This window comes from Scleropages formosus, chromosome 1, assembly GCF_900964775.1.
Source record: "Scleropages formosus chromosome 1, fSclFor1.1, whole genome shotgun sequence".
NCBI classification, from domain to species: Eukaryota; Metazoa; Chordata; class Actinopteri; order Osteoglossiformes; family Osteoglossidae; genus Scleropages; species Scleropages formosus.
Genome location: NC_041806.1, coordinates 14,792,697 through 14,862,458, shown reverse-complemented (window position 1 = coordinate 14,862,458; position 69,762 = coordinate 14,792,697). Strand labels below are relative to the sequence as shown.

The 69,762-nt window shown below is 45.4% G+C and overlaps 6 protein-coding genes across 8 annotated transcripts in view; 5 read left to right on the top strand and 1 right to left on the bottom strand.

Annotated features, from left to right (window-relative positions):
• Positions 1–2,944, top strand: part of pop4 (POP4 homolog, ribonuclease P/MRP subunit) — a 3,083-nt gene extending 139 nt beyond the window's left edge. Inside the window, exons 1-7 of the mRNA XM_018758124.1 lie at positions 1–130; positions 390–442; positions 771–991; positions 1,109–1,186; positions 1,450–1,511; positions 1,625–1,726; positions 1,967–2,944. The exon at positions 1–130 is cut by the window's left edge and continues 139 nt beyond it. Of these exons, the coding sequence (XP_018613640.1) occupies positions 112–130; positions 390–442; positions 771–991; positions 1,109–1,186; positions 1,450–1,511; positions 1,625–1,726; positions 1,967–2,103 (672 nt within the window). The 5' untranslated portion in view covers positions 1–111 and the 3' untranslated portion in view covers positions 2,104–2,944. The remainder of the gene's footprint in view (positions 131–389; positions 443–770; positions 992–1,108; positions 1,187–1,449; positions 1,512–1,624; positions 1,727–1,966) is intronic.
• Positions 2,945–8,094: 5,150 nt separating this feature from the next.
• On the top strand, positions 8,095–10,495 carry plekhf1 (pleckstrin homology domain containing, family F (with FYVE domain) member 1). Its single transcript, XM_029256245.1, has 2 exons — positions 8,095–8,256; positions 8,926–10,495. Exon 2 carries the CDS (start codon positions 8,929–8,931, stop codon positions 9,787–9,789), a length of 861 nt encoding a protein of 286 aa, XP_029112078.1. The 5' UTR covers positions 8,095–8,256; positions 8,926–8,928; the 3' UTR covers positions 9,790–10,495.
• A 6,493-nt stretch (positions 10,496–16,988) lies between these two features.
• LOC108937902 (protein C19orf12 homolog) lies at positions 16,989–22,211 on the bottom strand. Its single transcript, XM_018758119.2, has 3 exons — positions 22,023–22,211; positions 19,930–20,090; positions 16,989–18,995 (listed from the first exon to the last, which is right to left on the bottom strand). The coding sequence occupies exons 2-3, from the start codon at positions 20,087–20,089 to the stop codon at positions 18,730–18,732; spliced, it is 426 nt and encodes a 141-aa protein (XP_018613635.1). The 5' UTR covers position 20,090; positions 22,023–22,211; the 3' UTR covers positions 16,989–18,729.
• A 499-nt stretch (positions 22,212–22,710) lies between these two features.
• Positions 22,711–27,560, top strand: LOC108937815 (tumor protein p53-inducible nuclear protein 2). Its single transcript, XM_018757983.2, has 4 exons — positions 22,711–22,833; positions 24,813–24,976; positions 25,215–25,386; positions 25,758–27,560. The coding sequence occupies exons 2-4, from the start codon at positions 24,832–24,834 to the stop codon at positions 25,984–25,986; spliced, it is 546 nt and encodes a 181-aa protein (XP_018613499.1). The 5' UTR covers positions 22,711–22,833; positions 24,813–24,831; the 3' UTR covers positions 25,987–27,560.
• A 2,782-nt stretch (positions 27,561–30,342) lies between these two features.
• On the top strand, positions 30,343–35,202 carry ccne1 (cyclin E1). Of its 2 annotated transcripts, none has more exons than XM_018758132.2 (12): positions 30,343–30,539; positions 31,160–31,212; positions 31,358–31,445; positions 31,552–31,614; positions 31,855–32,015; positions 32,342–32,477; positions 32,716–32,862; positions 32,993–33,088; positions 33,189–33,323; positions 33,538–33,649; positions 34,295–34,452; positions 34,564–35,202. In XM_018758132.2, exons 2-12 carry the CDS (start codon positions 31,199–31,201, stop codon positions 34,678–34,680), a joined length of 1,227 nt encoding a protein of 408 aa, XP_018613648.1. In that variant the 5' UTR covers positions 30,343–30,539; positions 31,160–31,198; the 3' UTR covers positions 34,681–35,202. The 2 variants fall into 2 exon arrangements, with proteins under 2 accessions (XP_018613648.1, XP_018613647.1); XM_018758131.2 differs by having other exon boundaries at positions 31,843–32,015.
• A 6,325-nt stretch (positions 35,203–41,527) lies between these two features.
• uri1 (URI1 prefoldin like chaperone) lies at positions 41,528–68,646 on the top strand. 2 transcript variants are annotated; one of them, XM_018758176.2, is made up of 11 exons: positions 41,528–41,868; positions 52,002–52,036; positions 53,305–53,383; positions 53,752–53,887; positions 58,624–58,715; positions 59,735–59,795; positions 61,082–61,256; positions 62,097–62,328; positions 63,501–63,649; positions 67,101–67,344; positions 67,691–68,646. In XM_018758176.2, exons 1-11 carry the CDS (start codon positions 41,803–41,805, stop codon positions 67,874–67,876), a joined length of 1,455 nt encoding a protein of 484 aa, XP_018613692.1. In that variant the 5' UTR covers positions 41,528–41,802; the 3' UTR covers positions 67,877–68,646. The 2 variants fall into 2 exon arrangements, with proteins under 2 accessions (XP_018613692.1, XP_018613693.1); XM_018758177.2 differs by lacking the exon at positions 41,528–41,868 and adding an exon at positions 51,366–51,653 and having other exon boundaries at positions 51,770–52,036; positions 67,691–68,645.
• The last annotated feature ends 1,116 nt before the right edge of the window (positions 68,647–69,762 follow it).

The window sequence follows — 69,762 nt, the reverse complement described above, 5'->3', positions numbered from 1 at the left end:
ATTACTATGGTCTGAGGAAAAATACGGAAGTTTAGTTGATTATTCTGGTCTGATGAGCATACAGGGTGTCAGTCTAATGCGGGGAGATTTAAATATTAACTGAAACCAATAATGTCGAAAGAATCCCAGCGTAAGTTAGTTTTTTATTTTATTTTAAAAAGTATTTAATTTGATGTTTTCAGATATTCCAGTGTATACTGAGTATAATACTCTGCCACCATGATCATGTGTTTTGTACGGCATGGGCATGCATGCATTGCATGGGGGTATTTTTTTTTAACAAGCCAAATTTCCTTATTTAATAATTTAATAGAGTTACTTAATTACAAGTTCCTCTTCTTCCCTTCTCTACATAATTTCCCCCCCTCTCTCTGTTTGTGTGTTTACAGGGATTGTTGAGCTGAAGCTGCCTGAAGATCAGAGCCAACTGCTCGGAGTTAAGGTTATCCCACCGTGACTGAGCTCTTGCGAAGACTTCCATATTTCCTTGTTTCAGTGCTACATTGCTTTTAACACTGTATCTCAGATCAGTTTTGTTATGTCGAACTATGAAGGTTCAAAAATTTGCTGTGGTAATGTGGTCACGAGGAGGACATCACCCTGCTCCTTTGTATTATGGTTGTGCCACTAAATAATGCTTCACCCATCGTGATGATACTTGCGAATGGCATGTCATACACTAGAAATTGCTCTTCCTCTCAGAGGAGGAGCTGCATTTTGATTTATTACAGGTATGCCTTGCTGAAATGTCTGCTTCCCTCCTCCCTCAGTCCCAGAATGATGAGAAAGCGGAGGCATTTACCAGCGCCTTCCTGAGGCGGAGCATGCCCGGAGCCTCCCTCACGAAAATCGAGTGTGCTCTGGTGCACAAGGCCGTGGTGCTCAAGTACCACAAGAAGGCGGGACCCAAGAAGACGAAGAGACCCAAGGGCCTCAGTGCCAAGCAGAGGAGGGAGCTCAAGGTCTTCCAGCTGAAGCCAGAGCACCTCAAGTCCGTACAGCAGCTCTTTTTTTTTTTTTTTTTTTTTTCCTAGTCTTCTGATTCTGATGACATCCAACAAGGGTCATTGTGCTGGTGTCTGTTAACACTTGGACCACTTGCATACAGGTACGAGCTCTTTCTGCCCCTGCATGAGCTGTGGAAGCAGTACGTGCGTGATCTCTGCAATGGGCTAAAACCAGAAAGGTAAAAGTTGACAACTGCATGTAAGAAGCTGAATGAGTGCTGAGATGTTTCACAGAGTAAAAGAGGACATTAATGACATGTTGCTCCAAACTATCTCCTCCCAGTGAGGCTGTTGGAAGCTGTAAAGAGGTGCAATTTGTTGCCATGTAAAACTGATTATGTTGAGCTCACCATAGCCGCTTTCATTGCCATGTACTCCCACAAGAGAACTTTTTTGTAAATTTTTCTCTATTTTGGTGTGTTTCGTGTCACCTTTCTCCCAGTAACCCACAGGTCATTCAGAACAAGCTACTGAAGGCAGATTTCCATGGTGCTGTTATCTCAGGTGGGGTAAATAAACTTCTTATTTCAGTGGACATCACATTGTGTCTTCATGTGCAACTGTTCTTTTCACAGACAGGCTGGAAAAGAAACTTGACCCTTCCTTTTATGTTCCAGTGGACCGGTCAAAATGTCCGTCATACGTGGGCACTACAGGAATCTTGGTGCAGGAGTTAAAACACGTGTTTAAGATCATCACCAAAGAGGACAAACTGAAAGGTAGGCATGAAATTAGTATGTAAAGGAATCTATTGGGCCGGTATGTAAGGTCCAGCTGGTGGCGCAGTGGTTAGAGTCATTACCTCCCAACTGAGAGCCCTGTGTTTAATTCCACCTCCTGCTGTTGCACACTTGATCAAGGTTACCTTGCTGTATAAATGGGTAAATCAGTGTAAGTTGATTTAAACTTGTGGGCATGATGTACTGTTTGTGAATTATAAGTTACTTACCTCCCCACAGTGATCCCCAAGCGTGGTAGTGTCTTCAGCGTGGAAATTGATGGCTTCGTCTCGCACATCTATGGAAGCAGGTTCCAAATGAGATCCAGCGAGCGCTCAGCTAAGAAGTTCAAGGCAAAGGGAAACATTGATCTTTAGTTGTATATGTTGGTTGTGGATTCCTGGACCCCTCCAGTGCTGCTATCTTTCAGAGTTTTCATGATCTGGGACACAGGAATCTATGGAAGATGTTCCTGTCTCTGGTTTTCACTTCCTTAAATATGGAACCCTACTTTCCTGATGAAAGTTTCCTTCAGTAGTCATTTTTAAAGTAATTGATTGTAATTATATCTGGCACTCCATCATTTTAATGTCCAAAAACAAAGGAAATGCTGTTTTTCTGCTTTGGGATTGAGGGGTAAAAATCAGCATACAGAGAAGAAAGGATTGAGACCCATTGGGATTTTGTCCTCATGGTTACAGTACTTTCCTTTTTGCATGCTGAAATGATTTATTTTGAATAACCTTTTATGTTTTCTTCCTGATGAAATATGAAGCTGAATTTTATGAAGATTTAAATTGTGACTGAACCAGGACCCTGCAGTGACATTTGTGGCCACAAGGAGTCGTGCAACAAACTGTAACAGCAAATGCACGAGGTATTTTGTTTGTGCCGTTTTACACTTAATGAAGTTTAGTAAACTGTGGCGTTTGAATGGTCTCTGATTATTCATCTCTTATGATTGATTTTGTAAATATCAAAATTTACGGCAGATAATCTCTTCGTTTTCCATCAATTACCTGTTCCCACAAGATATTTTTCATTTTATTTTTTTGGATCTGTATTTGAGCAAGAGTGCATATTTTCCTTTATGCCTTTCACCACAATGTGAGGTGAGCATACAGTATTCCAGTTTAGAAATAGCATGTCACCAGGAATGAAAAGATAAAACGAATATAAATGATGTCATTGTATATAATGTGATAAATGAATAAACACTATCTTTGTGCTTGCTTCTCAAGACCTCTGTCATCCACGTAATGTTCAAAACATCCTTATTATGGAACTGGTGCTTTAACTTGGCCCAAAAACAGAACAGGTTTTTTTGCCTTTATACTTTTTGCCTGTAAGTGTGATTCTGTTTTTATAGCTGGAAGCTTTTAAAATAGATGTTGCTGCATGCCACTGCACCACCTCTTAGAGGTTTCCCCGTCTTTGTTTATTCCTTTTTTCCCCGTGGTACGGTTCATAATCAAGGAACTGTGCCCGTAATCATGTTTAATAGGGTATTTCCTTTTGGTACTGCCCTGTGGTGTTCTTTTTAAGTGCTGCATTTCATCCTTCTGAACACGTCAAAGTGTGAACACTGAACCAGGAAGGAGTCTTGATCGCATTCCACATCTCCCTGCTGCCCTATGCTGCTGACACAGATCTAAACTGCTGCATAGTGGGTACTTTACGGGAAAGTCCATAGCTTAAGGGCATTATAGCAGGAATAGGGAGGGGATTCAGACTTACAAACGTCAAGTCATAAGCACAGAGCATGGTACCTCTGTGCCACCAGTTGATCCTCACATCCAATTGATAGTGGCATCCTGGCAGTAGAAATATGATACACAGTGACTGTTGGTGCTCATACATGCAGATGACTCACTCATATAACACATGTGGGTGTGTTAATAAAAGCCTGGAAGTTCACAAAGCTCAAAAACACAATTTGTGTATTACATCAGGAGAAACAGACATAGTTGCATACATGTGATTCCTAAGTAAACTTAGTTTCTTTCTTTCTACTTTATGCACTGATGTTCATCGCACAAGTAGGTTCACAAAACTCAGGATAGACTAATCCTGATCACCTTCCTACAATTTTTTTTCAAAGGTACACAAACATTTAAATACAATACAGGAGTAGCACCTGTGTAAAGGCTTTTCTGGGCATGATTATAAAGTTATGGTGCATGAACATTTACACCATACATAAGAGATCATGGGCGAAGTGAGTCTGGAAAAGGTGAGTTTTCAGACCCTTCTTGAATGTGGACAGAGTTTCAACAGTTCTGAGTGAGAGGGGGGAGGTCATTCCACCACAACGGAGCCAGAACTGAGAACCTCCACACTTTACTTTTCGTGCGTGGGACCACCAGGTGAGCAGAAGTAGATGAGAGAAGGGGTCTGGTTGGGGTGCAGCAGTTGATCAAGTCTTGTAAATAGCTAGGAGCAGTTCTATTGATGCATTTGTAGGCAATAACCAGGGTCTTAAATTTGATCCAGGCAGCTATGGGAAGCCATTCCAGAGAAACGAGTAGAGTTGATACATGGAAATGCTTTGGAAAATCAAACACAACTCGTACAGCAGCGTTCTGTATCAGCTGCAGAGGTTTGATGGCAATATTCATTGTAAACATGTTAATATATAATTATGCTTGTCTCAGATGGTGCAGAAGGATAACTCGGGTACTTGGAGCCCAAAGGCAGTAACTCTAACCACTTTTTTGGTTTTCATATATACCTCTAAAATGTATCTCACAAACAAGTGCAGTTAATGTTAAAATGCATCAATCGCGTAAGTGTACAGATCCACAGGGTTCCATGGCAGATGTGAAATCCCTTTTTCCACACAGACTGAAGTCATTGAAAGTTTTTTTTTTCCTTTTTTTAAACAATCTCTCATCATTTGTAGAGATCTCACTCATGGTGCTTTGGCAAACCTCAGCACTGGCCTATCTTACCGTTAGATGGTCAGTTGTTCATTTATCAATGCGTTTTTCGAAAGGCATTTACAATGCAAGGTTTTACACTGAGCTACTTACACTGATTTACCCATTGACACAGTAAAGTAATTTTTACAGTATCAGTTCAAGGTAAGCACCTTACTCAAGGGAACTACAGCAGGAGGTGGGATTTGAACCCATGTCCTTTGAGTACAAAGCACCAGCTATAACCACTACCATCTGTACATTTATAAGAAGAGTTACATCACTTTCCACTTGGTGTTATACACAGTACATGAAAAAAAGTTCACCTTGGGGTGCAAAGAGGAAGTGTCTCAAAACGTGCTCATCGGAGGAGGAGGAAGTCTGAGTAAATTTAGATGTTATGGGGTGAGAGCAGAGTAAGAGATGACTAATTAGTTAAATCAGGTCGAAGAGGTTGGTTTAAGCCAAAAAACATGCTTATACCACTGCCTACTGGATAACATTTATTATATTCATGCTCCCTGCCAAGGGGGGTGTGGTGGCGCAGTGGGTCTAGGGTTCGAGTCCCGCTTGGGGTGCCCTGCGGCGGACTGCTGTTCCGTCCTGGATGTGTCTTCTCCCCCTCTAGCCTTGCGCCCTGCTTTGCTGGGTTAGGCTCTGGTTCACCTGTGACAAGCGGTTTCAGTGTGTGCGCGCGCGCAATGTGCACTTCATCTTAACTGAAAAAAACAGCAGCTTTTAAAGATGACCTAAAAAAGTGTACAGCTGTTAGGCTCTGGCTCGCTGCAACCCCGCTTGGGGTAAATGGTTTCAGTCAGTGTGTGTGTGCTTACTGCACTTCATAAATAATGACCACTGTGCTTCATGAAGTACAGCGTGTGATTAAAAAAAAAAAAATCTAAACATGCTAAAACAGCTTCCTATCGCTCCTTATCTTCTGGTTTTGATCACAGTCACGGTCACTGCAGTGCTGCACAGGCCAGTGCTACTGGAGGGGTGCTGAAAGGCACTCAATAGCCTTTTCGACCCAAAAATACCACTGACTACATTCATAGCTGTAGCTCTTCTTTACACAAGATTTAATCTCAGTCCAACTGACAAGAACAGCCCCAGGAGGAAGAAAGATATAAATTATTGCACTGTGTATTACAGAATTAATGATCACCAAAAATGGAGGGCGCAGTGGGTTGGACCAGGTCCTGCTCTCTGGTGGGTCTGGGGTTCGAGTCCCGCTTGGAGTGCCTTGTGACGGACTGGTGTCCTGTCCTGGGTGTGTCCCCTCCCCCTCCAGCCTTATGCCCTGTGTTGCTGGGTTAGGCTCTGGCTCCCTGCGACCCTGTGTGGGACAAGTGGTTCAGACAATGTGTGTGTGATCACCAAAAATGCTAAATGTGAACACAAAAACTGTACTGGACTTTGAGGGTCTGTTGTAATGTAGCACAGAGTGTAAAACCCTCTTTTTCCACTTCTCTTACCCCAGGTAGCTGTTTGTGAATAAGGTTCTTTCATCAAATACATAATGTAACACACATACCAAATTCCACAGTAAGCATACAAAATGCTGAACGTGTCACATAACACGCCACAGAAGATGCTCTTTAACTCAAAATTGTACACTTTTAGTACACAAAGCACAAGGGGACATGCCTTGTATAAGTATCACTAATACATCGCTGATTATTAATGCATATTAAAGGTAAGTTGTCTTCCATTAACAGTAATCTGAGCTGCCACATTACACTCCCGTGCGCTCAAACTGTTACATCTGTTCGTTAACACGTCGACCGAGGTGAGCGGAAATAGAGTGCGTGATTCTGACACAACTCAAGTGCCCGCAGCTTCCTTCTAGATCCCGCGTCTTCCCTGGTTTTGGCGGGAAAAGGTGTGTGCGCGTGGTGATGCGTTCCCGCATGTCTTACCCGGGGTTTTGCGAAGCAGGAAATGAAACGGTTTAAAAAGCACTTTAAAATTTTTTCAAAAACTGACCTCCAAACACAAGAGTATGATTATGAGTAAGATTATGAAAGACAGGAGTGACTCAATCATAACTGAAGTTTGTTTTTCCCTCTTTTAATGATATAAATCTCCAAATGCTAAGTTATGAAGGTTCATGTTGTTTGTCCCTTCTGATTTCCCAGGTTCATGTATGAAGTGAATTAGAAGTGCAAATCAGAATGAAAAGGATCTGGCGTGTGGTGATACGCTATGACGGAAGCAGTGTGTTGTGAGACAGGAAAGAAGGAAAGTTCCTAAGAAGGCACTGGCATACAGCAGCAATGCTGACGTGGACCTCGGTTCAAGCAAATCATTGGTGTCGGACTTTTGATCCAAAAAGGTGTTGAAAATAAACCATTTAGTCAGTGACCAGGGTGACCAGATATCCGGCACATGTGGGCCACCATCAGCCCAGAAGTGTGTGTTTCTGTGTGTGAGATGTGTTCAGCGGCCACAGTCAGTACTGTACAGGGGTTTCTTGTTTTCACAGCTACATTAATGTCCTCCCACTACAAATGCTGCACACCTTCACACCTTCAGCAATGCACAGTAATGGTATACATGTTATCAGCCCACTAAAGTTTCAGGAACATCACGATTTTTACCTAAACATGCTCAGTAGAGGGGACTGCGGTGGTGCAGTGGGTTGGACTGGGTCCTGCTCTCCGGTAGGTCTGGGGTTCGAGTCCCGCTTGGGGTGCCTTGCGACGGACTGGCGTCCCGTCCTGGGTGTGTCCCCTCACCCTCCAGCTTTAAGCCCTGAGTTGATGGGTTAGGCTCCGGTTCCCTGTGACCCCGTATGGGACAAGCGGTTCGGAAAGTGTGTGTGTGCTCAGTAGAGCTGTTTGAGGGCCTGCAGTCTGTAACATAAATGCTTCTTTCGTAACCCTCTGTGTGCGAGAGAGACTTGACACTGCGGATAAAATAACATGACAGGTATTAGAAAGAGGAGACATATATTTTTATAGTGCTGTGAAAGGCTTTTTTTCCTCATTTGCACTCTATAGGTTGTCTAAACAACTTCTTTCGTGGACATGCAGGCAGCAAACTTTTGCATATTTAACTTCATCTTTATACCCTCCTTTTGCCAGCTCTGATTTTTCCATTTTTTATTGATTTTAAAATTGTGGAAAAGCTAACTAATGAAATTTATCGTTATAGTTATATGGCTTTTAATAGGACAACAGATTATAAATATTGTTATAACTGTTAGTTGTAATGGTTGCATGTGGAAATTCGAGTCTGTTTATTTCAGCACTGGAACTTGGGCAATAGTGGAAAGTTGCTCAACAGAGCTTGCAGCTCAGCCAGGATATTGTTTGTGTGCGTGAAAAACCCAGGTTTATCGAGTCCGACCAGTCTTCACAATTAGATGGCTGGAAGTCCCCTCCCAGTCAGGAAATGATCTCTATATAACACGGGCTCCTCAAACTCTAAACAGAACTGAGACTTTGAGAGAACTGAGAGTTTAGCTTAATCACTCCACTGGCTGCACAGCCACACACACTGAACGGAGAGTCGGGCAGAAGTCCCAGATCCACCCTGTACCTCTGGCTACCTGCCACCTGTGGAGGATAATTGGTGTTTTTTGTGTTTTTGCTGTCATATCTGCAGCAGGTATGGTACCGTCTCCTTCTACAAGAGGCTTTCTGTTGGAGGCTCATGTGTGGGTCTGAATATTTGTCTCGGTCCTTGTGATGTCCACTGAAGCTTAGTTTAATGATTTCCCAGGACATCTCAGCTGTTTTTAATGCATTATGACACATCTGTGATGGGCTGTGACAGGATTCAACTCTACTTGACTGGGGTTCACGCCATCATGCAAAAAACCTTTTACAATAAATCTCATTTCTGGTATTTCAAAAGGAAATGTATTTTAATGCTTTGATCCAGACTTCTTCGCATATGTCAGTGTTTAATTTTCTACAGCTTGAAAAATTAACATTTGATCTGCATGACAATTCAGTGTCATTCTGGAATGTCTGGGCACCATTGTGGATCTTATTAGATAGCGCTACATGATCATACCTGTGAAATATTGAAACCTTTAGACCTTCTGCCCTTGTTCTATATATGTAAATGTCTTTGCAATTTCTCAGTGCACTGTCTTTGTCTCTATGTCACTGTGACCCAGTGCTGTTCATAAAATTAATAAAAAAGAAAAAATACTCGTTTCACACGTCAGTTCGGTACGTTTTTCACTCACATTATTGAAAACTGTATATTTATTTCAGTGGGTGTCACTGGGAAAAGGTCTGATTTGCTGTCATTTGTTGTGCTCCCCAGGTCATGAATAGGCTGGCCTTTACAGTGGAGAACGCGGAGCGCATTGCTGCCGTGGAGAGCCGCTTCGGCCCATTTGGGAAGCCGCTGGCCAAGCCAGGCCGTGCGCTGGTGGGCGAGGGACAGCTGATGAAGCTCTGCCGGCGCCGGCCACAACCCAGGATGTTCTTCCTCTTCAATGACATCCTGGTGTATGGCAGTAGCCTCCTGTCGGGCCGCTGGTGCCAAAAGCAGCAGGTCATCGCTCTGGAGGATGTAGTGTTGGAGGACCTGGAGGACGGGTTGGAGATGAAGAACCAGTGGCTGATTCGCACACCGCGGAAGTCCTTCTACGTGTCAGCCGCCTCACCCCTGGAAAAGAACGCTTGGATAGAGCATATCTTGGAATGCCATGCCCAGAGGCTGCAGATGACGAGCGCACCCAGCAATGGTCGGCTGGCTGCCGCATGGGTCCCAGACTGGGCCTCTGCCATCTGCATGCGCTGCTCCAGCAGGTTCACCGTGACCCACCGGCGGCACCACTGCCGACAGTGCGGCTTCGTGGTCTGCAGCAGCTGCTCCCGCAGCCGCTTCGTCCTTGAGAACATTTCCCGCAAACCAGTGCGCGTCTGCTGCCTGTGCTTCCGCATGCTGCAGGCCCAGGACGAGGCTGAAGGGCGCGGACGTGGCAGCAGCGGGGGCAGCGGGGGCAGCGATGGAAAGAACTGGTCCGACGACGAATATGCATCCGTGCCCATGCATGAGGAATCCAGTGACGAGGACAGTGATGAGGAGGACATGGAAGAACTGCAGGTCCCACAGAAAGAGCGCCATATGTCGTGGTCACCATACGTCTTAGTATCGGACTACCAGGGTCATCGCCTCTGACACACTGGAGGGATTGAACATTAAATAACCGAAGACCAAGGAGTATTTCTCATGTAAATAAGGAGCAACATTGACACTTCTTCTAAACACTTTAGCAGTACCTCTTTGTAGTATGGATTAAACAAACATTTTGCCGCATTCAGAATTACGTTGCACGTTCGCAGTGCTGTGAATGACTATTTGAATTTGGTGTAAACTGGAGCCTGTTTCTGCGTTTCACCAAATCCAGTTTCTGCACTTTAACTAACCTTTTACCTGCTGAATTTGAAGAAACATTTAAATGAAGAAAAGTTTTACCCATTTAGAAGCGTTGGCTTGAAGATGGGCTCTGTGTGCTGAACTGATGCTGACAATGAAAAACACACAGAATGTACTGTACATATGAGAAATGAACACTAGTCACAATTACCTCTGACACTGCGGGATCAGACACTTTACACTGACTGTGCAGCGACCATTACTGCAGTAAAATGGTGGGTCCCCATCACATGAACACTTGGCATGACACACACCTCCGTAAAGTTGCTGTCCTTTATCATGTCCTTCATCTGTTCCTTCAGTATGTTTACTTATTCTGGGTAATTTTCTAAGAATGACAGATATGTCATTTGTAGATGTTGTGTTTGTAGATGTTATTATTTTTTTTTTATTTATCTGACTGTACACACCATGAAATCCTTGTATTAAAGATTATTATTTTTTTCAAAAATGCACCTTATGACCATTACTGAATAAAAATTATCTGATTAATATCTTAATCTGACATGTTTTAATTAGATGAACCGGAGCATGCAACAGTGCCAAGTTCCAGTGCCAGTTGCAGCAGTTATTATTGCATTTATATTTGAAATGAAGAGGTTTGATCTGCAACAGTGAATTTTGGCATTGTTCAAGGTGACTTACAGTGTATCACCTTACAGTAATTTACATATTTACAAAGCAAGGTAATTTTTATTGGGGGGGGTGTGGTGGCGTAGCATGTTCGGCCCTTGCCTGCTCTCTGGTGGATGTGGGGTTCGCGTCCTGCTTGTGGTGCCTTGCGATGGACTGGTGTCCCTCCCTGGGTGTGGAACCCCCCCTCCAGCCCCGCGGCCTGCGCTGCTGGGATAGGCTCCGGCTTGCCGCAACCCTGCTCAGGACAAGTGGTTTCAGACATTGTGTGGGTAATTTTCACTGTATCAAATCTGGGTAAGAACCTTGATCATGGGGACTACAGTGGGAATGGGTTTCATACTGGAGACCTTCAGATTTCAAAGCTACAGCCCCAACCACTGTGCCACATGCTGCCCCCTTCGCAAAACTCTTAGAAGAAGCTGAGATGTGTTATTCTGTCTGTTCTTATTTTTCACCATGAAGAGGCACTTTTTGAAAAACAACCCAAAGAGCTGGTTCATCTTGCTCATTCCTGACTGTCAACTTTGTCAAATTATTTTAACCAGCAAATACAAGTGACCCATCCAGCAGGATTCCATTCCTTTTGTCCCAGATGGCTGCAGCAGATTTTCACCATCCAGGCAATACCTATCACTAAAAGTCAGCTAAGAAGTATGTTTTGTAGTAATGTACCTGGATTCAGATTCCCTATGTAGTCCCTGGCCTCATAATCATTCTGATTAGTGAGGCACTATTATTGCACTGCAGGGTTTGAACCATTGCTGATTCAAATCCCTGGTGCTCCCAGCCAAGGTACTTCACCTTCTTTAGAAAGAATTGTAGTGTATGATTTGCTTCTTGCATAATAATTTTCACCACTGCTTATTTGGGAATAGAAATAAATAAAAGAACAATGGGAATTTACCTCTTCTGCAGACAAACTACTAACCCATATATGCCAGTACATATATGTGTTTCAATTGGAAGGGTGTGGGGGTTGCGGCAGACTGGCATCCCGTCTGGAGTATGTCCCTTCCCCCCTCAGCCTTGCGCCCTGTGTTGCTGAATTAGGCTCCAGCTTGCCGCAACTCCACTTGGGACAAGCGATTGTAGACATTTTGTGTGTGTGTATGTGTGTGTGTGTGTGTGTGTGTGTGTATGTATACCTCAATGTGTTGAAACTCAGTGTAAACCTCCATGGTAAAAAATGACATCCAGTCATCTATTATTAATAACAATCTTCATCGGAGGCATTATGTCATTCCAGAGCCTATTCTGGAAGCGTTTGGTGTGAGGCAGAATACACCCTGGTTGAGACACTAAACCAACACAGGACAATCACACTCTCATTCACTCTCTCACACACACATATACAGGGTAATTTAGAGTCACAGCAGAAAACAGCAGCACTTGGAGAAAACCCAAGCAAACACTGGGAGAGCATGCAAACTCCATGCAGACAGCAAAAAAATGCAGCTAGAAAAAAAACATTTTAAGTGGTGTACTGGTGTAAAGTACAATCAGTAATTCTGCAGGTGTGTGGAAAGAATGTCCTTCCAGTGTTATTGTCTAATGACATCACAATTTGTGACGATAATGACCAAATGATAATGGTACGTGTATGGTCAGGGCCACACCAGCTTCATGCCATTTGAAATTTAATCTCCGCTAGGGTGAAATGCAAGGAAATATGATTCATTTTAAAAATAAGCTTGAAAGTACCTTTGTTTTAGGTTCTGCATTTTGTTCTGACTGGTGTCAGTTGAAACCCCAGACATCATACTAAGAAAGAACAAGGAAGTACTCTAAGAAATAACATTTGTTGACTGCTTGACATAAGCTGCTTGAAAAAAATAAAAACCTTACTGCTCTGACCGGTTTGTCCACAAAGTGTGGGCAGGTTGTGGGAAAGTACTACGTGAAGACTTAAAACTTAGCAAAGAGACAGGGAATTTTAGTTGACACCCAGCCTTCAATAACTGTGTGTTTTAGCGAAACTTCTGGCCTTCCCGTTTCAGTGCTAAAAATAGGCCAAGACAACCAGAGCATCCAGGTAGTGACAACAGCCCTGCAAGAAGCAGAGTGGAAGGTGAACAGATTCAATTCAGTACAATTCAATTCAGTAAGAAAGCTAGCAGCTGAAGAGAGGAAAACAAAAAAACTCCTAGATCCAGGGTAACTTTTCACACTGTTCACACAAAGTACCGCCACTGTCCTGTGACTGCATTGTGTCCATTTTAGACATATCTAACCCACATTCATACTGAAAATAAGACAGGGTAATGTATTGTCTAGCAGCACTCACTGTATAAACACAACTATTGTTCAATATATTGTGATTTTTATCATTTATATCGTGTGGGATTCGATCCAGTTTTGTTATACTGTATGTTCTCCCTGGGTTTGTGTCAGTTTCTTCCCATGGGCCAGAGACATGTATTTCACCTGTAGGTCTTTAATTGCCATAGAAAACACAAATAAAGCCAGTCACTGAGTTCCAAGTAGGCCAGAACCCGCTGATGACATCATTCCACTTCTTAAGCGGTGCCACTATTAGTGGTCAGTCATCATCTCCTCCTACTGACGACGGTTCACTTGCAGTGTTTCTCAATTCTGTCTATATGGAACTTCCTTTGAACCAAAATGATGCCATTATCAAGTTAGCAGTTTTCATGAGCAATATTGCGCCAAGATGATGTTAGCACGCAGTCTTCTGAAACCTTTGGAGTTCTAGAGATCTATTGTGATAGATCTAGGGTGTGAAGGAGCTGCTCAAAGAACCCAGTTTGAAATTTAATAAGAGATCAGACCTATTGTTTTGGAGGTGTGGTCTGGTTGGTGGAGGGTAGCTATCACTATCACATTAGTCAATAAGTGCCTATGGTAATCACACTTCTGCCACCATTCTGAACTTTCATATCAGCTTTACATCAGTAATAAATTGTAATTTTCTCAGGATCAGCGAGCTCAGTGCTACTGTTTGCTGTTTGCTGGGGTTTGTTGCCTTGGTCAAGTTTTCACACTAAATGGGTGGGGTAGGACACTTCCTCTTGTGGCTCCAACCCTCACGCTTGTTTTTTACCTCCTTACAAAACACTGACAGCACCTCCTCAGCAACACTCTTCTCCCCTAAGACACGTGACTTATGAGAAGTAGTCGACACAGAAGACACAGTTTGGTCATCTACATGTCTAGCTGACTCACATCCATCTCACCTACAATATCCTATCAAAACACTAAGTTTTGTTTAAAGTTTGCCCATAAACAGCTGAGGAATTTTTGTCTTTTCTGGGTAACTTTGCTCAAAGGTAATACAACAGGAGGTGAATTCAAAAACAAGATCTTTCAGACCATAAGGCAACAACTCAAACCAGTACGCCACCTGTAAGTCTTAACTACCTAACTCCTTCGAAAAAAGTCCTTAGAGATCAAAACTGATCCAAAACTGTCCTCACTGCTTTCACTGCACTGTCACTGAGTTACCACAACCCCGCTCTGTACAAAAGGTTGTAGATATTAGACTTGAAGTCTCACAGGTCTTTAGCTATGCTGTTTTCAGCCACCTTTGGTGGTGTCTCCCATTTGGATTTGAGGACTTCCAGTGTGTATTCTGAACAGATGTGTCCTGTACACTATCCCAGCCACTTGGTTATGCCTCTCAGTGTACGCTGTCCCAGCTTGCATCCTACATCCTGCTACTATGTGCTGGACTGTTTCGGAGGCATCTTTGGACAGCCTGTACCTTGGGTCCTGTCTGCTGTAGTAGACCCCGACCTCTGTGGATCTGGTGCTTAGAGCCTATTCTTGTGCTGCCATGATCAGAGACTCTGTGCTATCCTTCAGACTGGCCTTTTCCAGCCACTGGTTTTCTTGATGTCAGCCACTCCCTCTATCTGTCGAATATATAAATAAAAATATATAAAAAAATATATGTATATGCAGATCTGTGATCATTTTACTTTACTGAAATCTTGAACTTAATGACTGTTAGGTAAAATGGTGTATTTATGAAGGTGCTGTACACCAGGCTATGTGATTAAGACCAACAATGCAGGGTTGTTCTCAAAAAAGAGATGCTGTTCATCAGTACTGCAGGCAGCTAGGCTTTTGTCCGTCTAGTCCAGTCAAGCAAGTCCCAGACTACTATGACATCAGCAACCAGCTTCTTCTGCTCCTGTGGAGGATGGGTCCATGGTGGTCTGGGGAAGTGGTGAGCACTGCACTGTGCTGTCCCAGCCTCTCTGCTGAGCCCAGACTTGACCATGTTCTGTGAGAAACAGGAAGAGGGTATAGAGGATCACTGCTGGTGATGGGAACTGAGAGCAGTTCCAGGGCCATTTGCAGAACAGATGGAAAGACATGGATGTGGTCAATCATCAGTCATCAGTCAGTTTCTTTCCACTTGTTTTGGTGAGGTTCACAGTCATCAAGATACTAAGAATGATTAAACCTTTCACATAAAAACTTACATGTAGCGACATGAGCTAAATCTGACATCACACACCAGCTAAATATTCAACTTCCTTCCTTAGAGTCAAAGGTAACAACCAACCAACGTCAACAACCACTTGTCCCAGGGTGTAAGGCCGAAGTGGGAGGGGACACACCCAGATGGGACGCCAGTCTGTCACAAAACACCCCAAACAGGGCTCGAACCCCAGATCCGCCACAGAGCAGGCACTGGCCAAACCCAGCGCACAAAGGTAACAAGTCCAAGTTTTTCAGTGGACCCAAAATAAGATGCACTCAGACCTCAACATGGCTCTGCTTCTTGATATAAAGAGCAGGTTGATCTGAAGAAGCAAGGTTGAAACTTGGTGGCTCAGCAGGTAGAGCTGGTGTCTCATAGCTCCAGATCTATGACTTTAAAGTTCCTCTCTCAGCCTCATAGCCTATGCTTCCAGAACAGGCTCTGGACCACCAGGACTCAGCACCGGAAAAAGGTGAATGGTTTGAAATATTTCTCACTGAACTGTCTGTCATCAGATGGTATGAATATGTAAACCCTACTCTAGGGTGTTAGGAATGAAAAGGGAAGAACCTTTTAGTTGTGTTTTTATGGAATTTTAAATGAAATTGATGAATGTGATATTTACAGGACCTCTCAATTGTACCCTTTATCTCCTCATTGGCTGATGCCCAAAGTTCAGGTCTGAATACCATCATGACATTGTGTGCCTGCATCCAGAACTGCTCACTATTCACTCTGTTGTACATCACTGTGTAGAAAAGACTGCTAAATGGATAAATACAAATGGAAATATGATGAAATCATTCATTCTCAGTCATTCTACAAGATGGAGCCTTAGTGACACTATTTGCTGTGGTTTATTTCTAGTTATAGTGTTGGCAATATTAGCATCTATACATCTAACCATTGCACGGAATGTCTGTGAAGATTCTCAATTATCCAGGTCACAGTATACCTAAAAACAAAGCTAACACACACTTTCTGAACCGCTTGTCCCATACGGGGTCACGAGGAACCGGAGCCTAACCCAGCGACTCAGGGCGTAAGGCCAGAGGGGGAGGGGACACACCCAGGATGGAACGCCAGTCCGTCACAAGGCACCCCAAGCAGGATTCGAACCCCAGACCCACCGGAGAGCAGGACCCGCTCCAACCCACTGTGTCCCCCTCTAAAGCTAAAACAAAGAGTCTGAAGTTTCTGGCCATTAATGGGTACCACTAATGGTGATAACAGGATACCACCCAGGTTAATTTGAACAACATCCTCTAATTACAGGTGATCGTTGGTTCGTTAACAGACCCCAGTCATGTGAGTCTCAAGCTGGCTCCACCCACAGATGTTCCAAGTTAAAAACCTAAACTTCTCACCAGTCTTTTAGAACTGAAGGAGCCACTTGGATGAGTGGTGAAACATTTTCAAGAAAACTTATGCAAGTCTGGTTGCCTTTGTTTTTAGATACATTGCACGAAATATTACCTCCTTTGAAGATTCACATTATTAAAACTTTTACTTTTAATGTGAAACTTTTGCCAATTTGAGTTCCTGAAATTGTAAGTAAAATATAAACATTCCCATGTATTCATAAATTGATTTACATGCATTGTGCACATGCATAAAAATTTGGCCATAACTGCTGTATGGGGATTCATTTTTCAAAAGCTTTTATACTTCTTTTTCCCCCCAAAATTTCATATGATTATGACTGGTAGGCAGTTTCCTATTCTGTATAAAAATCTTAATGACAAATGATATATATAAAAAGAATGTCTGAGTCACATGCTTTCAAATTTGAAACGTGAAGAAGGGAAATGTCTGTATATGTTAATTAATTACAGAAGACAAAGCATTACTTCATATCAAACTTTATTTCACCTTTGGGTGTATTGAGGGCTGGCTTGGAACCAGATCAACACAAGTGTTTCAGACATGAGAATCAAAAGGCCAAAGGACACTCTGCAGACACACACAAAGTAAAATACTGGTAAAAGGTTCTCTGCTGCACAGCTAGGTGGTTGAAAGAGGTGGCATCTTTCATATGTGTTTCTGTTCAGCCAACGCAGCCACAATAATATTTAGTGCCACTCAAATGTATTATCATATTCTATATATAGATAGATATAATATATATATCTAGTTTTTTAACCTACTGGTCACTGAAATAGGACCTTCAAACATAAGATGAGGATTCATCTGAAATTCACCAGGGGAAACAAAAAAAAAAAAAAAAAAGATGTTAAAAAAAGGCCTGAGAAGTTCCATTTAAATGTAAACTTAATGAAAGGCTATTAGTGATTATCTTCTGTTATTACAATGCTGGAGTGAATAATTCCCAAACCATGACACATGATCTATATATAATGCACAAGTTAAATCACACGTATAAATTGTGACTGAGAGGGCTCTGGTCCGATGAGCCAATGGGCCAATACCAAATTCTCAGGGATACTGTAGCTGATAGGTTAGGATTACAGATTAAGGGTTGAGGTCAGCCCAACTGCCCCAAACAGCTGGAGAGACTCACCCCACCCTACCCCTGACCTTTACTCACTGACAGTGATCCTAAGTCTTTCAGGCAGTTGGAAACACCTCCTCAGTGTGACCCTCCTCCCTCCAGCCCATGATTCAGGGAAAGAGCCTAATGATGGAGCACACTGGTTTCTACAATCTCAGGTGACATCCCATCAAAAGAGGTGACTGCTAGCATTTGTATTAAGCCCCTAATTTTTTGTGATTGAAAAATGCACAATAAAAACTATGGTTGTTGGTAACTTCATGGCACACAATGTGTGTGTGTGTGTGTGTGTGTGTGTGTGTGTGTATATATAATACACACACATATAAACCAGCATCTGAGAACCTCAGTCACAATTGCATTGCAAGAGTCTGCTCTGCAGCACAGCTTGGCAAACCAATAAAGTGAAATTATATATTGATACGAGCTTGTTGTACCTTCAGTCCATCACTCACACTACTTTTATAGCAACAGGAATTGGTCCTGTGCCCTTTGACCAAGACCTGACTCTGAGAAAAGTTCATCTTTATCAGACACATACCATGTTCTCCCAGAAGACTGGCAGTTGCTCTGCTGCCTGCTTATGGATTATGGATTTCACAGCTGCCACACCCATAACCCAGAGCCAGGCACAAATGACTGTTAAAAACTGTCTCAAAAAGTGCCTGCCCCCAAATGCATAATCTACACTATTGATTTTAATGATCCATCTGTAGCTATATTTGAGCTTCAGTACAACATGGTTTCCAATGTAAAACTTCATACACAGTCAACCACAGAGCTTCCAATCCCATGACTCACAGCGCAGGTAAGTGCCACTCATTACGCAGTAGTCCTGCACCACGGCATGTACCTCAGCAGTGAGAACTCCTTTGCATAAAAAACAGGGAGTGTTAAGTCCAGAAGTTAGAATTGATCACTTCTCAAAGAATAACTAGAACTCCAGCACGTTATAATCAATGGTCAACCTTCCACTCATTAGCATTTCAGTTTGTTCCACCTTTCCATCCCACGTCAAGGTGATGGCCTCACCACCTCCAGGAACGAGTTCTCAGGGAGGCAGAGGTCAAGTCCCATCAGGGTCTCAGTCCTCATACCGCACCTCTGCCCTGAGCTGCTGAGTCACATAACTGAGCAGCGCTGCCATCACCTGCTGCTGCAGGGAGGCATTGCCCATGACCAGCGCGATGAGCTGCGCCGCGTCCATCCAGTCGAGCGAGCCCAGGACCACCATGATATCATCGTACAGCTTCTTTTGCTCCTGTGGTGGAAGCTCCATGATGATCTGAGGAAGTGGTCTGAACTGACCAGTCGTCATCCAGCACCCAAGCAGACCCCCGACCGCACCACCTAGCAGAGAATACAGGAACAGGAAGAGAGACCTCAGTGACAGTGTGAAGAAAGGGAACTTAAAAAAGTCCCCTTTGACATGGTCTCCAGGTCTGTGTAATCGGCTGCTTGACACAATAATACACAGAGGCGTAGTGTTTAGAACCATCTCCATCCAACTAAGGACCCAGCTTTGAACTCCAGCTCTCACTGTAGAACCGCTGTCAGACAAATAAGTAACAAAAATAAAAATAATAAATACAACAATCACAACCTGCACAGACATTTCATTCAGGATTTTGATTGTCTTTTTTTAAAATTCTCACATGCTTTTTCTTCCACTAGAGCAGGGTTTGTTAGTACTCACTGCCAGAAGGCACCATGTACTCTACACTGGCTCTCGATCCCTATGAGATCTTAGTTTGAGGGTTTTGGCTGAACTCATATTTTATCTTTTTATTAACACAAAGTTTTTATAAGAAACTGGATTTCAGGGTTTAAAAGGAGAACATGAGAGGCGTCATTATGTTTTAGCAGATTACACACACACAGTCTGAACCACTTGTCGCCATACGGGGTCACGGGGAGCCAGAGCCTAACCTGGCAACACAGGGCATAAGGCTGGAGGGGGAGGGGACACACCCAGGACGGGACGCCAGTCCGCCGCAAGGCACCCCAAGCGGGACTCGAACCCCAGACCCATCGGAGAGCAGGACCCAGTTCAACCCACTGCGCCACCGCACCCCCCTGTTTTAGCAGATGATTTCAACCAAATTAATTAAGATGTGGACTGGAATCAGACAGACAACACAGAGGGATTTAAAGGTGGAAGACTAACAAACCGCACATTACAGATTGTACTGCGCCATCTGGTGTCTAGGCAGAAGATTACAATGGACCATTATTACATGCTGCAGCACTGATTCTGACACGTGATCTCTGACCGTTAACTCACCAACAGCTATGCCCGGAGGACCTCCCACCAGCCCTCCTGCAAAGGCGATGGCCCCAGCCATCAGAGCCCCTTTCCCAGAGTTCCTTACAGCGGCCTTCATCTCCTTACTCTCAGAGAGCCGACAGCAGAGCTGCATGACGTCATCAATTCGTGGTGTCATCCTGTCCGCAGGAGCAGGAGTATTAATATAGTTTAATAAACCACATTAATAAACTACAACAATAATCATAGGTTTTATTGCAATTACTAATCAGAAATAGAATAAGGAGGAGTTTTATTGACCAAGTGTGCTGATGCACACAAGGAATTTGCTGTGGTTCTAGATCCTTCCAGTATTTACAGATGATACAGAATTACCAAATACATAACATATTTACAGAGTATAAAAACAAGAGCATAAATGGTAGTATAAATACCAAAAAAATGTAAAAAAATAAGAAGTAAATTACAAAAAGTGGTTGGATCTTGTTGCACTGATAAGAGATTACAGAGGAGTGTTAACTGTTCATGAGAGTGATGGCTTGAGGGAAAAAACTGTTCTTGTATCTGTTCATTCTGGTGGACAGTGCTCTGTAACACCTGACAGAGGGGAGAAGTGTATAGAGTTTGTGCCCGGGGTGTGTGGGATCAATGTCGATTTTGCTTGCCCGCTTCCTCATTCTGGACTTGTACAAGACTGGAAAGGTAGGCAGGGGTGCACCAATGATCAGCTCAGCCGTCTTGATTGTCCTTTGTAGCTTATTTCTATCTGATTTGGTAGCTGAGCCAAACCAGACAGTTATAGCAAAGCACAGGACTGACTCAATGACAGCTGAGTAGAACTGGATCAGCAGGTCCTGTGGCAGGTTGAAGTTCTTCAGTTGGCAAAGGAAGTACATTCGCTGTTGGGCCTTTTTTACGATGGAGTCAATATAGGTGTTCCACTTCAGGTCCTGGGACCTGAAGGACTCCATGGCTGACACTGTGCAGTAACTGGCAGGCAGTTACAATACTAGTTGTTCACTACTAGTACTACTGCTTCAACTCATAACAGTAATAATGATAACAATAATAATGATCCGCTACACCCCAACCATACTGTTATGCTCCTCCACATCTGCCCGCTTGATGGTCCCACGTATGAAAGATAAAGCACGGAGGTTCTCGGTTCTGGCTCCGTTCTGGTGGAACGACCTCCCCCTCTCGCTCAGAACCGCTGAAACTCTGTCCACATTTAAAAAGGGTCTGAAAACTCACCTCTTCCAGACCCATGATCTCTTAAGTTCATGTGTGAGGTGTAAATGCTCGTGCACCAGAACTTTCTGATCATGCACGGATAAACCTATGCAGCTACTCCTGTAACGTACATAAATGTTTGTGCATCCAAAAAAAAAAAAAAACCACTAGGAAGGTGATCAAGAATCCTCAATATTCTGAGTTTTATGGAGCTACTCGTGTGATGAACATTCTTGGTGCAGCATATGGTGGAAAGAAACAAACTAACTGTATTTAAGAATCACACGTCTGCACTATGTCTCTTTCCTAATGTAATGCACAAATTGTATTTCTCTGAGATGTATGTCGCTTTGGAAAAAAACTGTCCGCTAAATGAATAAATGTAAATACGTATAATAATAATAATAATAATAATAATAATAATAGTTGCTAGACTTGAGCCAATAGCGCCATCTAGCAGTAAAACTGATGAATCCCACATCAGAGCACAATGATCACGGCCAAAAAAGAGGGTTTCTATTTTTACGTATCCGTTGCACCAGACAGGTGTCATTCACACACCCGTGTTCTGGATCCGTAACGACAATGTGGGAACACGTTTCGAATTGGAAGATCAAAGGCACGAAACGTCAAAAATCAACGTTAATCATTAACGCGCGGCACTGCAGCTGGATTACCGTGCCGTGCGTGACCGATCCTCCAGTTAGGCTAAAGACACTGTATTATAATGTTAAATGTTCTATTTCCAATAGCTTTAACTCGCTTGTTGGGAAGCTTGAGGCTGTGCTGTCTGACGGCACCCACGGTGTGCCATGTGACATGTCCGCGGTACAAAAAAATCGGGTGCGAGACGGGATCGCGTTCGGTGGGGTTCCTACCTTCGCTCTGGTCGCGGCAGAGGATCCTCGGGCCGCTCAGTGTTACAGTCAGTGCAACAATTTTCAGAAGCTTCTCGCTCACAGAGTTACAATATAACGGTTTTCAGTATTACGCCGGTGGTACCGGTCCAAAAAATCACTGTGTTACAAGGTTTCAGTTTCATCACACAGCCGCAAGGCTTCATGGGAGTTCAGCGCCCTCTTCCTGTTGTCGGCGTCACACCACAACACTCGAAGTGCAATATTTCATGATTTTATTTGATTATTATATGAAGCAGCTAAGTTAAAAATAGGACTAACTTAGACTGATGAGTATTTTAACCCGAACAGTGAGCTAAATCTTTAAACTATTTTGTAACATTTTTCATTTAGGAAGATGGAAGATTCTGTTTTCAAAGGAAGAGAATTCTTTAAATTAAAGAATTATTTATTTATTAAAGTTTAATAAAATATGAATAAAACATTATGTCACATGCTGAGGGTCGGGAGCTCCGCTCCGATGGGGAGGGGTCCGTCACGTGTTCAGTGCAGCGGGACACTTCGCGCTCAAAGTTTCGGTCTGATTATGGTGCGAAGGTCTTAAAGTGTCGCCTTTTGGGTAATAACTCACGCTGAACACACACACTGCGACACACACACCGGTGATATAACAGGAGATCCACTGTCCCCCCTCTCGGGAAGGAGGGGGGGCTTGACGTCACTAGGGTAGAAAAACACGGTGTTCATAAACAAGACCGAGTAGTACAGAGTGCGTAACAGCACATATTCAGACACACAGATAGACACTCAGCACCGCGGACTCCTCCTACAGGTACTTAATTAACTGTATATGTGTGTACTGTATACAAAAGGAATAACAAACTGTATTCGCATGTTTTGTGTTATCTTGTGTTTTTCAGCGCCCGTGTGTCTGTATGAGAGTTGGGTAAAAAAAAAAAGACACAGACAGGTGTGTTTATTTTGAGCAGTAAACCGGGACCAGCTCCTGATTGTGTGTTTGTCAGTTATTCCACTGGTGTTATTTGTGTGGTCCTGCAGCAATCCAGTGCCGAGTGTGTTCAGTGGAGGAGTTTGTGTGTCCGCAGCTCCCGTGCGTGCCCGCTGTTCTGAAACACACTTTGACACTGAAAAGTGAATGCGTAAAACTGCTGTCATTCGGCGGAAACAGGCTGCGGATAAGTCCTCTTCATATTTTTTTAAACACACAATGTTTACAACCGCTTGTCCAGAGCGCAGTCGCGGCGATCCGGAGCCTAACCCGGCAGCGCAGGGTCGGAGGGAGGAGGGGACACACCCAAGACAGGACGCCAGTCCACCGCAAAGCACCCCAAGCCCGCCACAGGGTGGGCTCCGGCCATCCCGCTGCCGCCATTTTTTTCTGTTTTTGCAAACAAAATACAGGGGGCACTCACAATTATCATCAGCCTACACAGTAACTTATCCATTGTGTCAGTGTAAGGTCTCAGTGGTCCGGAGCCCATCCCACAGGAACTGAGAGAAGCCAGTTCATCGGGCAATCACACAGGCACACAGACATCCGAAATTGTCTTTCGACTGACTGTGGGAAGAAACCTGAGCACCCGGAGGAAACCCGCGAAAACTCTACAGAGACTGGACCGGCGGGTAGCGGTCTGCAGGCAGACGGCGCTGCAGAGAGACAGTGCCAAGCGGACGAGGGCGGGTCTAAGCGCGTCTGGAAAAGCGGGCGTTTGAGTCACTTTTGGGACGGGGGTGGGGGTTCACGCGCACTCTGCGCCCTTCACGTGAACCCAGGTCGCGGCCGCCCTCCGAGATGTAACCGTTGCGCCGTTCAGCGGTACCGCAGTGCACACCGGGCTCACACTTACAGCCGCCTTGTCAGCGCCCAGGGGTTCTGCACCCGGCGCCCTTGTTGAGGGCACAGTCACACCGAAAGCAGCTCAGCGACACATTATGATATTTCACCTCTCGGTTTGGCAGCTTCCACCGAGATGATTAGACCAAATATAAATATCAGCTGCTGTTTCGTCTCTGATTTGCGGTTAAAGGCAAATGGTCAGTTTCTGTCTGATGATCTTCATCTTGTATGATTGTTTTCCGCAGATCACTTTGCACTCTGTATTTCCCTGTAGTTTCTATTGTATGTTCAGCTGCTTGTGTAAGGTGTGTACAGTGTAAATAAAGTGCAGCGTTTGCGGTGCGTAATATGCATTGAAAACATGTACTTTCACAGTTAATCATTGGCATCATTTCTGAGAACTACGAAAAATACTTGAAAAGGGTCTTCAAAGCTAAAATCTGCTTCTTTGCTGATAGCACTGCTCATAATAGAAACTGCCTTTAATAAAGTCCGTATTCATGAGTACATATTCAGTGTAACATTTTCTAAATTAGGGTTGGAATTTAAAGGGAGAGTTAAAAATACCCAAGAGGGGGAAAATGACCCTCCACCTATGTGTGTGTCAAGGTCTGCCAAAAATCTGCTGACGGCTGTGTGTCTCTGTGTGTGTCTGTATGTGTGTGTGGGAGAGAACACGGGAAAGACACACTAGTGGTTTCATGCCAAAGGTCCTCATGCACACATGTTCCTGCTCCTGGTATATTAATATTCGTCTCCATTAACATGCATCAGTGTGACTTCAGTATGCATTAACGACATGACTGCATTAAGTAATTATGATAATATAAATTCTGTTCCTTTGTGCATGAAGTTCAAGATACGCTATATAATAAATCTTATAGCCTTGACAAGCACCTTTGAAGACAAGCGCAAACCCTACATCCCCTTCTGTCTCTCCATGGTCTTCAAAGTGGAAGAGGTACAAGAAGAATGATTGGAAAGCTCCTCGCCCAGCTGCTCGGCAACAGTGACGAGAGAGACATGGTAGATGTTTACGATGGCGTGGATGAGAATGAAGGCTGCAGAGAGCTTTACGAGTTCGAGGATGGAGAATGGGTCATCATCGATATTAATGGTAAGTTAATGAATCGGTTGTGAAACACTACATTGTCCGGCAATGTATAACATCCCAAACACTGAGGGAGATGTACGCAATGATGTTTCCATCTGCAGTCAAAAAGTGACATTAGGAAATTTGCCATTATATTCCTAATAAGAAGCTGGTTGAAATGAGCCCTTACAGTGAATTTTGATTTTCTAAGCCTGAGGTGTTCAAAAGGTGAACTTACTGTAAAGTGACTGACTGTGTACAGAGAATCATGGGATGGCCATGCCGGAGATGGACCCGCTGGAAAACCTGTTGATCGAGCACCCCAGCATGTCCGTCTACAAACTGCGATGCCGGAAGAGTCAGGAAGAAGAAGTGAACATGGAGCAAGAGGAGCAGGAGGCAGAGGAGGAAGAGAGGGAAAAAGGCTCTGCAAGGTCAAATGGCTGAAGGGGGAGGTCATATACAGTAAACAGCTGCACTACAACAGCACACAGATTTTCCATAGAGAATTACTGTGTCATTCTCTTACGTGGGTCGAGGTACACTTTACAGAGGTCACTCTTTACCCTGCCAACAGGGTGAGCAACTTGAGACTTTTGACAAGTTCCTCCAGTAGGGGGCATGAAAAGGCTTTGGAAGGATGACTGTGAGGGGATGAGATGCTTCACACATCTAATTCCAAAAGGGGAAAGCTGAGACTATTCCTGCGTGCCTCTGTCCCCCATCACTGTCACTATGGGAACGCTGCTGTGTGCATTGCTGTGATTATCATTTGTGTCTGACAGCTTACTGTTGCCCCCTGCAGGTCTCTACCATCCAGACGCCTAATTCCCTGGAGGATGACAGTCTGGGCCAGCACTTTTGGGTACGACTGTCGCGTCTTGTCCTTGCAGGGATCCCGGGCAAAGACCGAGCGCAGAAAGCTGACGCACGGTGCCCTCCGAAGGCGGAACTTGGCCAAGATGCGCTTCTCAATGGCAGAGCAGCGCTACGGCCACTTCAAGCAGCCCCGCCAGCGCATGTACAACTTCTAAACGCCACTTGCCTCATCCGTGAGAATGCCTGTGACCTCTCTGGCAATGGAGCCCTTTCTCAAGTGTCTTAGGATGTAATAATGTTGAACTTGTAAGTAGGGACCCTACAGAACCCTAAGGAAGCAGCATGCAAATGATAGATTTACCTGTTCATTCATCAAGTGCAAAGCAAAACCTAACATGTCTGAGTCGAGACCGGTATGTGCATGTGTGTGTCAGAACGGCGACACCCTAACGGCAAACATTCCCGTGCTGGCAGTTTGCTTATGATGACAACGATGGAGAATATGTGCATATATTTTGACGTATATACTTCAAAAACAGTGGATATGTTGACGTGCCGATCACTAATCAAGCACAGATGTGTGGAAATTCTAGTTGAGTTTTTGAAAAAATTATCTCCATATAGAGGTATGCTAAACTATAGTATTATGATAAAGTATACAGTACCTATGGCTATTGACACCTGATATTCGTAATGGTTGTGGTTTTATAAGACGGTCTACTATGCATATTCACATATTTTGCTCCTTTCTGTTTGGAAAATTGTTTACTGTGTCAGCTCTGACATAATTTTTATTTGTAATTCACAAGCACAAAAGACGGTTGAATTCACCACTGTACGTTTACATGTACTGCCTCATCTTATTCTTCCTTTGCTGTCAGGGCTGAAATTAACTGTATTTGTGTGTAACAAGTAGAACAGAAACATGTACATATTACTGTAATTTTTTTTTGTATTATAAAAACATGTATTTTATACATCTTTAAAAAAATTAAAAACAACAAGAAGCAGGTGTTGCAGACTTCTGTTTTAAATGAATAACCAAAGGTGATAATAAACCCAAAAATGTTATGAATTTTCCCAGAATACAACAAAAAACATTCATTTAAACTAACGATTTTGTAATTTATTCTATCTGCAAGTGACATTTGGATTCTTGCTTTCCAAAGACCACGACTGTGCTCAGGCATCCCTCCCATTGAGCAGCCACCTCTCCTCCTATACACACACTTGGTCTATAAGCGTATCATCATTACACCAGAGAGAAAAAAACATATCAGTTTAATTGCCAGGTACGTTTGCACACGTAAGAAATTTGAAGTGGTGGATGTTCATTTAAATATACTCAACACAGAGAACATACATGACATTGGAAGAGAAACAATAACATCAGAAAGTTTGAAGTACAGTACAATAAATAAGCAATACACAAACAGCACAATTAATTATAGTGGTGCATGGGAGCATACCTAAATGATAAGAGCTTACAGGTGGAAGCGGTAGGAACATTAAATGCAGTGACATTTTAATAAACCTTTTTTAGGTCATATACTGTGATACCAGTGCAAAGTCCCAGTTGCATTGTTAGTCCATTCTGTTAGTCTTAACACCTATTCAAGTGTGGTATGGATTATATGTACATTTCAGAAGATGATAAGATGATGTTTGAAGGGAAAAGCTATTTTTGTGCACTTGGATTATGATGTCATGTGGTTAGAGCTGCTGCCTTTGGATCCGAAGGCTACAGGTTTAAATCTCACCTCTATCTGTAGCACCCTTAAGCAAGGCACTAACCCTAAAAATGCTCCTGTAAAACTACCCAGCTGTATAAATGGGTAAATAATTGTAAGCTGCTTTGGGGAAAAGTGTCAGTTAAATGAATAAATGTGGCTTGTACACCACCTGCATCTCCCTTCTGGTTATGTTCCTCTTTTGTCAGGTCACACTTCCTTTTTCATCAGGAATTCAATTTCCTCGACAAAGATGACCCATGATTCAATCCAGGCACACAAGTACAATGCATTATATTGCAATGGATGATGCAAGAACCACAGCTTGAGTGGCAAAGTTATGCATAAGAGTGAATGGACCAGCTGTTTAGCCACTCATAACTTGTTTTATTTATTTATTTTTAATATGCCTTCTTAACAGAGGTTCAGCTGTAATGGACTTCTGGGGTCAGGGGTTCTGAGCCATGAACAAAATAACAGTCTTACAAAAATTATATGTGAATTGACAATGGCACCAGAATCTGAAATAATGGAGGAAATGTGTGTGTTCCTTGAGGAACTTAAGAGGGAGGCACTACGAGAAATTCAACGCATGACTCTTTATTGCTACATATATACAAGGATCAATTTTGCTCCAAGTCATACACTGCAAGACATACAGGCCTGGGCAGGAGAGTTAGTGCTGACTGAATGAAGAGAATCACCAGTAGCATGTCAGTAACTGTAATAACTGTAATAACTGTAATAGTACTACTGTTACTTCCAGTAACAGTGGCAGCTGCAAGGTCAAATCAGAAAATATGGTCTATACTGCATACTTATAGAAGCACCTGCACTCATTGTTCTTGTTGTTTTGCACATTGCACTGTGTTCCTTTGCTATTTATTGCTTGAACACTTTTCATATTGTATATTGTCACTGTGCTGTGTCTGCCATGTTTAGCACGAAAGCATAACCAACTCCTGTATGTTTTACATACTGGTAATAAAATGTTCTGAGATCTGAAATCTGTGCTTAAAATGAGGTTGCACAGGAGACTGAAACCAGTAACCACTGAAGGGGAAAAGGAAACAAACATCCTCTGACATGTGTTGGGCGCCAGACAGGTTACACCCTGGGCAGGACAAAAAGAGCAACTGAGAGTTACTAGGTCACCTTGAAGTGTAAATCACTGGATGGTGGGAGGAAACCAGAACAGCTAGAGGAAACCCACAGGAATGGGGGAGAGCTCATAAATACAGCATGGACAGGGCCGGGGTTCCATGTTAGTGTCACACTGCAGTGTGATCCACTGTGCAACTTTGGGGGGGGGGAGATTGTACAAGAACATTTACACAGAATAACCAAACCTAACCGGGGGGAGTATATAAATAATAAAATTAAATAAGTAAACAATTCAGTAAGCAAGCAAGTTATTAAGTAAATAAAAATAAACAAACTGAGTCCAATAACCTTGTATATCAAATAAAAACCTTGAAAATATTACAATAACTTACCATCTTAATGGCTTTCTGATTAGTACACTGTTTAATAGCCTTTTGTACTGTTCAGAATCTTTAAGAAAAACAGAAAAGATTTTTTTTTTTGCAAAATTGAACATGTTTATTGTATTTGCCTTACATGATTCTTAAACTGAAAATATATTCTTGATTCCTGTTGCTTCTATCATAATGAAAGAATTCAAACAGTACACTATTATAAAGCAAATCAACATCCCATCAGCTCATCAATGAATTTAAGAGACATGTCTGTAGGTAAATATCGACTGACTTTTCCAGCTGAACTTAACAAGTCTTTAGGCAAACACAGCAAGGCACTTTGCTCCTGGTGTATAAATCATCAATGGGTAACTCTAAATAGCTTAACAGTGTGAAAGTCGGGTAAAAAGTCGCTCAGGAAAAAAGTGTCAGCTATTGAAAATCATATCATAAATGTGTTGTATTCAACTGTATTGTGTCCAGAGCCTAATAAATTCAGAAAAATTATACAGTTATCGAAGTTTATCCAGCAATATTATTAGCAACTAAGAGTAAGCTATATAAATCACATTAATAAATGTAATAAATCTCAATATGTAAAAAGTCAGTATTTTTAACTTTAAATGTTATCGTCGAAATAAAAGTAAAAGGATGGGACGTAGGATCACGTGACGGGTCAAAGTTCACATTCCGCGGATAATTTATCTACTTATTATTAGTTAAATGTCACCTTGAAGGCGTGAGATATGTTTCGCACTGATACCGTATGCCTACGGGACCAAAACAGAAACGTATTAACATTATTAAAACTATTTTGTATCAGGAAAAGAGCGATACGAGGTCCCGCCAGACGCCGTCCTGGTTCAACGTCACTTTCGCGGCATAGTCCCTTTTTGAAAAAATATTCACAATTTCTCAGTTTCTCGGATATGACAACCAAAACGGCCGAAAATAAATAACTGGCGCTCTTCATTTTCATTATTTCACACAACGCGGGGTGCATATTGCCCGTGATTTTTGCAAAAACCCTGCTTTTGTTTACCTCTCGCGGGTTTGAGCCACGCGGGTTTTTTGAGCTTCCGGGTGCAGCCCCGCTCTCTCTCAGCCACGCCTTCTCGTTCACGCCCACCAATTTTGCCGGCAATACTTTCAAAACTGAAGTGTTAAAAGCAGAGACAGTGGGCGCAATGACCTTCTATAGTACAGTCAAACAAAACGCTAACCTTATTTTTATATAGAAGACGTTGAATAGAGACCAACTAGCGCACTGTTCGCCTGGGAGAAAGCGTTTTTAACTTGCCGCACGGACACGCCCCCTGCCCCCCACACAGCGCCCAGAGGCTGCGCTGTTTATAAGCGGAGGCGACGGAGCGCTCGCGCCAGCTGAGACCCGCCAGAAATTTGCAAGGAGCTCGGAGTTCGGACCCGCCGGTGCCATCCCATCCCCAGGCCCGGAGCTCCACACCCCAGCGCTAAAATGAAGCCTTAAACCCAGAAAGCCGGCGCGTCTGGGCACACTTTCGCACTTTTATTGAGTTTTCCAGGGCTGCGTTTCCTGAGGTGGGTTAGGAAGTGGATCATGGGTAGTTAACAGGCTTCCACGCCGGCCAGCTGGTTTGGGGTGTGCTTTTAAAAAGTGAATTGTGGCCGAAGAGATGGTTAAAACTACCGAGTGGGGAAAAGCGCACGACCGATTTGGTGTGGTGTTTTCGCTGCTCGCACCTCACTTCTTAGTGTTACCCTTACGATGTTTTACATCGTTACATGTAGTAGTGTGTGTTCCACCGCCGTGTTCCAAGTGACTGTTACAGAGTGTTGCACCGCGTTCCTCCGTGCGATACTTGGATCCAGTGTGTTACTGTTACAAGTAACCGTCAAAATGATCTGATCGGCTCGCTCCGGGAGCTCAACCCCCCTCCGCTCGGCCATTTTCTGCGATGTGCGGCCGCTTCCTCCGCAAAATGCTCCTTTTACCCACGAGCTCCGTGCTCTGCAGCCACCCGATCTCTCGGGTTGTCGAACACACTGCTGCCCCTTTGTGTGATCGCGCTGCTTGAGGGAACGGCCCGCTCTTTCCTCGCTTTCCCGGCCTTTGTGATGGGGGTTGGGGGTCCGGGGGGGTCTGGTATAAACGAACATAACATATGGTCCGATTCTCAAAGCTGTTCCTTCTATTTTAGGGTAACTCGCGCGTCCAGAAGGCCCTTCTGTCGGACAGCATGCCTAGGAAAGGGTATGTATATACCCCTTTAAGACCCACTTTTCTTTGCCTAAAAGGAAGTTTGTGACCAGTTAGGCTGTGTCCCTGCCAGTTTATCACACAAGTATGTAATCCTGCCTCTAAGTCTGGGTTCGATCTCCCTCTTCTTTCATATCAGGACCCAAACGGAACCAAACACAGGCCTGATCCAACAGGTGTCCAGAGGGACCACACGCTCCAGGAAAAGGAAGGCAGATGTTGCTGTTGTGAGTACACACATGGTGCCTCGTGTGGCCTGCGCTGAGTCCCAGTGTTTCAGATCAGAATGAAGATATGGTCTTTTGAAATGTGTTTTCACTGTCAAATTCACAGTATCTGCAAGATCCAGATGAAGAAATTGCTGAAATGACAAAGAAGAGACAGTGTGAATCTCAGGTGTGACTACTTGTATTTTCATCTTACTGTGGTCAAGATCAGCTTACTTAGTCACCAAACACAACTTTTAAGAAGTTGAGTAGTGCAGATGCTTACAGTATTGACTTTAACTGTGTAATGTAAGAATTGAATGTTCTACAGAGCAAACACTTGCACTGTGTGTTTGCAAGGCATAGCAGAGGGCTCGAATGGCTGTTTTTGCATTTAAGTGGGGTGACCCTCTTGCAGTGTCCTTCGCAGGCCTGCTGGGACCTGGCCACAAGCTCTTACCAGAGAATCTCCACCCCCGAACATGAGGTTGAGGAGCAAGTGGCTCGCGATGCTGCCCTGTTGCGCTTTGCACAGTACAACTTCACTGATCATTGCACACCGACCCGGAGTTCTCCGCTGCCTGTCCTCTGGTAATTGGGACCCCCTTCTGCCTTGGTTCTGATTTGATAAGTTTGATTCAATAAAATGCAGCCATTTGTTTATTTGTTTATATACAGCTTGTGTGTCGGTTACCACCATATTGTAGGTTCACATCCCTTAAGTAGCTGCTTGTAGAAGTGACATTCAAATTTCTGGCATTAATGTGTACCCATACCCTCAAGAAACCAGTTCAGCGAGTGTTCGAAAATGCTCATTAGTCATGATGAACTGGTTCTCACTGTGTTCACTTCCACCCTCTGAGGTGGACAGCTATATAGACCACTTGCCTTTACTGGTTGTCTTCACTGTACAACAGCTGGGCCAACAGAGATCACGTGTGGAACAATCTGCTCCAGAAGGACCAGTCATATATAAGGGACCGCCGCTTCATGGAGAGACATCCGAACCTGCAGCCCAAGATGAGGGCGATTCTGCTGGATTGGATGATGGAGGTAAACGGTCTCTGTAGCTGTGGCCCTTTGACCTCTAAGGTCCTGCACTCTCCGTTCCTGCAAATGAATACTGCATTTACAGGTAAATGGGGAAACAAATTGTGGGGATTCACCTCAACTCTCAAAAGTCCTTCTGTAATTGGCTCCTGGCTGGGAATGAGAGATCACATGTGGTACCCTATTCTCTGTGGGACACTGATTGGTCAGATGTTCTGATGCCTGTTTGACCACCCCTCAGGTGTGTGAGGTCTACAAGTTGCACAGGGAGACATTCTACCTGGCCCAGGACTACTTTGACCGCTTCATGGCAACACAGAGGAATATCCTGAAAACTACCCTGCAGCTCATCGGTATCTCTGCGCTCTTCATAGCTGCCAAGCTCGAGGTTGGTGAAGACCTGTCTGTGTTTTCGGTTCCTCTGTAAACAATTTGTTCAGAAACATCCCTTTTTGCTTTTAAATCAATCTCCTGATGAGCTGGGATTGGGGTTATGATGTCAGTATCTGAATCCACAGGAAATCTATCCACCCAAGGTGCATCAGTTTGCCTATGTCACAGATGGCGCCTGCACTGAAGATGAAATCCTCAGCATGGAGCTCATAATCATGAAGGTGGGCTGCTTGGTTTGCAGTGCAGGCAGTTTCTGACCTTGTCTTGCAGATCTGAAGGCCTCTTTCCAACCTGTGCCCACCTCACATGGTCTTTCCACAGGAGCTGAAATGGAGCCTGAACCCTATGACCCCTGTGTCCTGGCTCAATGTCTACATGCAGATGGCCTACCTGAGAGCTACAGGGGAGATGCTGGTACCCCAGTTCCCACAGGCCACATTTGTGCAGATTGCTGAGGTGAGATTACTGCCCCTCTGCCATCATGTTGAAGCTGTCAATTATGTTGTCCAAGATGTGACAATATGAAGTACTGTGCTGTTACTGAGAGTTCTATGTGTTGCATTCACTGGTTATTTGTTTTGGTCCAATCATGTGATATTGTGCAGTGAATGTTCTTAGGAGGACAGATTTCATCAGGTTGCTTGTCTCTCCTTTCCCCCACCCTTTTCAGCTCTTGGATGTGTGTGTTCTTGACATGGGGTGTCTGGACTTCTCCTATGGCATGCTGGCTGCCTCTGCCTTGTTCCACTTTTCTTCCCTGGAGCTTGTGGAGAGGGTCTCAGGTGCGGTGCTTCCTGTCACTTCAGTCGTACCCTTTTGGTGGACTGGATTCCACCCCCACACGGTGCCGTTTCTCTAGTTAGTGTGCCATTGCCTGTAGCCAGGGGCTTCATGTCAATACTTGTACTCATCCTGTTAACAAAACACATTTTACTTCACCTGTTCAATTTTGGATCATGTGGGAAAGACAAATGATTGAATATCCTTTAATGGGCAGGAAGGCAATGCAAACATTTATTCACAATTATATTTTTGCTTGCAGTGCAACGGCACTCTAAATTCACTGAGCAAATTTAAATCACTGAATATTATCTAAAATTAAGTACTACAATAAAAATTGTGTAAGTACTAAGTGTTTCCTTGAAAGAAATTACTCAAAATATCAGAGTTTTGTTTTTGACAAAATTTAGGTGCTTTGTAGCAACCATTCTGAAACAATTTGTTGGAAAACATTTTAATACTATTGTAATTTACATCATGCATCACCACTAGACAGGAATGAATGATTCTAGCTGTCCTTATACAAAAACTTGTCCAAATGACTGGACCCAGGCAGTCAGACAGCTGTCAAAATGAACCCCTCTAAACCAGAGTGGCCTGAGGGCCAAAGGGGTATGCCTGACTTTGCAATGGGTTCTCCCACATAGGGTACCAGTGGGCAGACGTGGAGCAATGTGTGAAGTGGATGGTCCCCTTTGCTATGTCCATTCGGGAGACTGGAAGTGCTCAGCTCAAGCTCTTCAAGGGAATATCTACAGATGACATGCACAACATACAGGTCCATGTGCAGTACCTGCAGCTGCTGGTGAGAATAGTCTTGTTGGCTCCACGCTGCTCTGGTGCAGTTTTCGTGTCTGTTTGCATGGGTCCAGACCCCTGCTTGTAGCAATTCTCACTTCTGCTGCTGCCCTTACAGGAGAGGGCACTCTCATACCAGCAGATGGATGTTGAGCAGACCCAGAGGTCCCCTGCGCCATCGGGCGTCCTCACTCCACCCCCCAGCAGCGAGAAACCAGAGTCCTCAGAACCCTGAGTGCTCAGTGAGCGATGGGGTCAGGACCCATGGCTAATTACAACCTTGAGAGGCATTATCCAAAAGCTGACTAAAAATCTTGTCATTGTGCCCAAGAATTACCGTTCGTTGTTTGGGTTTCGATTGACTCGAACTACCGTTTGGAGCAAATTATCTCAAAAGGTTTTTAATGGGAAGAACCAGAGTTGGACCACCTGCCAAATATCCAGAGCTGCACTGGCACTCTGATTGCTGCTAACAGTGGTGTGACCTGTGCGGTTGGGAGATGAGATGAACCAAGGTAGTGTGCATGTGCATTACAAGTCTTGCTAGAGACACTGCCAATGAGGGGGGGTCTAGCATCTGCATGGACCACTAACCAGCTACACCAGCAGGAAGACCTGGGATTTATAACTATGTAGGACCACTCAATGGGTCTATCAGTTTACCAGAAGTATATTTTAAAATGTTTGTTCATGAATGCTGCTACTTTTTGTGAATGGTTTTTAAATAAAATTGCTGTCATGGACAGTGTATGGTTTACAGGGTTGAGTGTCCCTTTCTTTATGGCTGAGACTGCTGTACACTGGCATAGTGTCCTGAATGTAGCAAAGGTCTACATGACAGGAAACCTGGAGTTGTATTCACTAGTTGCTGTTATCACCTTGTGCTGTAGTACTCTGAAGATATTCTGAGTTGTATAAAAATTACTCTGCTACATAAATGGGAAGATTGGTGTAAATAGCTTGGTCTACAAGTGTAAGTGTAAACTGTCCTAGGCAAATATGTTAAATTTGATCAGTAAGCCATTATTTACTTAAGGCATGCCTTGCTAACTGCTAGTACTCTGCAGGACTTCAACCACTAACCTACAGTTTACCTGTTTGACAGGCACTGTAGTGGTTAAGGATGCAATCATCTTGAACAAAAATTGCTTAAAGCATTTACAGTAAAAATGCAGCTGTATGAGTGGTTTCAGTAGTATTTTGTCTTGGGATAAATGTCAAAATTCAGTTTTTCTATGTAGCACCCTCCTATCTCCCAGGGGAGAATTTTACTTGAAAAAGGGTTAGGCTTATTTCACCAGCATCTATTGAAGATGAGGAGTCAGTGACTTTTTACATTTACAGGTATCTGATTACACATGAATGGGGTGCCTGTTCTTTATTAATGCAGTGGAACCAACACCCCTGACCTACACGGGCGGGAGCAGTCTGATCAGAGGATTTAACACAAAATGGTGTGTGGTCTTGCTGTATAATGGCTGTCGCTCACACTCGACACAGTGCCCTCTGCTTGCTGGGAGGCGTCGAGCAATGCAGGCCTGCACTCCACTAGATGTCAGTGCTGCCTTGGCTGTTGAGTGCCTGTCGTCACCGGCAACCATGATTTCCTTAACAGATGCTTCCGAGACCAGGGTAATCCATTATGTTAAAGTCGAGCGAGCACCGGGTACCTGGTGTCTTTGGCAGCTGGAGGAGGATGCGCATGCCACACCTCACGCTTTGCCTCTACGGGTGTGTGTGGCCATGGTTTTATTTAACTGCTCATAAATTACAGCTTTGACAATTTCTCTGGAAACGTTTACAGAAGTAAAATGTAATGTAACAGCATTAGTGTGTTGAATTTCAGAAAAAAAAGGGTGCCAAGATGGGCTCCTGGGGGGAATCTCTCATTGAACGTTTGGTCAGGACACTGCAAATTTCTTGGGTTTCTACAAATGAGCAACACTTTAGCCATGTGGCAGTTTGATACAGTTTTTAATGACTTATGGGTGGACTATTGTAGTACTGTATAAGCAGTGACATGGGAATGAAAAAGGGTCCCATACAAAGCAATCCACACCCCCCACCCCCATATCAACATGTCAGTGTGGTCTTTCTCGGAACGCCTCCTAGGCCATTCCCGGTGCAGGGCAGACTGTGCACTCTTTAAACACCCACAGAGTGGCTGGGGCGGGACTTTCCCTGAAAGGGCCATGAGGTGGGAGAAAGGCTGCAGGAGGAGTGGTGGAGCGGGGCAGCGGGCAGGCAGGTGGCAGCAGCGCGACAGCTGCTCCATGCTCCTCAATGGCCCCTTTGTTCCCCCAGCACAGACGGGAGGTGTTTGATGGAGTGTGGAGGTCCGTTAGCCTAGACACCGACCACCTCCACACGCGCACATGCACGTGCATGCACACACACACACAGAAACACCTGGGGCAGGAGATTACCGAGGGACAAAGGACACCTCAAACCCAGCATGTCCTTCCAGAATATGTGATTTAGGGAGAGGATTTTTTTAATGTACAAGTTACTTGAAGGACCTGAACCTCTAATCACTGCTCATAGCTCTAACTGCTATGCCACCTGCTGTCCTTTTACACTTATAACTTCCAACTTATAATTATTGATCAAACTGGATACTGTTTTATTAGGATAGGGTACATTTAACATCTTAATTCTAGAGCTTCTGTTTACTAAATAAATGCATTATTCCACATTTCTTCTTCTATTTGTCCTTTTTTTGGTAGAAGGATGATCCAAGAGGAGTAACACTATTCCCATATGCAGGGAATCGGGCTCTGAAGTGGGGCATGACCAGTCTGAACTCAGGCTGTAAGAGGTCCCACATGCATTGAATACAAATTACAGGACAGAGTGTGGGGAGGCGCTAAAGGACCAGATTCCAGCAGTCCTTAATAGACCAACCCTTATAATGCTGCCATTCACTTTTGCACCCGCCTGACATTATAGGATGTTTTCTGTCAATGATAAATTATTGGTATCCACTGTTTGGTTTACAAACTAGGCTGCTTTACACTGATTCACCCATTTATACAGCGTGGTAATTTTTACCGTATCAATTCAGGGTAAGTGCCTTGATCAGGGTTACTACAGCATGAAAGGCTTTGACGCAGCTACCTTCAGATTAAAAACCAGTAGCTCCAAAACACACCAAAAACATCTCCTTCCTGAAACACACACATCGACACACTTCCGTCTTCTGCAAATGTCAAACGCTCCATGTTTCACACGGAGCACGTGTTTCACGGGCAGCATGGCGATGTTTACACACGTGACTGCTCTGGACACGCCTCTCAATACTTTTCCACGCCCACTCGCATTTATTAGAACCCGCCCACTCCGCTTTTAAATCCGAGTTGATTTTTGGCGTTTGAAAAAGAATTTAAAGTCGGTCATGTTTCAGGTGCGTATTTTCGTGAGGTTCGATTAAATACGGGAAAAGAAACGGTGCTGTAAAACCACTGTGTGTGGGGAGTGTGTTTGAGGGAACGTGAAATCGAGAGTGCTCGATCGCAGACGAGAGGTTCTGTCAAGTTCTGCACCGTGCGCCCTTAAAGGGATGTGCTCGTCCACCGGACACCGGTTCTCTTAAAGGGATCTGCTCCTTTATTTCGATCATAGCTAGCATGAGAAGTATGAGATGTGCCATTCATGGAAAGATCACAGAAAAATACGTAAATACTACACATTCTCTCATTTCTAGAGATACACAAAGAAACCGAGACTAACTAGTGCTAGTGGAGCTTTGTTTTATTTTCTTTCATAGTTATTTTATTTCCATAGCTTAAGGTGTAAGTACTAGCAACAAAACTGACGTATATGTCAGGACACACCTGTGATAAACCACCGCATTTACCAGTATGATATTTAAATAAAACAATCGAAGGATTAAATTAAGTTAGATTGAACAAAGCGGCTCTCTATAATAATTTATTGAAGTTTCATGAAACAGCTCTTTGTCAGACGGAATTTCCGTTCTGGAGTCGATGCACACTCTAAATCCACATGTCCCCCCTTGTCCCCCCTGCAGTTCTGAGAAGTGCCTTGGCTGAGGGGATGGGCAGCTGAGCAAGTCTGATCAGAGACAGATCAGGCTGTGGAGAAGCGCTCTGAAGAACACTATGAGCGCATTGTTAAGTCCTTAACTGCAGTTCTCCACCGCAAAGCCTGAGATTGTCTCTTTGTCCGATTTCATCGCTGGCTCTCAGTCGCATTGCACACTTACATCCTATTATGAAAAGTTTACTCTGGTCAAAGTCTGGGGAAGGCGTTTGTTCCTGATAAAAAGTCTTAAGTGTTTCAATTTGTTGGCAGACGACTTCCAGATTTGACTGAAACGCATTATCAGGCTGCTGCCCACTTCCATCAGAAGGAGGAATCCTAATCGTCCCCCTCTTAATAGCAAACGGTTCTGAGCAGATTTCCTGCCTTTTTTGTCCTTCTAATTTGTCTCAGAGCTCAGCCAGTGGACGCCTGGCACCACGGGCCTCCTTCAGTCCGCGTCCATCTGCGCCATTTTAATGGGTTTTTCAGCAAAGTCCACCTGGGTCACGGCCTCTACTCGACTTGGGCTCTTCCCATCTGTCACTGGGGTGGTATCAGAACCCACCGATGGGGTAACACATTACTGGCATGGCCTTGCTGCAATGACAGCAGAAAAGAACTGTGCTCAGGGAGCACATAGGGTGGCCGAGGGAGGCAGACAACCCTCTTTTTACAATACAGCTGTTCTGACACCAGGACACGTGCAATTTCTCCACGATAACCTAAAAATGAGGAGGTATTTAATTATTTTCCATTTGCATCACACGGAGAGAAAAAAAAAAGGAGGGGAAAAACAACTACAAGACTCACATTTAATAATTCTATAATCCTTGTAAGAGGATATGGTTGCTCAGCATACAACCCGCTTTCTCCAGCTCCTCTCCTCTTTTGCATGCAAATAAGAGCTCATGTGCACGGATGGCATTGTTCCACCACAGCTCTGTCGCTGTCTGTGAGCGCGTGGCGCGGGCGCGCCTCCGACACAGCTGCCGAAGCCACGGGGACGTGCCGGCCGCTTGCCACCGCAGTGATGCCCTTCCAGTAGCTTTGGCGCACGGCTGCCCCTCGAACAGGCTTATGCAGAAAGGAAGATCTGCCGTTTAAAACTCAAACCGCACTCTGGAGACCACGTTGCAGTCCAGTTATTACTTTTTCCATTTTAATTAGCCATATTACTGAAATAGTCAAACACTGCACTAGAGAATATTTTACTTTACTTTCACAGTAGGACGTGACATTGACTACCAGCAAGGAGACTTAAAGCTACAAGACTAACAAAGTACACATTGTGCGCATGTGTGTAACAGAGAGAGCGCATAAGACCTAATTACCATCTCCATTTATTCCACTGTAAATGTGTCTAATATAATTAAAACCATTTTATGAACTTTAGGATTTAAATGGTCTTAAAGGGCAGTCGAGTTAAATGTTGACTCTCCGTGGCTCTCTCTCCTTTTCGGAGACTCGTCATCTCCAGCCCACACACTCATTTTAGGTTTAGCTCTGGGATGCTGGCCTTAAAAAAGCTGGCAAATAAAAAGAAAAGGCTAAAATGGGCAAAAGAGCACAGACATTGAATGGTGGATGACTGGAAAAAAGTTATGGACAGATGAATCCTAAGTCTTCACTGTAAATTAGAAATCAAGCAACAATAGTCATTTGCAACATTAGTAATGATGTCTTGGTTTTTAAAAATTTTTTTCATTATAAATTCTTTCAAAACCATGGAAATTTCTGGGTGATTCTGACAATTTTAATGCTTTTGCAGCAGTGTAATTTTTGCTGTATCTGTTCAGGGTAAGTAGCTTCATGAAAAGTACTACAGCACATAGTAAGATTTGAACTGAGGTTCTTTGAGCTGAAGGTGAGAGCTGTAACCAATATGCCATCTACTAACTTCCCACTGTTGGAGATGACACTGGTATTCGGTGTGTACTATTTATGCACTGGTTTAAACACTGAAGACCTCTGCTTGTCAAACTACAGACTCAGATGTACTTATTCTTTCATGTGTTGTGCATCTGAGTCAGAGTCGTTTATTTGTCGTTTGCACAGTTACACTGGGTAAACTGGGCATTGAAATGCTTGTGGCTAGGCTCCTATTAGATGTGAACAGACATGAACAAACACATATTTGAACAATCATGTATTAAGACAAGGATATGCTGATAAGTAAGGCAGTACAAATAAGTATAAAAAGGCAAGTGCAAATAAATACAAGTACAATAAATAGTAATAAATACTGAATATTGAATCTGGGCTTATGCTTATTTTTCTATCCTATTCAGATCCAGTCTGTCCTCTTCTCTTGAGACAGTAGTGGACACCTTTGCATAAAATCTTTAGTTTCTCGACGATCTGATGCATTAAGCAGCAATAGCCATTTGCAACGTTAGCACTGACATCTTGGCTGTGTTGTTAAATCAGTTTAATGGTATTTTTATGAAAATGTAGCTCTTTCAAAAACATGAACATTTCTGGGGCGATGAACTTTTGAACGCTAATGGGCAAATCACTGCAGTTCAACATTGTAAGTCGTGGAGAAAAAAAGTGTCAGATAAATGAATGCACATCTAACAAACTGAAAATATATTGCACTGTAACTTGTTTAACATACATTATTCATTCAGTAGATGCTTTCCTCCAAAGTGACTTGCAACGTTAATCTACCAACAATTATTTACCCATTTTATACAGCTGGGTAATGTTACTGGAGCAACTGGGTAAAACTACAGGGTAACTACAGCTCGAGGTGAGATTCGAACCTTTGTGTGTTCCAACTAAACTCAGTTAGTCTAAACAAGGCAGAAACTTGGCATTACACCACCAGCTGCCCTCAACACAAATATTCGGCAGACAGTAATATTTTAACTTCTATTTATAATTTAGCTAGGGTCAGTTGCGTCGCAGCCCTGGTTCGTGCCACACACATTCGTTCACGCAGAGTCGTGTCGCTTAGGCGAAGCGCGCTGTCTCGCATCCGTCTGCGGCAGATTTGTTTTGATCGCGTTCGCACCGTTACCCACAGTGCACCGGGGCAGAAGGAACATGGCGGCTGTGGAGAGGCATTTCTGATACTCTGTGGGAAATCTCGCTTCGTTGCTGACTTCTGAAACGCGCACGTGTGAGATGCTCCCCCTCCTGAAGGCCCTGACAGCCACCGCCGCTTCATGGACGAGTGAGAGCAGCGCGAGGAGCCACGGGAGCGCGAGCAGGAGCTGCCGCGTTCGCGTGCACAAACACGTCTTTAGGACTCACAGCCCCTGAGTTCTCAGCGGGCCGTTTCGCTTTTCCCTCAGCGACGCACGGCGACATGGCCGAGCGCGGCCGCCGACAAGGCACCACGGACGTGGGCCGACTGCGTGAGGAGCAGGAGAAGGTAAACGGAGGGACCGCGGAGGAAAACGGGAGAACGAGGGAGGATGGGAGCGCACCACGCGCATCCTGCGACCCCTCCCCCATCTCGCGCTCGCCATCTGCCTGCGCGCCCCCGAGTCGTGCGGCGCTCGTCTCCGCACACTTTCACCTGTTGTTTCACACTATGTGGGGGATGAGGGACGGAGGGTGTCTGGGTGTCGGAGGCGCGTGCAGAGGGAACTCACGGAGACTACACTTTCTGGAAACTTCCTAGTCACGTGCTACTCTCCCCGCCGTATGGGGCCCTCGTGCGCAGCCGTGGTGTTGGATGGCGAGGGCGAAACACAGTATCTTCTGTTCTTGATTTAATCACTACATATTTAAAGATATCCGCGTTATTTAGCAGTAATTTAATTACAATCTGTGTACAATTTTCTCCACACAGCACGTGCAGTGTGTCACACCTGACTGTGTTTTTTTTTCTCTCAAAAAAACTATTTGTCTTCCTGTACCATGGTACATTTACATAATTGGTTTAGCTGACACGTTTCTCCAAAGGAACATACCGTGTTAGCTACTTCCAATTATTTTGCCATTTATACAGCTTGGTACTCTAGTAAAGAGCAATTTTAGGGTAAGTACGTTGCTTGGGGGTGTTACAGCTGGAGCGGTGAGGCTAGAACCTTCCTGCTACCTTTCATTTTGGATCAAAACTTTACACAAAAGGCAGCAGCTCTAACCACTACACGATCAGCTGCCCTAGTTTGGTGTACTAGTTCACATCTCTGAATTAATGAGAGAAGCTGACCCTATGACTTCACACAGTACATGATTATGCTGCACGTCATACCATACAGTGTACCTCATACCCTACGCTTTACCCTACAGTGTAGGTAGTTAGCTTGGTTGTTTGCTTACAGCCTGTTGTGCAGCTCATCAAAGGAATCACTGGGGGTGTGAGGGTGCAAAAAGCTGCAAAATTAAAAGTAGTGAACTGTTTATATTGTCTCTTGGTGGTGTTATGATAGACAGGGTCCTGCAGCCTCTCACACTTCACAAATTTCCCTGTTAGCTGATGGGTAACCTCTGTACCACAGTAAACTTCACCTCGCAGCCACACCTGTGTGTGTTTTTACTGACTTGGCTGGAATCATGTGACCTGAGGTAAGGTGTGGCAGCGAAGCTCAGGTGCAGTATGAGCAATATCGGACTGTCATCCTTTGTTTGAATACTGTGGTATGTTGTCAGAAAGCTAGCTGTGTAAAAACTCAAAATCTGCAGTGATTTCATTCCATATGCCCAGTTTGGCGTAAATGGCCCCTTCCTTATTGGTGGTCTGGTTTCGAGGTCCACTTGCACAATGGTAGCAAGTGTATTTTTGTTAATTACTACGACAAATAATTTACCTTGCATGGTAACATTTTAAAAGAATATAAATTGAAGTAGAGGTAAAGTTATTTGTTGAATAATCTTCATCAGTGTCAACATTTCCAGTGCACCAGTTAATTTGAGGCACTAGGCTGCATAGTGGTTAAGGAACCAGTTATAGAACAGGACATCTCAGAACATTTGCTGCTGAACCTTTGACAAACGGTACTGAATCATTTTGGTGAAAATTTCTAGATATATATATAATATGGAAGAGGAAAGGTAGGTAGGGTTAGTTTGTGTTGAAGATGGTATCTCGTGCGATACCAAAACGTTTGCAATAAAATTTGCAATGAAACCTTAGTCCCAGTGCATTTTAGTAACCAAACTGTTTTATGTGTACAATATTCTCAATTTAATAAGTTACTTTGCAGCTAAGAAAAAATGGACACTGAGGTCATTGTTTCCTCGAGAAAGCTTCTCTGTGATTTTTGGGGCAGCAGGGGGTGTAATGGTTAAAGCTGTAGTCTTTAATTCAAAGGGGCTGGATTTAAAGCCGCACTCTTTCTGTAGTAACCCTGATCAAGGTACTTATTCTGAACTGATACAGTAACAATGACTCTGACGTATAAATTACTAAATCAGGGTAAGTAACTTAGTGTACAAACCATGCTGTAAGTCACCTTAAAGAAAATTGATAGATTAATAAATAATAATAATTGTGCTCCTCTTGCCAACCATGTAGCAGCACGATGAGTTATTGGTGCAGCCAAGCAGAAGATTCGTTTTCCTGTCCTCAGCTCTTTTCAGGAACCTCTTCTGTTGTTGCACATCGGTGCTGCACATGTCAGGTCCTTCCTTTGGTGATCAGTCTTTCTCGATGATGTCACCAAAGGTCACATCTAATCACCATATTTTGCAATACCCCCCCCCCCTTCCATAACATGGGCCACGGTTTCACTGCCCTGTGTTCTCATGGGTCCCTTTCATAGGGGCCAATAAGCAGTTCCCAATGCTGATGAACTCCAATAGGTAGTAGCTGTAATCCAAGTTACCCGTACCTGTGCCGACTGCAGTGTCCTCCACTTTGGTCAGTGCAGTGCCTTGATGTGAGTTGCTGTGTAAAGAGATGTTCATTTAGATACGAAGTCAGAGCCCCGCACCGTCAAACTCATTTGTTGCACAGGAACAGACGCGCAGAGAACAAAGATCTCATTAACGGGTTTTTAAATTGTGATACATTAGCATGTTCTGTGAAGTACGTTGTTTTTTCCGTTCTTTCATTCAGGACCAGGGAGTTCAGGGTAGAACTGCCTCAGCAGCTGTGATCTGTAGATTAAGTGCAAGTGAAAGTTGACGCTGCTGATCCTCATAGGTCTTTTGCCCTTGAAGTTTTCTTGGCATGTCTCCCCCTGTTGGCCTGTATGGGGAACTGCATCCCAACTTACATTCTATAAGGTCCTGACCTCTGATCGGGGTGTCATGGATGTTCAGGAAACTATCCTGTGAATTCTGACGCTGCTTTTGGATTGCTTAGTCTGGTTTGCAGTTGGGCAAGGTCTCAGCTTGCATGTCCTTCTGTGGTTAGGTGTTGTCTGCATGCTGATTGTCAGAATCCCTCAGAGATGTGCCTTGCAAGCAGCTTTCTGGCGCTGGGTGTAATGATGAGAGCAGCACAGGACACGTTTAATTCTCTGTGTAGGAGCTGTATGATGGGAAAGGTCACTGAAGCATACAGTGCAAAGTGATTCTGTCCAGCAGGTTAGGGGGCTGTTCAAGGGCTGGACACCCGCTTATTTTTCTCCCTGCGGACACTGGAGCTGTGCTCCCGACTGACCTGTTTCCAGCCCTGCTGTCAGACTCTCCTCTTTGCTAGACGAGGCGGAAGGGGTTGTCCTCAGTGCTCCGGGACCATGAGTCTGTCAGCTGGTCTGGGGGGACGGAGTTTGCCCCGGGCCAGAAAAGAGCAGCTGGCCCTTCTGGCTGGCAGCCTGGGACGGCTTCGTTTACAGCCTGCTGGGAGGAGAATGATTGGGCTTCTTTCGCAAAGCCTTGTGGGGTCACATGGATGAGGGGATAAGACCAATGCTGAGGAACTCCCACTCCTCAGTCCTGCACCGAAGGTAAATGTGGAAGGAGGGGTAAATCAGCTTACAGTGCGGTTTATGTGTGAACACACTGCCCTCTTGTGGCCACTCACAGTACTGACTCCGGGTTTTACTGAGCTCTGGAGATGAGTGGTGAACATCTGCCTTACTACTAACCATGGCGGAGCTACAGCACATGCGAACACCCGCTTCATTTTCTGCTTTTGCTATTCTTTTCTCAATTTATAGCCTGCTCTTTCTTATGGAATCCATTGCGAAACATTGCTACGAATAAAACGAATGTCCATGTGCTGTGCCATTTAAAGCATTTGTGCAGGTGTTGAAAGGTGTGTTTCTTGGCATGGCACGGCTGACGTTCCACATTAATCAAAGAGAAAAACACAAAACATCCCTGCAGTCCTTTATAAGTAATTCTAAAGTGGACTCATTTACATAAGCAGTGTAATTGTTGTGCAAAATGTACATTTTTTGGTATAGTACAGTGAGCATTTGAACATATAAGTGTTTGAATGGATCAGTTTCTTTAAGTTGTCCGTAAAAACATCTGTGTTGTTGTGTGTGCAGTGTGGGAGACGCTGCCACAGCACTGGAGAGTGGCACGAAAGGAGCCAAATGAGCGTCACGTTCCTCGAAGTCTTTGTTTTAGGAAGGAGTGCGTGTCAAACGCGAGGGCCGTTTCCTGTCAGTCCTGTCTCCCGTGTGCCCCCCTCCATTGTAATTCCTTTAATTAAAGTGATTTTATTCACAGGCACACAGCTGGCGTCGGCTACTTTCCATTAGGCATCTGAGTGGCCGCCTTGTTGGCACGAGGACCCGCTCAGAGACCGCTTCCTAGGGAGCACTGTATGTCTCCCTCCTCCCGCCGCGTCCCCTCTGAGTTTGTTGTGTGTTGTGAATTTATTAATCATTGATTTTAATGCATGCCTCTCGATGGAGACGGCCACCCGCGCATTCATTAATGCCGCCGTCCTCATTTCACAGAGCAGCATTTAGGAACAACGTGGGCTCTGCTGGGCTGCAAGAGCATTTGCGTGGATAACACACCAGAACACACAGTGTCAGTGTGTGTGAGGGGCCTGTGCCCAGCCATTATTTGTGTATTTGGTGAAGTAAATGTGTGTTATAGATAGTGGACTGTTCTGTGTAGGTGGAAATTAACAGAAGGGTCAGAATGATGATGTTGCTTATTGAGGGGTAAGTAAACTGACAAGTGTTCACATGGTTGACTGTAGCAGCATGTGGTACTTACACAGTACTCACACAGTACTCTTTTATACTACCTGTACTCAGCTGAGCCCGAGCGGTACACCGTGTACTGAACCTATGGCATTCAGCTGTGTGTCTCAGCATGGTGGAAACTTCACTTCTGAATGAAGTGTGTTGTTGAAGCAAAGTGCTGATGTGAAGTGTGTAAAGCATGTGGGAAGGTGAAGAATAGCTGCAGCTTTCCTTTATCCTCAGGAATCAGGGAGAATTTACCTTCCGCTGAAATTGCCTTCTGTTGATAAAGATTAAATCTTATATTGAACATATGGTTGAGGAACCTGAATGGATTTAGGATTTGAATGTATTTATATTAGTATCCCTGTTTTCATTTAAGAAAAAAGAAAAAGAGGGAAAAACATAGTTTGAAGTGAGTGGCTGGTATGTGTGCGCGAGCGCGTGGCACAGAAGATAAAAGCTCCCCCGTAATCCTTATTGACACGAGGGACGCAGGGAGACGTGTAGAGAGACGCGCAGCTCCATCCGAGTCTCGCCGCCGTGCCCCCCGCGAGCATGTCTCCTCCTCCACGCTCGAACCGCGTCTCTTAACGGCAGAGATCCCCGGGCAGATTGCATTCACCACATTGATTAGCGCACAGACTGCTCAGGAAGAGGAATGCAGCGCCAGAACAAAACTTGTTTTTTCATTTAAACTAAAGAAAGAGGGAGCGAGCGAGCCGGAGCCGCCGTGAGAAGCTCAGAGGGTTTTGTTAGTTGCCCGGGGGGAGGGAGCCGGTCTCCCGACGCGCTGACGGCAGCGGAAGGTGAAGCTGCTACTTAGACTTTGTGGAAATCCACAAGATTGGAGATGAGGTGGCCAGGTTGGGCATTAGAAAACCATCCTGGGCTCCCAGAGTCGCCCACGCTGAAAGCCCCCGTCCTTAGAGGAAAAACAGAAAACACTTTTTATTGCTGTTACTGTCCTCTTGTAGCATTTGTGGAAACACTGAAGACAAAATGTGAGCATGAATAGGCGGAGGTTCGAAGACATGATTGGATGAACCCCCTCATGTTGCACAGGTGCTCACTCTCTCAATCCTGTGGTGGGGGGTGGTAACCATTGTTGCCATGGCAATGCCAATATGATGATGGGACACCCAGCATTTCGTGGACAGGGTTCCTCGTGGCAGTTTTCAACTGTCCACACATGGGTTACACCCTGATTCCAGAACATTCCTAATTCTCTTCTGTGATAGAAGACCTGATCACTTGGAACATACTCCAACCAGACTACTACGCTCCTCCACCTCTGCCTGCTTGGTTGTCTGACACAGAAAAGGTCAAAAACACTAAGGTTTTCGATCCTGGCTCCGATGTGGTGGAATGAGTTCTCCTTTTCACTCAGAATTGCTGAATCTCTCTCTACATTTAAGAAATGTCTCAAAACTCACATCTTTTTAACTCACTTCTCCCTGATCTTGTAAGTGTATGATCAATGTGTGTTTATATTTAATAACTTTTTGATGATAAATTGTTGAATAATGGGTAAACCTTTATGCAGCTACTCATGTGATGTGTACTGGTTCATATGGTGCAATGTGATAAATGACTGTACTGTAGAGCTTGTCTGCTTCCAGATCTCTTCCTCTGTTGATGTGATGCACTTTTCATGTTTTTTTCTTTGAGATGTTCATCGCTTTGGAGAAGGGTCTCTTGAATGCATAAATGTAAACGTTCTTGAGTGAAACCCCCTTCCGTTACTCCACGAGTGACACCGAAGTCTTGGCCCATGTAGTTAAACCCATTAGCTAGATTCTGCTTCCTTTTATCTTTCACTTGGCCCATCTTTTTAAATGAAGTTACTTTTCATCATAGAGGTGTTACGAAACCGCTTTTACTAATGCTATGACTTTTGACTCTGAAACGAATTGCACGCAGCCATAGTGATGACACGCAAAGTCTGTAGTGACTGAGCCAGATTCGAACCCATATCTAAAACCATAGCCCGGGAGCTGTGAGGCACCAGTGCTACCCCCTTGTGCCGTAATGCCTGCACGCAGCTGTCTGTTGGGCAACTGTAGGGGCAGCAGGAACACGTCCATGTTCGCTGCGCTCTTCCATTCTGTTTCAGTCATCGTTTGAAGCCTTGCACTTAACTGTCAGCGCACCGCCGGGTGAGGGATTAGAGCACATATAAATAGACCCCATTGATTTGGCTAAAGACTGCGCCAGCTCATTGTGCAGACGGAAAATCCCAATTTAGACATTTGAACAAAAAAAGAGAGAAAACCAGCGTTCATTCAGTCGGTAATCCTTCATATGCCATGAAATCGAGGGAGTCTTATTACAGGCGGCTGATTAAGTCGCTGCTGTGTTTTGAAACAAAGATGACGCTCGGAGCTGTCATCGCAGGCTGCCATGCCAGCACGTGCCCGCCGGGTCTTGCGTTTTGGTCCTGGAAGCCTCTCCCTGCGCTTTTTTACACATTTGTCAAGGTATTATTCTGTGTTCATTTGCTTAGAAAAACCTTCCAGCCAAAGCAACTTGCCTAGATTACGTTTTTCTTTCTTCCTCCGCTTGATTCGCCTGAACCATTTGGGTCGAGTGCTTCGCTCTGTGGGGCTGCCACAGGGCCGATGAATCCCAGCTGGCACTCCGCTTGAACCTCCCACCTCGGTGTAGGCAGCACAGGTCTTTCACCCCCTGGAAATGATGGCTGAGCTCATTTAAAAGTGCGTCCTCACCTTACAACACAGTTGGAACCAGAAGTCTGTTTATACCTTGATTTGTTTGTAAATGGACTGTTGCTTTCATCACCAAGTCACAGTCTATAGAAGGGTACTGATAACAGATGTCGCTTTCTTAACTCACTGGTTAGGTTCACTAAAAACCTCAGATGGGGTTGTTGTAAATAAAACATACTGTGTTAGACTTGTTTTTATGAACTTAAAGCAACATTAAGGTTTGAACTGTTTTAAAATGACTGAAATTAATAATGTATGGTCTCCACAAACTCAATATTCAGTGCCGATTTCTGAATGGTTCCTTCCATAAAAGCGTTCATCTTGTCATTTATCACTGATGCTTCGGATCAGTAGACGCGAGCTGTAAACACGGTGGAAGTGAGTTGAATTGAAGCCGTCTTCTACCCCTACTCCAATTGGGTGCTCTTTACTGTGCGAGAATGTGAGAAAAATTTAATCGTAAATAATTCATTGGGAAAATACTCCTGTCTTTATAAAAATTCATTAATGAAATTTAACACAAAGAGCGTGTGTGTGTGTGTGTGTTCCTCAAGGGTTCGGTGACCAGTGTCCACAGGAGCAGGATGCTGACACAGGGGGCCGAGATTCCCTCTTGCTTCCTCTTTCTCTCTTTTTAAATGTGTATCAGAGTGGTTGAGAAACTCCTGACTGGTATTGATCCGGAATTCAGAGCGCACTGTCTGCTGGAAGCTGGCCTGTTCAATACTCCCTGACCTATCGTGCATCCGGAGGAAGAAAATATGGATCATAATTCTGCTGGTAGGGACAGAAGGGAGGGGGCTGGTGTTAATTGCGTCACGTTTGATGAGGAAGTGAAATGTTTCGAACCCTGTAATGTGCTTCCGTCGCACCTTGGGTGGAGGGTGCATCCTGGGAGAGCAGCCATTGAACCTTTTCTCAGATTTTTCACCCAATATCTGTAATTTTTTTGTGTGTGTTAAAAGAGGAAGAATAAACCCTTCCCTGATGTTTGAGAAACAGTCGATGTATCGCCTTTAGGCTGAATACTGTGCAATCAGTATATAGAAATAACCGATAAAGTTGTCTCTCACATGCACAAGTGAATTTAATGTCTTTATTCCTTCCACTCCCCTAGGAGTTCTCTGCAAGAGGTATCTGGATGGTCATGGTCAGTTATAGTCACGCAGAAAAACTTGGTGCACTGTGTGGCCTCCTCACCCAGTGTGCTCCTCGTTGTCCTCCAGATCTCCAGTTTCCCTGATGAAATGCGTGTTTCGTTTTGGCCCTAAATATGGTTCTGCTGGCATTTCCCACCCTCCCCCCGTTCTTGAATCAACCCTTTATTATTTATTACTCCTTTTTCTTTGTCATGCTTGCGAACAGCAGCTGAGGTGCTGTTCTGCAGCCCAGAAACCAAGCTGACTGCTGTTGGGGTGCAGTGTATCCGTGCGGCATGTGCTGTGTTCTCACGGGCCATCTCGTTTGATGACAAGGAAGCGTTGTGTGACACCATCAACAGCCCAGTGCACTGTTGTGGTCTCCAGAAGCTTGTTTCGACGCTGGACCAATCCAGCTAAGGTCTTAGGGCAGCTTTTTGTTTATCTCTGCGTTGTGTTTACACTCGACTTGTCTGGGGCGTCAGTCGCCTGTTGTGTGTCTTCTATTTCTATGTGTGTCTGTGCTGCTGTGGCCTCCTGCACTATCCTTCATTGCCAATACATTTACGTTTATTCATTTAGCGGACGCTTTTCTCGAAAGTGACGTACATCTCATTGAAATTACAATTTGTGTATTACATTAGGAGAAAGACGATCATAGTTGCAGACGTGTGACTCTTAAGTTTGTTTCTTTCTACAATATGAACTAATGTACATCACGCAAGTAGCTGCATAAAACTTTATCAGAATATCCACGATTCCTGATCACCTTCCTAGTGATTTTTTTTTTTTTTTTTTTTTTTTTTTTTTTTTTTTTTGGAGTTGCAAATCAACATTTACGTTACATTACAGGAGTAGCTGCGTGAAGGATTGAACCGGGCATCATTTTAAAGTTATAGTGCGTGAACATTTATACCTTACATGAACTTAAGAGATCATGGGCGAAGTGAGTCAATAAAGTATCTCTGTTTGTATCTCTGTCATTACTCTGGTTTAATTGATTAAATGATTTGCTTACTTTAACGGTAACTTGTAAATGTTGATTTTGTCACTCTGTTTTGTTCTTTTTTTTTTTTTTTTATCCTAGGTGTAGCCGTGTATCTTGCTGTTCTGTGTTGTTGAGCTGTTGTGTGTCAATTTCAATCAATATCTGTGTCTGTCTGTCTGTCTGTGTTTGTATCTGTCTGGTTTCCCCAGTTGGTACATTGTTAACTCCGATAATGCACACGGTGATACCCGTTTGAGGTTTGTCTCTTTTTCTCAGTACAGCTGCCTTCTATCTCTATGAAATAAACCTGATGGTTGTGAGAACTGTTGTTAACTGTTGGGAACCTGTCAAATCCCACCATGTATGTTTTCAGACAACGTTTGGCTTCAGTGCGAAACTCCTTCACACATCTGTCCCGCATGGGCGCTGCACGGTGGAGAAATATTTTTGGTTTCAGGACAGAGGAACAAGCTTCTAAATGTATGTTTTGTGTGTGTGTGTGTGTGTGGGGAGTTTTTAAGTGTAAAAGAGACTGTGACACTAAGAGACAGGCCCTGTCCGCCCTCTCAATAACCGCTCTTGTTATCACTCTCTCTCGATGATAGGTTGTGAGCGGCTGCGAAGGGCAGATGAAGCACTGGTGAGTACGATCCGAAACACTCAAAGGCGTTCATCTTCATTTATCCACTTCCACCAACCTTGAATTTCACCCGCTTTTATCCTGCATCCTTTAATCTTAAAATCAGTTATTTTTTGTGTTCTCTCCCTCTCTGTCCTGCCCTAATGCGATTCTGGCCAATTCACTTCCTGGGTGTTACGAGGTATTGAAAAATGGAATTAAATTAAACTTGAGAGCTTTGAACAAATGTGAGTGCTCACGCTCTTTTTAAACGGCCCGGATTGCTGTAAATCGACGCACGTTTTTCTGCTTCGGTCCTCCTGCGAATGGAGCACTTCAGTCTGTGTTGTCTGTCCTGTGGCTGCCGGTTGCTCAGAAAACACGCCGTGCTGGGAATGACTTTCCCAACACTCCTTTGTAACTCCCGAGTTCTCCTCATCTGGTCTGCTTTTTGGGGGAGGCAGCGAACATGCTGTGGTTTTCCTGAAAATCCTGAGATCTCGCTCGGAGAATAAAATGAGAAATAAATGTTAATTTAGAAGATTGATATCAAGGTGTTGTGGCACTGGAGTCAGAGATGAGTGGAAAGATCCAATAGATGCAGCCATGTCGTTTATTTAATATTTCAAAACTTTGCATTGACAAAGGGCTGCAAGTGGCCTAGTAGTTAAACCTTCTAGTTTGAGGTCCTGGGTTCAAATTCCTGTTCCTGCTGTAGTACTCTTTTGGTCAGCGTTCTTACCCTGAACTGATAGAGTAACAAAATACACTTTTGTATAAATGGGTAAATCAGTGTTAATGGCTCAGTGTACAAACTTCACACTGTAAGTCACCTTGGAGGAAAGAGTCAGATAAATGAAGATCGGTCTCTCTCTCTCGTTCATTCAAAAAGCAGAAATTTTTTAGCAGAGCCCTAATAATTTGTTTAGACTTTGTCATGTATTTTACTGTATTTTGACCCTAAACTTCTGCCTGTACTCAATTTTATGAAACTCTGCGTCGCATCTGTGAGGTTTCAGAATGACAACCTGGTTTGTTCTTGAACGTTTACATGTTCCTTGTCGCCTTATTAATCAATGGGTTTGATTGGATTTAATGATTGGGTTTAGGTTCGGGTTCAAGGTTTTGATGGCATGAACTGGGGTAATTTGTTATGTTCTGAGATTTGAGCCTGTGACTTTCTGACCTGGACCCACTGCGCCACTTCTCTCTGGTTACTGACCTTCTGGCGGCGCTGATTTTGTCCTGCGGCCTGTGACGCTCACGCTCTCCACCCATGTTCCTGGCAGGAGCAAAGTGAAGGCCGACTACGAAGCTCTTCAGGAGCGCCTGCGGACACTCCCCGACAGACTCTCCTACGACGTCATGGTGCGCCCCCCCCATCAGCCACCGGCCCCCAAGGCGCTCACAGCACACACAATTATCCACTTCATTTGAGTTACCGTGGTAATGGATCTCCCACCACTTCCTATCAAATGGGTGTCGGTAATTGGGAGGCATATTACGGGTGTGAAATCTTGACTGTGCCCGTGACTCCATTATAAGTGACCCCCACCTGACCTCCACCCCCGACTACAAGTGAGATCGCGGCCCTCCACGCACTTCGCGCCCCATCATCTCTGAGCGAGCAGCAGGAATGTTTTTGCTATCAAAGTAACGCTTTGTCTCTCTCCCCTCCCTTCCCTCTACACCCTACCCTGTACCCCCTCCTGGTCTCTTGCTCTCCCCGATGACAGGTCCCATTCGGACCTCTGGCCTTTATGCCTGGGAAGCTGGTCCACACCAATGAGCTCACGGTCCTGTTGGGGGACAACTGGTTCGCCAAGTGCTCTGCCAAGCAGGCTATGGACCTGGTGGAGCACCGAAAGAAGCGTGAGTGTCTGTGGAGTGGAGTCTGTGGGTTCTCCTCACCTGGCAACCATTCTTTCCCTGCAAATGCGATCAGTCGGTTTTCGCTATAGAGCATAAATTGTACCATACGGGAATGAATTATATTGGATTGTTCCTGAGACCAGGCTACACAACGTGTCCATCGGATACCTCCTCAGTGTTGATGAATCACTCCCAGCATCCATGAAGGGTCTCGCACCCATCTCTTTCGGAACCAGTTCTCTGCTGATCTCTTCATACTACATAAATGAGTCCAATACCATGTGTCACAATCACCGCTCTACTTCGTATCAGTTCTATATGCAGCTACTGCTGTAATATGTGCTCTAAAGTGGAGGCTGAAGCCGCTCGTCCTCAGTGGGGTTGCGGCGAGCTGGACCCCAACCCGGCAACGCAGGGCGCAGGGCAGGAGGGGGAGGGGACACACCTAGGAAGGGACACCAGTCCATCACAAGGCACCCCAAGCAGGACTCGAACCCCAGACCCATCATTACTACAAAAATGAAGCTGAAAGCATGAGCTCACACGGTGAACATATGTCAGCCATGTTTTCACAGATTACTGAGGGTCTCACCCCCCCATCGCCACCTCGTGTACTGTCATTTGCATTGGACCCATTTTTTGTCTATCACAAAAGCGAATCCGTTTAAATGTTTTTATTATTTGTGGGAATACATTGGAATAGTGGCAGGAGGAGATTTATAGCATGTTACCATGCATGTGGGAGAAACATTACCCATGGGAAAACTGTGGTAAGACCAGCAGTTTCTTGCTGAAAGTATATATGTGTGTGTGTGTGTGTGTGTGTGTGTGTGTGTGTGTGTGGAGTGTAGCCTCTCACCTCCGCCTTGGGGGGTTGTTCAGCTCCTCCCGTCCCCTGTGCCCCAGAGCCCGCGACACCTCTGCACCTGTGTGAACGGCAGGTGAGGCCTCCTCAGCTTCGCACTCCAATTATGTTGTGCCATCAGGGGCTAAATACTGTGCTTAGCGCCTAGCGACGGCGGGAGGTGTTGGAGCTGTGGGCTCCCGTAACAGCAGCCGATCGTAAGAGGAGTCAGCGTGCGTCTGCCGACCCCCAGACTGCCGCCTGGCCATGGTAATTTGGGAACTGAGTCACCATGCAGCCAGGGCTACAGGAGAGGGGTGCTCTTCAGTAGGACCTGTTTGTATGAACCCGCCCCCCCCGGCACCAGCAGCGCGAGAACCGTGAGAAGCGCGAACTCGCGACCAGCAGGTGGCAGCGCAGCCTCTGTAAATCAAGACACCTGTGAGCCATTGGGCTCACGCCGTCTCACGGAAACACCGGTGATGGGGGGTGGGAGGTGTCACAGAAATGTGGCGATAAGGGAGCAGGGAGCGTATTGTTTGTCGCGTGCCGCTGTCAGGGTCGCCATGAGTCGCGTCTGGGAGAGGAGTGCTGCACTTGGCAGCAGGACGCCTCTGTGACATCCCCAAATCTGCAGCGGATGCTTGCGCGCGTTTAGCCGAGTCCCTTGGCCATATGTGTGTGATTAGGGGAGATGCTTCCGCATTTCTGTGTGTGTGTGTGTGTGTGTGTGTGTGTGTGTGAGAGAGAGTGAGTCTGTCTGAGCTGTGTGTTAGAAAGCCTGTGTGCTGTATGTGTCTGAGATGAGATGGAGCTGTGTGCACATCATGTTGTGCCCAGTGTGGAGGTGGGAAGTGTCTGGAGAGCCCAGTGAAACGCATACATTTACACCATTTTTGTATGTGTTTTGTGCGTTTCCATGTACACACCCCATCGCTGCGCTCCCTCCTTCCACAATTATTGCATTTGCAATTTGTTGTTGTCACCACCTTAAGAAATGTCAAGGCTTCATTGATCTGAGCTGGAATTTGTACCCAAAGTGACTTTTTTTTTTTTTCATTTTTTTTAAGTGTGGATATACACACACAGACACATGTACGGTCGAGGAACAGCAACCCAGCGAAGCACAAACATGCGGCGACCTCGAGCCCCTCGTCGACCCCTCCCCGCCTTTAACAAGTGGCGACGCAGCCTGGCGCTGTCGTGTGATCATGCTTGGATGGAATCTGTCAAACAGCTCCTTGAGTTATGAGGCTGTCTGTGTCTGACCTTTCCGCAATCACAGATATATGACTTAAGGGCTGAGATTCGCCATGGCAACGGGTCCAATTTGCCGCCGTGAGAAAAGGTCTAATTGTTGCAGAAATTTAATGATGTAGAGCGACATCAGGGGCTGTGAGATTTTATGAACTGTTTACGCTATAATTTTCTTTTGTTAATGCATTCGGGCTTTAACCCTCCCACCGCCGGCGCGCGCAGGGCAGGGGGGAAAAAAAAAAAGGCGTCGCTTTCCCGCCTCTGCCCTCTTTGGTCACATCCGCCAACTTTGATTTTCTTTTTTTTCCCCTTCCAATCGGGCAGCTCTGTCCCTTTAAAAAAAAAAAAAAAAAAAAAGTAAGCGGTATCGCCGGGGCGATGTAGACATCAGCGATACACTCTGCAAGGTCAAATACAACTGAGATTAAAATGTCTAATCAGTTAATTTGTTTTATTGAGGAGGGCCGTGGTGTGATTGGGGCGCAGGGAAGCGGGGAGGGAGGTCCTGTTGCCGATTTCTGCGCCTCCGTATTTTGACTGCTCATGCCGAGTAGAAGACTGGGAATTCAGTCCTAGAATGTTGATTAATCTTGCAGCGTCTTTTTCTTTTATTATTTTTTTCCCCCTACCCCCCGAAATTCACTTTCCGTTTGCGGCGCATTGATAGAAGAGTGATTTTATTAGTTGCTGAAATAGACTTATATTTTATCTCATTAAATATTCAAAATAAATTCAGCATATTTGAGATGTTCATACATATTCAGTTTCTGTTACAAGGGCTGGAATATTTTGATTGAGTCTGTACAGCGTAGACATTTGAATTTCTTTTTGTCTGTAGCTAATTCCATGAGTTGAATCACAATGGATTTGTTTTTTTTTTTCCAGCCCCCCCCCCCTTGCTATGATATATCTGCAGTTGTCTTTGTTTGAAGGCTTATATGTAGTTTAACTTTCAGAAAGTATTTCGTATACCTACAAGGCACATGAAAGATGCACCGTGAAAAGACAGCGTGGTGCATTTTTACAGAAACAAATTAAAATGTGCTTCGCCTTCTGCCTGCGAATGCATCAAAAGTGACCTGAAACGGAAGTCATTCTGTTTGTGAGGATGTTTTAGCACTTTATTTGCTGTGGTGGGGCTTTGACATTTATCAAAAGCCCTGGTGAGAGTAGGCGGTGGTGGGAAACAAGGTAACCTTTAAAAATATACAGATTGAGGAACATTCATTAGCTAAGACTCTAACTTAATATTTTACCACACGAGGCATGGCCATGCAAGCCGGGGGTCTGTTTTCTTTCCTTTTTCTGTTCCCCCCCCCCCCCCCCCCCCCCCCCTTTTTCTTTTTTTCCTCTTCTGCTCTGGGAATATTCAATCACCTGCATAAGAGGTAAATTGCGCTCTGTGAATGTGACCCCATTAGATTGGGCAAAGAAGAGGCGCTGCGTGCTGTTTGTTTTCCTTTAAGTTGTACGGAGCGCTCCGGGCGATGATTTATTAGAGCTGCGAGCCAAATGACCATGATGAAGTGCATTTCCATTTTAAAAGACTTTACCGCTCAATCTGTGAAGTTGGAGAAGAAAAACAACTTGTGCACGGGTGACCACAAGAGGAGGAGGAGCAGGGCCGCTTTGTTGACTTTTTTAGTTAAACTTGGATGGATTCATTCCCTCTGTGTACATGGACGGATTTAAAATGCTTTAAGGCAGTGTGCAGTGGCTGTTTGACACTGAAACGCCTTATAGGGGGCAACTGGTAGCATAATGGATAGAGTTGCTGCCTTTGGATCAAGGGGTCATAGGTCTGAATCCCACCTCCAGCTGTAGTACCCCTGAGCAAGGTACTTGCCCTAAACTACTCCAGTAAAATTACCCAGTTGTGTAAGTGGTTAACACTGTAAGTCGCTTTGGACAAAAGCGTCAGCTAAATGAATAAATGGAAATTTGTGCCCACACGGTGGCCCATTGGAGGATGTGTGCGCATGTTATTGCGTCATCAGCTGCCACGTGTGAGGCTTTGACTGTGCTGGTTTTTCCTGGGCCCGTTTGCAGTGGTTTTCTGACAGAAATCGGCAGTAATTGCACCACCGTGAGGAGTCCTATCTCATCTTGGATTGGCACCAATGAGCACTCAGAGGCTCATCTGACCGCCTTGGTTGTCCATGTCAACGCACGCGTGCACACCTCACACAGGCACTGCATAGTATGCGTGTATATGATCAGGGCTGAGCAGGCCTTCGTCCGGGAAGGTTAGGAGTGATTGATTTTGAAATAAAAATACACCTGTCTGCCACTGCAGGACAAATACGTGCCACTAATTACTTGTCTAACCTAAATCTCCCAGTGCCAGATGTTGCTTGAACGCTGCGAGACGGAGACAGATTGCCCGACGTGCTTTTAGGCAGCGCACGCATTTGCGCGTTTTAATCATCTCTGCCTTGACCGTATTACGCTTGTCGGCATGGGCCGAACGGCGGGGACATACACTAGGTCTCAGGTAGTTTCAGTTGTTCTCAGCTCGTCCCAGTTATCAGAGGGGCTACTTTTCAGATTCCCACCCTGTCTCCCCCCCCCCCCCGCCCATGTCCCCAGCTCCCCACTAACCCACTCATTTACCTCTGTCCCCTTCTCCACATAGATGTGAAAAAGGTGCTGGATGACCTGGACAAAATGATGAAGAGCTTTCAGGCCAGAGTGGGACTGACAGAAGACCTGGAGGAAATCTCAGGAGTAAGTTACCATGGCTCTGAGTCAAGAAACACCCCCTCACGGGCCCCTAGCAATAACTGCAGCCCCCCCCCCACCCAGTTTGTCTCCATCGCCCCTCCCCTCAACCAGGTAGGTGATGGCTGGCCCTTGCACGCTATAGTCATCAAACAGTTGCTCTGTCCCCCTCATGTCACCCCTCCCCTGAAGCCCAAACACACACACTTCTCCCTGACTGTCCATATTTGAGTTATACTTGAGGGGAAATTATGCCTAGGTTACACAAACACCTTGCCTTTGCCCACTTTGAGAGACAGGATAATAAGTTGGGTTATGTATTTGCACTGCATAATGTGTGTGTGTACACGCACGTACAGCAGAGAATAAAAGTGTTCTAATGGGCGCTCCTGGAGCAACCCCACTCGGAGCTCCTGGCGATGCCATTTACACTGCATCAGGTTGAAGGCCATGAGGGAGAGGGGGTGATGCTCACACCGGCCACCTGCCTCACCACAGCCACACCTTCACCCCTTGTTTGCTGTTCAGGGACTCAGCACAGTGTAAAGTCATACGATGGTGTGCTATGCTGTGTTTGCAGAGCTCTGGTACTCCCCCTTAAGTGGGCAACGTGGTGACACAGTGACTAACACTGCTGTCTCACAGCGCCTGGGTGGTACAAGAGGATGTGGGTTCAATCCCCATTCAGTCTGTGTGGAGTTTGCATGTTCTCCCTGTGTCTGTGTGGGTTTCCTCCTGGTGTTTCAGCTTCCTGCCAAAGTGCAAAGACATGTTGTTCAGGTTCACCCATAGTGTGTGTGTGTGTGTGTGTGTGTGTGTGTGTGGTAGTAGTGTACACTACTAGCATTGTAAGTTACCTCAGTGAATAAAGTATGAGCTGATAACACTACATAGAGTTTGTTGGAAGTTGCTTTGGAGGAGAGGGTCTGTTAAATGAAGAAATGTAAATTTGTGTGTTACTGGTCTGGGGACCCCACAACCTTTTGGGTGCCAGGCCATTTCCTGAGTTGTCTGTCCCCCTACAGGGAAAGGGCAACTATGTAGACATCAGAGAGGAGGTGGAAAATGAGGAGATCCTGACCAAAGGTAAGGGGGTGCACACCTGTCCTGTCCACCTGCTGGTAAATAGCTTGACCTGTGGCTCTTTCATTCACTTCTTTATTCAAAACCACACAAGGGCAGCTACGTGGAAACTTTTTAGAAATCGCCTTCAGTCTCCATATCTACACATTAGTGCGCTAACTTGGCTTTGGATGGTTTCTGCCACGGCGACACGGCTCCCCTCCCCCAACCCCCCTGCCAGGATCGTGCGCACTCTGCATTCAAGGTGGTTTCCGTGGCAGGGGGATTTTCAGGCCATCAGCAAATATTTATAAATTTCTGCTCATTAGTCACGAGCTCCTGCGTGGGGCAAAGGATGACTACGAATATGTTAGGCCGCCGTGTTTGGCTGTAAACTCTGCCTTGACCTTTTCCCGAGGCCGTCCGTGGTCGCATCACATTGAGGTCCTGTCCCATGGCGCGCTGCGAATCTGTGGGCAAATCAAAGGGTTCAGTCGTGTGGCTGGCTTCTCTTGCCCCAGCCCCCACGGTGTCACCTGACAGCCCACCTCCCGCAGCAAAGCTTCATCTGCCTGTCACAGATGGCCTGTATATTTCACTTTTAATGCTTCGTGCGGGGGTTTGGGGTGCTGACCATTTATTTTCTCGCTTGTGCTGATTAGTAAGTCGGAGCTGTCAATACAACAGTAATGAATGATTTGGGCAAACTTAAATTGAGGTCGTAATACCTTTTTATTTTTTTATTTTTTTTTTTGCAAATACTTTAATATTGCTAGCGTGCATTTTTACTTTGAATGCAAGCGATTAATCAATAATTAATTTGAACTGAGCGTATTGATGTGTAAGCAAGACGTGCTAAACGTTTTACATAAATCCCCGGTTTATTGCAAAGGTGGTGTGAGCTGTAGGTGCTGCCGTCCGTGTCCCACGAAATGTTGTGTGATTGAGGCTCGGTTTCCCTTTGACAACGATGGCTTCCCGTGATCTTTCAGCTGCTCTTATACGACGTAACACACCTGGAAATTCGGGGTGGGGGGGGGGGCTGCTAAAAAAAACCCTGAATTGATATGCATAGTAAATTGTTCAGGAGTCATGATCCAAACATATCTCTCCTCCGCGTTGCTTCTTCGCAAGAGTTCTTCTTGGTTCATTTAGTCAATCGGTAATTAATATTCTGTGGAGGCACTTAACGAGCAGAGAGAATGCATGTTGTTGATTATTTGCCCCTAATGAGTGGGACTCCCCTGTAAACAACCAAGTGGGTGTCGTGTGTGCGTGTGTGTCTGTGTGTGTGTGTGTTGTCACTGCAGGTAAGAAGCGAGTGGCGCACACACGAAACTCCAAGCCCAAGGTAGAAGATGTGCTGGAAGTGAAGGAGCAGGAGGGAGGAGAGCAGCACTGCCCAGGGATCCTTACTGAGGAGGAACTGTGGGCCAGACTGGATGAGCTGGAGGAGCAGGAAGAGCGCCTGGACGAGCAGGACAGGTGGCAAGGACCTCCGAACACACTTGCTCACACTCATCCGGGCAGGCAGATTGCGTGGCGGTCGGAGCCCTGACTCACATCTTCTTATTCACCACCTTCCACCTGTGTCCATCCCAGACGTCACGTGGTATGATTCAGGGGAACCTGAATTCTCTTATCCCCTAACTTAACATTGTGTTAGTCGTCCCCTCCCTCACAGGATAGTCCTTCTTTTTGCACCTTTATAACCTGATGACGCATCTACCAGGGACCAGATTATACCAGGACTGTTTGGGCTGTCAAGTGGACAGCGGAAGTTATGATGTTCAGCTGCCAGTGGTCTCTCCTCGTGCAGCGGTGAGGACCTGGTGAGGACGGTTGATGGGCTGTGGAAAATGGAGCACAGTTTGGAGGGCAGAAAAATCATGAGAAATTCACATGCGAGCTTTACGAATCCGACAGTTTAATATTACAATACAGGCAATGACATATACCCTCCAGTCAAATATTCCCGGGCCCTCTATTTCACTTCATAGCCTGAATAAACGGTCGCTAGAAATATCTACTAAAATATGTGTGCTCCTTAATAATGTATCCCAGCCTGAGCGGTTTTAAAAATAGTGAGAATTAGCAGACAATGCTGTGATCCTCTTTAAGAGCTTTGATGAGGGAGCCAAAGACCTTTTTCCCGGTCCTGTTTATCACACCACTTCCTACATCATTGTTAAGGTGGCCCTCAGCAGGTCCATACATCATTGTTTGGTTGAACCTCAGCAGCGTGTGCACCGCACTCACTTTTTCCTGTGCCTCTGTTCCCCTTTGTGTTTCTTATGTTTTGTTATTTCTTTTAATTCCCTACAGAATGTCTGATGGCCTGGATAGAAACGGCGAAGACACAACATCCTCGTCCTCCTCGGAGGAGGAAGACAAGGAAGGTGACGGCGTGTGTCTGTCCAATAGCCATCATCGGAGAGAGGGCTGGTTGGAGGTGGTCCCTGGCTGCCATGGCGATGGTGGCAAAGCGGAGGATGGCGAGGAGGACAGCACCTGTGTGCCAACCATCTACTTCTCACACACGGTGGAACCCAAGAAGGTGTGTCTGTTTAGGGAGAGTGTTGTCCCTTGGCAGGCCTCCTCGAGATAGCCGCCACCCTCTGCCTCTCTGCCGTACCTGGGCCATAGTACAAAGCAGGCAAACTAAGGGCAGTTAAAGTATTACGAGGATGCTGGCAACCCTTGTGGGTTTTGGGATGGACGCAAGTGTGGCATGAGCCCGCCTGCTGTCCCTTGTGTGTGCCGCATTATTTTTAATAACGCATCTGTCCGCGCGGGATGCCTTGGCTGTGTAGCCCCCCTTGCACTGCCCGCCCTTTGATGCCATGGCACACAGAGCCGCGTGTTGGACTTCGCCAGCGCTGCCGCTCTGCCCCGTTTTCATGTGGTTGCCTAACGATCTGGCACCCCTAGAAAGGTAAACCATAATTTGCTTTAACTGGTGCCTTTAGGCAAAAAGCCTTGTACGATTAAGTGGTTTTCTCTTTTTTTCCCCTGTGTTCCTCACAATATTGCGCCACTGGGTTCTTCACAAATGCCGGACAGATTTCATTTCAGTTTTTTTTTTCTCTTTTGTGCAGTTTATTTCTTTATTTATTTATTTATTTTTTTAAAACAACAGCGCATGGCACAGTCCTCGGTCCCTGTTTAATTCGGCTCAGTGTGGTGCGAACTTCCCTTTTATTCTCATTTGCTTTGTGAGCTCTCCCGTGAACGGGGATGTGACTGAACACAGTTCTGTTAGCTGCTGGTGGCTGTGCAGCCGTACCCAAAAACGGCGCCGGCTGTGGGGACAGAGCCACTCCGAACGGGAACATCAGCCACGGACACGGCCCAGAACACGGTGCAGCAGAAACACTGGCTGCTTCAAACGGGTTTCAGTCATTAAAAAAGAAAAAAAAAAAAACTTTAACTTTTTTCTGGATTTGGAAACTTCCTTTAAAATCTGTTATTTGCTCACTTTATGTAACACCCCACTTCACTGGTGCCCCCAGTGTAAACATTGAGTGCATCTTCATGAACGCACATGTCTGTGACGGCTTGGAAGGGCTGCTGATGTTGATTCCGGACGCAAAGCCAGTTCCACTCAATGAGTGTGTGGAGGGATGTCATTAGCATCAGAACCTCACCCCCCGTATCTCATTTTTTTTACACTTCTAATCTCCTTTTCTGTTTCCCCTTTCCTCTCCACCTCTCCTTCTGTGCTTCCAGGTGAGAATAAACACAGGGAAGAACACCACGCTGAAGTTCAGCGAGCGCAAGGAGGAGGCCAAGCGCAAGAAGAGGAATGGAAGCACCAGCGGTAACGGGCAGACACTCGCCGAGCGAGTGAACATCAGGACTCCTGCTGACATTTACAGGTGAGCCTGGAGCCCAGCCCTCCCCCGGTGTCCGGCTTTTGTTTTCTGACATGTTGGGTTAATATAAACTGGTGTCTTGGAAGTAAAAATGTGGAAAACAAACTAGTTGATGCAAGAGCAATTTATAGTTGGCGTTCTGTAAGATGCCAAGTCAGTGAAGACAGGAAGCAGGTGATTCATTCTCAAACTGTTGAATCAAATGGAAATGAAATAGGGAAATCGCAGTAAGAGTTCTCTACTTCACCACCACAGGTGACCAGCTCACCTCACCCCCAAGGGCCCCAAAATCAAACACCTATCAGTTCTCAGTTTTGTCGCCAGTGTAGTGGAATGAGTTTCTATGTCCCTCAGAGCTCCTGAATCCCACCCATATTCAAGAAGGGTCTCACACCCATCTCTTCCAGAGTCACTTCTCTCTTTATCTCCTGAAGTCTTTGTATTCCAGTCCTTCACTAGCTGTTCAATGTTCTCCTATTTGCTTGTTGCTTTAGCAGATAGCTATTGTAATGTGTGCGCTAAGGCAACAAACAAATAATCTATACTTAAATAACTGTGTATGTATGCCCTCTGTTGTTCATGCGCTTTGGTTTATTGCAAGTTGTACATCACTTTGGAGAAAAGTGTGATATAAATGTAACCGTACATATGAATTAAGTTGGACACAGTTTGGGTGTGACACTTTCTGCAAGACGTAGAGTGGCAACATATGTAAGTCACAGAGTTGCGATTATTCCCTCCTCTGTTGTGAGTTTATGGTAAGAGGTGTAACGTTAATGGCAGGAGGAGACGTCATTCACGTCAGCTGCAGGAAGTCCTTCTGTTGGGTGTTCATATTACCATATTCATATCACACCAGGCAGTTTGCTCTTCTCCAAACTACATGTTGGTAATGCTCAGTAGTGGCACAGACATCTTCACCCAGCACTGTGAAAATGATGTAAAATGCCATGAAAGTACTGCAATTTCAAATGTCTCACTGGAGACCCTTTTGCATGTACTACCTGTAGTCATACACCACTACACCATCAGCTTTTACTGTGTTCTGGTGTTTTCTGTTCTGTCCACAGCAGCTCTGCAACTCCATCTTGATGTGATTTGGTTGTGGTGGCCCTTGAAGGGGGGGGATGTTGCTGAGGAAGGGCAGGGCAACTTCCCGCTACTTTTCTGGAGCCTTAGAGCAATTGTGAATGAGAGTGGGGCTGTAAAAACTGTTACAATCCTGCTCTGGATGGAATGGGGCAGAGCAGGGATGTGAATCTTATTTGCTCCCCTCTCGTGTCATACACCTGCTCCATTGGCTCGGAGGTGTGCGTTGTGTTTACAGTGGTCTCCAAAGGAGAGCCGTCAGAGACTCTTTGACTGAGTGGTGTTCTCCCCCTTTCCCTCTCTTCCTTTTATGCGTGTAAAATAATTCCGCTTTTTAGGAGAAGAGGATTAAAGTGGGTAAAGAAAATGCAATATGCACACATTAGGCGTCGGGAGTGCTTGGTGGGCCAGGCACGGCGGCGGCCCCAAGCTCTACTGCCCCAGGGGGAGCCGCTGGGGAACTCCCTCAAGTTCAGCCCGGGGAGGTCTTTGAGCCGCACAAGCTCCCCAGGGGGCCTCTCCAGGCCCCTAATGGAGTCGATCGTGTCTGATTTGGTACATAAAACACAGCGCCGTTGGCCTTGGGAAGCAGCGTGTTGGTCTCTAAGCTCCCCCCCCCCCCCTCCCTGAATCAGTACATGACTACACTTGACAGCAGTGCTTTTAGCACTGAACTTTATAGCTCATCTTTAAAATCTGCCTTTAGCTAAAGGAACGAGTGCTTGTTGCCGCTCGTTTAATGTATTTATCCAGTCGGATAAACGGCGATTACCCGGCAGGGAGTCCGTCGGAGCGGAACGTGAGGGTGCTGTGGGTCGCGTGGAGCTCCCGCCACAGACGCCATAACGGCCCCTGAGAAGCATCTTTGTTGTGGACGTGTGCCTGAAATGGGGACGGTGCTTTGAAGGAGATGATTGCAATGTGAAAGACTGATGGGTATTTACTTTAATAAATGTGTCACCACTATTTAAAATGAGCATTTGTGTTTCTTACGTTGGCTGAACGTGATCAGATTTGGGAATGGAAGCTGGAAATTGGGGCCCAGTGAAGTCATCGTGGAAGCTGAGGAAAGGAAAACATTGTTGTGATGAGCATGTAAGCGTTTTTATTGTGGACGTGATCCTCTCACTTGATTTCATAACGTGAAGATGAAGTGTTTAATTTAAAGGTGGCGACCGGCTGAGGCTCAGTACAACAGGCCTTTGATTTGCCATCTCTCTGTGTCCTCTCTTCACTGTCCAGACCCCGTCAGTGGCCATCTTTGATTCCGCCGCTCCGCTGGCTCTCGAACACAACGGCGCCCTCCTGCTTGTTCTCCTTGGCGTACCTCGGCAGCCTTGTTCGTTTTGCTTGTCTGTTGTTCTCTTAAAAGGACGCAGAGGCTGAAAGGCTGAAGCCCAGGCGAAGCAAACATGGCCAGAACCTTGTTAAATAGCGTCGTAGGGCTGGGGATGCAGCATTCCGCGTGCACCGACAAGCGCCCGAGACCCTGGGAACCTCGGGGGGGGGTTGGCTACTGAACGGTTTCCAGCAGCGCCCGCCCCCCCCAAAAACAGGTGCCGTGGCTGACCTTGGCAGTGCATTCCCCAATGCCTCAGTATGCGCTGTGTGCTGTCGTGGCGCAAAGCGACATGTTGCAGGCTGCCATGTGCCCTGGAGAAGAGACCTGGGGAGGAGCGGTGGTGGAGGATGGCAGGAGGGGTCAACAGGGAGAGACTCAGCTGATTGTGGGGGAGTCGAATGCTGGAACGCAAGTGTGTTGCACTCCCAGATGGACATACCTGTATACACGTGTGTGTGTGTGTGTGTGTGTGTTACAATGAGACCTGTGAGATTTCTGAAGCTGTGTGTCTATGTGCCGTGTGTCTACCTGTGTTGTGCAGCCCATCTCAGCAGTTATAATGTTTGATGCTGGGTGGGGAGGGGGGAGGGTCAGGCACTCGGTGCGGGGGGCAGCAAGATGCAGCTGCAGGGAGTCAGGCGTGACCACATGGGGCGGAACACGGTTTCCACGGCAATGGGCGCACAGGCCTCATCAGTGGGCTCCCAGCTGGCGGGGGTTGGGATGCAGGTCTTGGCACATGGTGGTAGGGGAGAGTTGGCATCTGTGCAGGCTTGGCTTTTAGCACGAGGAGGGCGGAGCATCTCTCCTACCTCCCTCAGAGTGCTGCTGTTCTGATTGGCCCACTCCTGCATGACATCACCACCGTTCACCGCGTTCAAACGTTCCCCATTGTTTGGCCTTTGCTATCGGAGCCTTTCATACCAGAACCAGTGTTTGGGTTGAACTTGCTGTCATATGTACCGTGATGATGGATACAAATGATCTCTGTGATAATGGTACCTGACCCTCCTCCATCCAAAGGGTGTTTGTGGATGTGGTGAACGGCGAGCTGATGCCCAGGAAGTCCATACTGAAGTCGCGCAGTCGTGAGAACAGCGTATGCAGCGACACAAGCGAGAGCAGTGCTGCTGACTTCGAGGAGCGCCGCCCTGCGGGCCGATCACTGAGCCACGATAGCGAGGCCACGCACAGCGACACAAGTGAGGGCAACCCCGACGAGGGCTGTCCACCTGGACGGGCCCCCCACATGGCCAGCCTCACGGAGGTGAGAAGCCGAGACCGACGCTCTGCCACTGCTGCCTTTCGTGTGTGTGTGTGTGTGTGTGTGTGTGTCTCTCTTTTTTGTGTACAGATGTGTTAAAGATTTCCCTCCATTTTCCAATTTCTGCACTTACTCATGTAGCGGACTTTTTTCTCCTACACAACTTACTGTACTAAGCTACCTACAATTATGTATTTATAACAGTGTTTTTTTTTTTTTTTTTTTTTTTTTTTAACTGGAGCAATTTAGAGTTAGTACTTTTCTCAGAGTACCACAGCTGGAGGTAGGCTCAAAGGCAACAGCTCTATCCACACTGTGCTATCAGCTGCCCGTTTCTGTGTTTCAACAGGCCTTTTCGGGGACCGTCATTGAGAAGGACCCTGTGTTGCCATCTGCTATTCCCCACCTGACCATTGCCCCCCCAGCATTGCCAACGATTCCTGAAAGGAAGTCAGAGGAGCTGGCACCTGAGGTGGCCCAGGACCCCCCGAAGAGAGTCTCCAAGTTCAAGGCTGCCCGTCTGCAGCAGAAGTGAACGTGCCCCCTCCCCCACGCTCTGCTGCTTTTAGCTTTATTTTCCACTCTTCCCCTTTGCAGAGCTGACTGGGTGATGTCACTTTCACCACTGCCCTGTGGCTCCACCCTCAGCCCTTCTGTTGAACAAAAGCCATTTTGTTTGTTGCCTTCATAGATTTTGATTAGTTTCTTTTCTTCTAAGAGCAAACTGCAGCAGTTACCGTGTTCAGATTCCATATGCAGCTGTGTGTGGAAGATGTGTTCATGTTCAATCCACAGTTGAAGATCCACTGACACGTGGACCTGTCTGTGTCAACGTCCTCCACAGTGGACAGGCTTAGTCTTGTCCTTCTGCACATGTGACCACAGGGGTGTCCTGGAACCACACACACATTTCAGGCGAGTTTAGGGGCAGCACTTTGGGTGTTGTTAATGTGCGGGAAATGCTGTAGAGGAGCTGCTTCCGTTCTCATGATTTGGCTTCTATTTTCTGGGGAAAGTAGACTAGGAAGATGCCAACGGTCCACGCCATTCTATCTCTCTTCCTTTCTCTGCCTGCATTCTTCATGTTACTGGGTTTCAGCAGCCACTTCCTTTGTGTGCCGTACTTCCTGTGCCACACTGGGCCCAACTGCTGTAAATATGGCGAATGGAAATAAAGACACTTTTTGTGAAGTCCTTCTGCTTGGAGTTTTTCCTCTGAGTGTTGGAGCTTAAGATGTGGTGCAGCAAGACCCATCATGTGTGTGTGTGTGTGTGTGGGGTCCCACAATCTGATGAATCATGTTTTCATGGGCAGCACGGTGGCACAGGGAGTAGCGCTGCTGTCTCAGCGCTTGGGTGGTGTGAGAGAATGTGGGTTCGATCCCCGCTCAGTCTGTGTGGAGTTTGCATGTTCTCCCTGTGTTTGTGCGGGTTTCCTCCGGGTGCTCCGGTTCCCTCCCGCAGTCCAAAGACATGCTGTCAGGTTCCCCATAGTGTGTGAGTGACACAGAAAGAGTGTTTCACTGATGTATGGATGAGTGACCCATTGTAAGCACTGTATCTAACAGTGTAAATCACCTTGGTGAATAAGGTGTGTGGGCTAGTAGCACTACATAGAATCCATTGTAAGGTGCTTTGGAGAAAAGCACCTGCTAAGTGAATAAATGTAATGTTTTGTGTGCGGTGTAGGGCGGAGTAGGGGTATGGGTAGTCTCTTGCATTCCTTTCATGTGTCCTACCAAGATGTCCTAATGAAATTGTGCTCAATCTCATTTGCATTGAGTTCTGCAAACACTGTCTGTTGTCACTGGGCTGTATACTCGTTTGGGGAGACAGGGCTCCTTGACTGCGACTTCGAGGAGTACAGGTTCACTTTACACTGTCAAAATGGTCAAAATTATTCTATATATAATCGTGTGTGTGTGTGTATATATATTCCCTTCAGTTGAATTTCATGTGGGGGAGGGGCTCACGTTTAATATACACGAGATGTCCACCCTGTGATGGATCTTAACGATTATGGTCTAGGTTTAATGTATAAAGATTTTGAATTACTATTATTAACTTTGTCGACTGAGAATGCTGCATTTGTACACTGAGGGAACAGGTTTCCCTCGTCAGAAATAAACGTATTACAAGAAATCCCATTTGTAATTCCTCCACACAGGTTTCGACTTCACGCACACTATTAAAAGCATGTGTTTGCTAAAAGCCTTGAAAACGCTGCGCGCGGAAGAGAGCCAGATGAGACCTCGCATCCGACCTGTTGTCCTCCTGTCTACAGCACTGCCTACTGGGCCGTCATTTTGCCCCAAAACAGCAAAACCAGAAGGGAAAATAATGTAATAATAATAAAGATGATATCCCTGTGGGGAGGGGCGGGCTGAAAAAAGAAGGAAATTACAAGTGATGTTGGACATG

Coding starts and splice junctions, on each gene's coding strand:
- LOC108937902 (XM_018758119.2), bottom strand. CDS start 20,089: ATGACACCACGAATTGATGACGTCATGCAGCTCTGCTGTCGGCTCTCT. Junction 18,996..19,929: donor TCCTCCGGGCATAGCTGTTG/GTGAGTTAACGG, acceptor ATTCTCTGCTAG/GTGGTGCGGTCGGGGGTCTG.
- LOC108937815 (XM_018757983.2), top strand. CDS start 24,832: ATGATTGGAAAGCTCCTCGCCCAGCTGCTCGGCAACAGTGACGAGAGA. Junction 24,977..25,214: donor GGTCATCATCGATATTAATG/GTAAGTTAATGA, acceptor GACTGTGTACAG/AGAATCATGGGATGGCCATG. Junction 25,387..25,757: donor AGGGAAAAAGGCTCTGCAAG/GTCAAATGGCTG, acceptor TGCCCCCTGCAG/GTCTCTACCATCCAGACGCC.
- plekhf1 (XM_029256245.1), top strand. CDS start 8,929: ATGAATAGGCTGGCCTTTACAGTGGAGAACGCGGAGCGCATTGCTGCC.
- ccne1 (XM_018758131.2), top strand. Junction 31,615..31,842: donor AGAGACAGTGTGAATCTCAG/GTGTGACTACTT, acceptor ACCCTCTTGCAG/TGTCCTTCGCAGGCCTGCTG. Junction 33,089..33,188: donor TGGAGCTCATAATCATGAAG/GTGGGCTGCTTG, acceptor GTCTTTCCACAG/GAGCTGAAATGGAGCCTGAA.
- uri1 (XM_018758176.2), top strand. CDS start 41,803: ATGGCCGAGCGCGGCCGCCGACAAGGCACCACGGACGTGGGCCGACTG. Junction 59,796..61,081: donor TGAGGAGATCCTGACCAAAG/GTAAGGGGGTGC, acceptor TTGTCACTGCAG/GTAAGAAGCGAGTGGCGCAC. Junction 61,257..62,096: donor CGCCTGGACGAGCAGGACAG/GTGGCAAGGACC, acceptor AATTCCCTACAG/AATGTCTGATGGCCTGGATA.